This window comes from Coptis chinensis, chromosome 7 (genome assembly GCF_015680905.1).
Source record: "Coptis chinensis isolate HL-2020 chromosome 7, ASM1568090v1, whole genome shotgun sequence".
NCBI lineage: Eukaryota > Viridiplantae > Streptophyta > Magnoliopsida > Ranunculales > Ranunculaceae > Coptis > Coptis chinensis.
In genome coordinates, this window is record NC_141462.1 from 43159642 (window position 1) to 43231730 (window position 72089).

The 72089-nt window shown below is 36.0% G+C and overlaps 1 protein-coding gene and 3 long non-coding RNA genes across 11 annotated transcripts; 2 read left to right on the forward strand and 2 right to left on the reverse strand.

Annotated features, from left to right (window-relative positions):
• Nucleotides 1-9061: 9061 nt before the first annotated feature.
• On the forward strand, nucleotides 9062-14903 carry LOC147487622 (uncharacterized). Of its 6 annotated transcripts, XR_015201371.1 has the most exons (13): nucleotides 9062-9080; nucleotides 9152-9228; nucleotides 9750-9824; nucleotides 10487-10565; nucleotides 10656-10785; nucleotides 10878-11025; nucleotides 11945-12032; nucleotides 12259-12316; nucleotides 13186-13235; nucleotides 13887-14012; nucleotides 14101-14185; nucleotides 14358-14450; nucleotides 14573-14903. It is a non-coding gene; the product is annotated as an uncharacterized LOC147487622 (long non-coding RNA). The 6 variants fall into 6 exon arrangements; XR_015201368.1 differs by having other exon boundaries at nucleotides 13186-14012; XR_015201370.1 differs by having other exon boundaries at nucleotides 12264-12316; nucleotides 13186-14012.
• Nucleotides 14904-28019: 13116 nt separating this feature from the next.
• Nucleotides 28020-33820, forward strand: LOC147487623 (glycosyltransferase family protein 2). 3 transcript variants are annotated; one of them, XM_086573249.1, is made up of 4 exons: nucleotides 28020-28488; nucleotides 29534-30672; nucleotides 31739-32409; nucleotides 32670-33820. In XM_086573249.1, the coding sequence occupies exons 2-4, from the start codon at nucleotides 29567-29569 to the stop codon at nucleotides 33689-33691; spliced, it is 2799 nt and encodes a 932-aa protein (XP_086429375.1). In that variant the 5' UTR covers nucleotides 28020-28488; nucleotides 29534-29566; the 3' UTR covers nucleotides 33692-33820. The 3 variants fall into 3 exon arrangements, with proteins under 3 accessions (XP_086429375.1, XP_086429376.1, XP_086429374.1); XM_086573250.1 differs by having other exon boundaries at nucleotides 28020-28476; XM_086573248.1 differs by lacking the exon at nucleotides 28020-28488 and adding an exon at nucleotides 29021-29358.
• A 12874-nt stretch (nucleotides 33821-46694) lies between these two features.
• LOC147487624 (uncharacterized) lies at nucleotides 46695-49081 on the reverse strand. Its single transcript, XR_015202942.1, has 3 exons — nucleotides 48068-49081; nucleotides 47908-47947; nucleotides 46695-47057 (listed from the first exon to the last, which is right to left on the reverse strand). It is a non-coding gene; the product is annotated as an uncharacterized LOC147487624 (long non-coding RNA).
• A 335-nt stretch (nucleotides 49082-49416) lies between these two features.
• LOC147487625 (uncharacterized) lies at nucleotides 49417-53129 on the reverse strand. Its single transcript, XR_015202130.1, has 3 exons — nucleotides 52892-53129; nucleotides 52578-52658; nucleotides 49417-52311 (listed from the first exon to the last, which is right to left on the reverse strand). It is a non-coding gene; the product is annotated as an uncharacterized LOC147487625 (long non-coding RNA).
• Between the last annotated feature and the right edge of the window lie 18960 nt (nucleotides 53130-72089).

The window sequence follows — 72089 nt, forward strand, 5'->3', positions numbered from 1 at the left end:
AGTTCAGACATTATATTTTTTAAATTTAGTAGTTAAATTTAAATTTGGTAGTTAATTATATTTGAATTTTAATTTTAATATAATTTGGTTTTTCAGATTGTGCTTTGATTTTATTGTTAATCCCACCTTCCCCAATTGTTTGGGGGTGGTATTATTTAGTCTAGCATGATTTTTATATGATCCACAAATTTATTATATAATTTTGCGATGATTGTTGGGAATATTGTTGATATGGGCATGGCTATGAATAGATATTGTGGTAGGATGAAATCTCGATGAGTTAGGCAGTTTCTATCCTAAATTCAACCTAAAAGATATTAGGTTTGTTTTGGAATAGAGAATATGGGTTGTTTCCATTTTCAGTTTCGAAAATATTTTGTTTCCGACAATTGCCTTAAAACTTTTTGGCAACTTGCCGATTCGTTTTGGAAGATCAAAACCTATATACACTTCCTTCATTCTACACTCACAACCCACACTACATCTCACTTTCATCTCTCACCTTTCTCTTCCACGTTTCCCATTTTTCTTCTCCATTTTAGCAACTTCAATTTCGTGGCCAAGGCTGTGATGGAGCTTCACCCTAGGCAATCGTCGTCAAAATTCTTCAGAGCTAACCAGCCTACCAAAGCCCAAAACTGTAGTTTTAACCCCTTAACAATAATACTTTTAGACCAATTATGCGAGTAATAAATAAAAGTTAATACTGGTTACGTGCTTTTATGTATTTCAGGCATTAAAGTCAATTATGTGCAGAAATGTGCCACTTTAGCGAGATAAAGGAGCAAAGGTTGGTTGCTAAGAAGTTATGTGATTAAAGGCCAAGAGTCAAGGAGAAAAAGCCTTTGTAAAGCCTGGTCAAAAGATGAAAAATCTAAGTCAATGCGGGCAGAAACAGCACATAAAAGTCAACAGAACTTCCGAAGACCATATCTTTGGACTCAGGCCTCGGAATTGGGCGTACCTTATGTCAAAACGACCGGCTCGGAAAGAGATTTCTAATGGTCCCAAACTGGACCTAATCAGAAAAGAAAAATGGACAAAAAGTCTATTGAATTCAAAACCAGCTGAAAAGGCCCTTGTAGACTAAAGAAAGTGGGCTTTGGGCTCGATTTTCCGGCCCAAAACATGGATCCTCAGCCCATGCACGAAAATGTGGATCTGGTCTCCTCCATTTCCACACACAAGACTTAGCTCTTAAGGATCACTTAGCTGAGAATAGAAAGTAGCCATTAGAGAATAATGTAGATCTAGTTTTGAGTTTTTGAATTAGTTAATTAATTAGTTTTCATTCCATTAATTAGTTTCATTCCTTGTTTTAGATTAGTTTTGAGTTTTAGAATTAGTTAATTAATTAGTTTTCATTCCATTAATTAGTTTCATTCCTTGTTTTAGATTAGTTATTGGAATCATTGTTTATCATTCATTAAATAAATAAAATAGTTAGTTCTTGATAATTTCAATTTTGTTATTTAAAATTGCTTAGACCTAATTTCAATTCTAGTTTGTTAATGATTTCTTAGTTGTTAATTTAGATTTCAATTATTGTTTAGTTGAATTTAATAAAGTTAGAATCTTTATATTATGTCTTATTTAATTTCGATTGGAAATGAGAGCATAATGATTCTAGGCTAAACCTCCATTAGAGGGGGTTGAAGAAGCCTTGATGAAGCTTGATCGTTGTTAACTTAGAAATCGTCGTGATAATCTATTCAATTCTAGAATGTGATTAGTTCACCATGAGAATGGGTTTGGTTGCTTTACATGCTAGTTATTAATTGGTAGAGATTGTCATATATAATTAGGGATTATAAATACCATTTTGATATACGAAAGCATGGAAATTTAGATCACGACGAATCTTTGTTAGTTGATTAAGTCGAGTTAAAGTGGAATCAATCCCCCCTAATTCCTTATCATATTGTATCAATTTAGCATTTCCGTAGTTGAATTAGTGTATCTTGTTATTCGAGTTTGCATCGTAGTATAATCCCACTATTACTCTCATTAGACTTTGGATAGATTCACAATATTAGAAAACATTGAATGCTAAAGAACTAGGAGTGGAACGAATTTTCTATTCCAACTCCATTTCAATAGTATCGAGAGTAGAAATCTTTGATAAGAACTATCTTCGTATAAGTTTTAGTTTTACTTCTGTTTGAATTTCCTCATTTATTCCGAGTAGAATTATTAATTTTTACGTTTATCAGTACCTTCATTGGAAAACTCTCACGAGGCTATAACACATCCACTAGGGAATTCCTAGTGGTTTAAGGCCTTGTTGCATATGGTTAATGCAATCGCACTCGGCGAAACGAGAGTAATTAGAACTCCATTTTTGGTCACTTATTCTAATTTCTCATATTTGCTTGAGAACATGCAAAATGTTGTTTGGGGGTGATTTGATAAGAGCCCAAAACTGTAGTTTTAACCCCTTAACAATAATACTTTTAGACCAATTATGCGAGTAATAAATAAGAGTTAATGTTGATTATGTGTTTTTATGTATTTCAGGCTTTGGAGTCAATTATGTGCAGAAATGTGTCACTTTGGCGAGATAAAGGAGCAAGGGTTGGTTGCTAAGGAGTTATGTGATTAAAGGCTAAGATTCAAGGAGAAAAAACCTTTAAAAAGCACGGTCAAAGCTGAAAAATCAAAGTCAACGCAGGCAAAAACAGCGCACAATAGTCAGCAGAACTTCCGAAGACCATATCTTTGGACTCAGACCTCATAATTGGGCCTACTTTATGTCAAAACAACCGCCTCGGAAAGATCCTTCTAATGGTCAAAGCCTTGTCCAAATCAAAGGAGCAAAAGTGGATGAAAAGTCTGCTGAATTCAAATCTAGCTGGAAAGGGCTCTTTGGAATTAAGAAATTGGGCTTTGGGCTCGATTTTCCGGCCCGAAACATGGTTCCTTAGCTCATGCACAAAAATATGGATCTTTTCTCCTCCTTTTCAAGACACATAACTTAGCTCTTAAGACATACGGAGGATAGATAGAAGGTAGCCATTAGATCATAGTTGGAGATCTAGTTTTCACTCCATTAATTAGTTTTCAATTATTGTTTTTAGATCTAATTTTACTTTGCAATAGATTAGTTAGAACAAGTAAATGATAATTTAGAATCACATTTAATTTTATAATAAAGTATTAGTTTTTAATTCTGATTTAGTTTATTGATTAAATTCTTGTTTAGTTTTAGTATTGTTAAATTCATAAATTAGTTATCTTCAATTGTTAATTAGTTAATCATAATCTAGTTTTAATTATTAAATTATTTAGATCTAGTTTCGATTATTTAATTATTAATCATTTCTTAGTGTTAAATTTGATTGAAATCATTACTATTGTAGTTTATATTAGTAAAGTTAGAATCTTTATATGATGTCTAGTTTAAATTCATATGGAAATGATAGTTTGATGAATCAAGGCTAAACCTTCATTAGAGGGGTTTGAGGAAGTCTTGATGAAAGCTTGATTGTTGTTAGCGTAGAGTAGTCGTAATTTCTATTCCATTCTAGAAAATGATTAGTTCACCATGAGAATGGCTTTGATTGGTTCACATGCTAGATGTTAGTTGGTAAAGATTACCATGAACAACTAGGGATTAGGAAGAACCAATTGCTATGCAAAAGTATTTCAATTCGGATTACGATGATTCTTCGTTAGTAAATTAAATCGAGTTAAGGTGGAATCAATCCCCTCTAATTCTTTATCTAGATTCAAACCTTAGCATTTCGTAGTTGAAGTATCATTTATTCGTTAGTATCTTGTTATTTGAATTCACATTGTAGTATAATTCCCACATTACTCTCACTAACTTTGGATATGACTGATAATATATTAGAAAACTTTGAATGCTAAAGAACTAGGAGTGGAACGAATCTTTTACTCCACTCTATTTCGATAGATTCGAGAGTATAATAAATCTTTGATAAATAGTATTCGTAAAGTGTTAGTTCTACTTCCGTTTGAATTTCAATCATTTATTCGTGAGTAGAATTGTCATTATTACGTTTATCAACATACTGATTGTTAGTTGGTAGAGATTACCATGAACAATTAGGGATTAGAAAGACCCAATTGATATGTGAAAATATTGCAATTTGGATTACAACAATTCTATGTTAGTTTATTAAGTCGACTCATGGTGGAATCAACTTCCCCTAATTCCTTCTCATATTGTCATTCTAATTGAATTGTCGTCGTTTGATTTATAACCTCTTGATTAGTTAATTCACCATCGTAGTTAAATTTAAATACATTACTCTCATCGTTTTGTTAGAATACATGAACTAGGAAACTTCACATCAAAACGAACTAGGAGTGGAATGAATTCTCTACTCTAAATATTGCATTGATAACGAGAGTAGAAAATTTTGATACATTAGAGTAAAAAGTAATTTAGTTTTACTTACATTTAAGTTTAATTACTTATTCGTAGGTAAAACTATCATTTTTCCTATTATCAAATGGCGTCGTTGCCATCTTAGTTGTGTTTAGTTTCATTTCCTTTAGTAGTGTTAATCCTACCAAAATCCCATTAAACCCACCCACCCTTGTTTGGTTCTAACTGTGGTTGTTTACTTCAAAACTGATTTTTTTTCGCAGAAATACACTGAGCACGCCCCGCACCTCATTGGCCTATTTTTTAAGCGCGCCAAAATGCCTGGACATCGTCCAAGGCAAGAGCGCACCCCACGCCCTTGTTAGGCAAATTTGAAGCGTGCCCCGCGCTAAAGTTCCTGTACTTCGTCCAAGGCAAGAACACGCCCTGCGCCCTTGTTAGGCAAATTTGAAGCACGCCCCGCGCTAAAGTGCCTAGACTTCGAGTCAGGCAAGAGCGCAACCCGCGCCCTATTCTAGATAAGCCCGATTTCACATGTTAGTTCAAACTTTCATTTTTTCAAAGTTATTCAGTGTTGCTATCTGCTTGAATACACTGAAATCGCGTATAAAAGACGCTATTCAAATGCGTAGCAAGGAGGCATTCAGGTACTCCTTCTTCCACTCCTCGCCTCTCCTGTTAGAGGATTTATTATAGCATATCAGGGTTAAGTTGTTTTGACTGTTGTCATGTTTCTTTAATATTGGACTTAGCCTTGCATGAGATTAAGGTCAGGTAGAGAAAAAACGACAAACGTAATCTATCGTGAACGTCAACACACACACCTATCTAGTATACCACACACTACACCTGAAATAATGGTTGAAGAAAGAGAGACTCCTCTCTCTGACTTTTACAAAGCCCTGAACGATAGCCCGAAATCTTGCATCGTTCTTGCAGACCCAGTGGGCGATTTCCAAATCCCCCCAAATATATTTAATTTGTTACCAGTTTTTCATAGGTTAGACCATGAAAAACCTTATCAACATAAGCGTAGGATTAAACAAGTTCTTACCACATTCCATCATCCTACGGTAGCTGCGGAACAAATTAAACTGAGGGTGTTTCCTTTCACCCTAACCGATAAGGTAGCGTCTTGGTTAACTGCCCAAGCGCCTAATTCTGTGGACTCATGGGCCAAACTTGTTTAATTGTTTAAGGAACATTTTTACCTACCACTGAAGACAGATGAAATGCTTTCCAAGATTAATTTTTTCTGCCAGAATCCTTATGAATCCTTTTCAGAGGCCTGGAATCATTTCACTGATTTTCTTATAGAGTGTCCACACCATAACCTTGCGAAAGACACATTAGTTCTTGCCTTTTTCAAGGAGCTTTTACACCATCACAAAGAGGTCCTTGATATAATGAATGGGTGTAGTTTCCCCAGTAAAGGAGCCTCAGAGGTTTATAGGATTTTAGAATATCAAACAAAGCGTAATAATAACTAGGGGGGGTAGTGACGATATCCCCCGCTCCACTAGTTCTTCTTCAATAGTTAAGGCTACCAGTATGTTTAAGGTTAAATCCGATCCTAAGCTTAAAACTCTAATTGAATCCCTCACTAAAAAGGTAGAAGTTATTTATGTTCAACAAAAGCCTACCCCTGTCATGAATGTCAACTCTATTCCCTGTAATTTATGTTTGAGTCCTGCGCATCCCGACTCCTATTGTCCTCTAGTCTATGAAAATTCATCCGCACAGCCAAACAATGTTTGCTCCATTAGTAGCGAACCTAACACACCTTGGAGACAAAATTCCAACTTCAGCTGGAGAAATACTCAACAAGTTACACCTCCAGCATATAATAATCAAAATGTTAAGCCAGCAAACAATTACAATCAAGCTCTACCGAGATAAGGACAAGGTAATTATAATAATTATAACAATAATTATTATAATGTTAATAGAGGTATCGTTCCGGTTAATAATAACTATCATAACCCACCTGTTAATAATCAACGTGGATAGTTTCTGTCACACCACCTATAACAACTACACATCCATAACTGAATCATTTTGACGCCTTTATGAAAACCCAACAATAGATTTTACAGTCCATCCAACTTTCATTACAGGAGTTAACACAAGAGAAAGTACAACCAAAAGGTGTGTTTCCAGGTCAAGCGATTCCTAATCCTAAAACACCAAACACAGCCTTTGAGGTAAATGGTAATACTAGTAATGAAAATAGAAACGTAGGTGAGCTAAATGCCATCGCCACTCTCTGTTTTGGCAGAGTGGTTGATAACGCCATAACTATGCATGTAGTTACCCCACCAGTAGTCCCTACACCTGATATCTTACTAGATACCGAAGTAGTAATTGAAGAATCCACCCCTGTAGAGGTACCAGTTAAACCACAACCTAAGAAACAAAGGGCCAAGGTTAAACATCCGGTTGATCCATATGCTCAATATAGAGAGAAACCACCATTTCCATCGAGGCTAGCCATGTTAAATAAAGATACAAATTTTGACGAGATTAGGGAAGTTTTTAAAAATCTAACGATAAACTTACCTTTTCTTGAAACAATTAAAAAGTTACCACAACATGCTAAGTTTCTCAAAGAGTTGTGCACTACTAGGCGTAAGACCAATATTCCTAAAGACGCCTTTTTAACTAAACAGTTTCCAACCTTATCTGAACATAATGGAATCGTTAAGTACAAGGGCCCTGGTCGTCCTACTGTACAATGCACCTTCGATGATTCCCACACGACGACCGCGCTATTAGACTTGGGGGCGAGTGTTAACTTACTCCCTTATTATTTATATAAACAAATACGTCTACAGGAGATGCAACCTACTAAAATGACATTGCAATTAGCTGATCGATCTATTAAGTATCCGAAGGGTGTGGTGGAAAACGTGCTTGTTAAGGTTCAGGATTTGTATTACCCAGCTGACTTCGTGATCCTCGACACAAAAGTCGCTAATGACTCTATTCCTATCATTTTAGGGTGTGCCTTCTTGGCTACTGCTAACACGTTCATAAACTGCCGCAATGGTTCAATGTCCTTGTCCTTTGGCCATTTTTCTATTGAGATAAATGTTTTTAAAACGATGCAACAGTTCCCAAATATGACTGTCGATGGAGAGGTTAGTATGATAGAGAGCTTAGCTCAAGATTATTTCGACAACACGTTTCCTGATAATCAAATGAACCAATTTCTTTCTTTTGGAAATTCCAACATTGACGCCATGACAGAAGAAGAATATTTCACCCATTATCCCAGTGATTTTTCTAACCCACCTATTAAAGAATGTCTTGCATATCTAAAAACTTCTGATGACATAAACCTGGGAGCTCTAGCTAAGCACCATTCACCCACCTCACATTACTCTATCACGCATTCACCTTCCATTAAGGTTCCCTGCCCTCCACCTTTTCAAAGGAACCTTGAGTTTGCACTTGACCCTATTATTTCTCCTATGCTTCATAATTTTCTAAGTTCTCCTAGTACAAAATTACTACCTACAGAGCCACCTGATACTTTCATTTTCAGTTGTATGATTATACCAACCCACTCCACCAATAAATTTTATGATAAACCCACTCTCTCAATTCGTCCATTTCTTACTTCTACAATTCATCCATATCCACCATATCTTCCACAACCATCCATTTTCTCACAATCATTCACTTGCCCACCCTTTCGTTGGAAAGACAAGAAAACTTTGCATGCTAGGTTAGATTATATATTCATCAGTATTCTCTCTCATTTCCGTTATGCCACATCATGGGAAATCATGGTGCTTGAGGGTGTTTGGATGTGTTTTATCTGATAATTATTTATGGCAAGATCCACAACTATTTCGGTTGTTGATATATGGCAAACTGCAGAATATGTATATATATATCTAGTTACACTAGTAGGAAAAAGGCTTTTTGTGACTGTTCTGTTCGAAACGGTCACAAATGGCAAAAAAAGGTTTTTGTGACAGTTTTAAAAAGTTTTAGGTGACGTGCATTTTCAAAACGGTCACAAATGGTTTTTTTCTAAAGAAGGTGTATATGTGTGAAGAACTATTTGTGACTATTTCACTAAAATAGTTATGTATTATCCGACCCTTAAGGGACCGTTGGACCCATTATTTGACGCAACTAATTTTTGGTCCAGCGCGCCCACAACTCCACTAAAAAACAACTAATTCGAAACATGACACACTCACGTTCACTTTCAACTCTCGCTGTCTCCCGCTTCATTCAAACTCTCTAAGTACAGAAACAAGAAAAAAAAAACACTTTGCGACTCTCTCTTCACTTATTCTCAACCTAAAACAATTTCTCACAACTCTCTCCACTACACCGTATCAATGAATTTGCAACATCTAGTAAAATTGATTACTAACACTTATTCATCCGTTACAATGTTCGTTACACATATTTTTCGTCAGAAATCTTACCAACCGATACATATTTTGTAGGTAAATACTTGCTTTATTTACTAACATTTACCCAATATTATGTGACGGATTAATAAGTGTGACCTATTGTAAAAAATAAAATAAAAGAAAACTTTAGAACAACTGAAAATGAGTGAAAACTTTAGGGGGAATTGTTTTCATTCTCGCACTCATCTCTTATCCCTTCCAATAACAAAAGACAACAGTGAAGGGTTAAGCCGCAGAGAAAATTTGCTCATTCTTCTTTGCCCGCTTTCTTTGCTAGTGTTGCCATCGAGGTAAGTCGTCATCTTCTCCTTTATCTTCTCCTTCATTTTCTTAATCTTCTCTTCTTCCTCCTTTGTAACAGTTAGGATTTTGGCTAAGGAGTTCGATTTACACCATCAATTGCTCAATCTACTCAAGAAAGCTTCTTTCTTGTCCAAGGTAATGTTTTGTTTAGTGAATCTTCTTTCATTTATAGTTTCAAGTGTTTCTATCTTTCAAAAAAAATGAATTAATTAGCCTTTGGGTTTGTCTAGACATATGATTATTAGGGTGTATGTTCATGAATACTAGTATAATCTGTCAACCATTGCTAAATTTTGCATCTTTATATGAAAGATTTTCATTTATATTAATGTTCTCATGTTGTACTGTGTGAATCAATGACAAGGGTGGGAAATCTGCTCTTGTTGTCTTCGTTCCCTTTGATTTTATAGCAAATCTGTAAATTTGTCACTTTGATTTCAAGTTAATAGTTAATTTAGTTAACAAAATTGTAGGTTTTGAATCTTATCACTTTTGGTTTTGAATTATGTACTAAACTTTTGTTCTTGAAGTAGAGTTTTATATTTTGAAGATAGGCATTTCTTTGATCTTGATCTTTTTGTGGTCTTACTAGCTTCAGCTTTATTTGTTTGATGTAGCGTCAGTATTGAATTAACTACATTTGTGTTTATTATTAGCATGTTCGCCCGATAAAATTATCGAGGTCGGTCAATTAGACGAGACGTAGATGGCTTTCCAGTGATCACATGCAGGTAATTCATTATTCCCTTGGTTATTTGATAGAGACGGAAGTGAGTGAATCTAATAATGTTATCACTTATCAGCATTAGCTGTCTCTCAAGTCTGTCTTACCCAACTAGTACATTTTAGCAACTTAAAGCAAATGTTGGTAGACTATCTAGATGATTAATCTTCTGGAAGGACATGCGTAGTTGTTCGTCTTTTTGTTTTGCTCCTGGTGCCTTCTAAAATTCTCAACTGGAGCATTCCACACTTGTCTTGAAATTGTTCTCCCTAATACCTGCCCAAACCAACTCTTCAAAGCTTTTTTTTTATTATTAGTCATACCACTAATCATCTTATAATGTTTCATCTATTGTGTTTTGTGTGGATGCGCACTCATTCTATTTTCTACCATCCATATGCAGATGCGATGTGGATAGAGTATTGCCTATATGTATTTTACTAACAATTAATGATTGTGTTATTTAAATGGGTTGTAAAAATAAATGGTTGCCTCAATATATTTGCACGTGAAGAATAATGCACAATGTTAACTCCCAAAACAAAAACCTTTGCAGTTTAAGAGTTTACAGAACATAAATAGTTTTTCAAAGTCAAGAAAGTTCTTCCATAAATTTATCAGGTATACATAACAAATTTTTTCTGATGCTTCTAAATAAATATTGTGCAGCGGAGGTACCCATGATAGTATGGTGATATTGAAGCAGGAGTCACGTTATGCAAAAGCCAATGATCACAGTTTCACTTAAGTAATATAATAGTTTCATCACTCTCAAATCAATTTTGTTTTCCCACTTTAAAATTAGATAACTTCTATAATGGGTTTTATGTTTCCTTAGTTATGTTCCAGTTGGGACTTCAAATAGAACAAGGGATTCATGTTCTATCTAAGTGGCTAATTTTCAACATATTCAAATTTGTTGCATCAAAGGGTGTTAGACTCGGGCCTGCAATAATTTTTTTGATGAGGTAATATTTTTGTAGCTTGTTGAGAAGATGATCAGGGAATCCACTTTTTGTCTCCATTTATTTGGCATTTCTCTTACCTTTCCTTTTTACAGCCTGACAGGTGGTTCAATTGTTGGGGACATGGCTCCATACCAAGTTTTTGCAATTGGAGGACTTGGCAGTGTTAGAGGTTAGGGTGAGGGTGCAGTGGGTTCTGGAAGATTGTGCCTTAATGGTAACAGTGAACTAACACTCCCTTTGGTATGTAATGGTCTTCCTTGCATTTCAACAAAACATGAATAATTCTTATCCCAAATGTATGAGATTCCAATAGCATGTGTTGGCGAAAAAAAAACCCATATCTTTTTGCTTTAAGTTAAAAAAAAATGTATATTCTTTCTAAATAACTAAATGTCAATTTGTTATTCAATGAGATCATAAAACAAATGGCTACGGTGTTCCAACATTTGGAAGATGACATCTGAGTCGAGGGTCTAAAGAGAAAGAGAGGAATCACCGTCCTTTGGGATGAACAACTATGTTTAAAATCCATGACTTCAGCTGTGGAACTGTTGTTCGTCAGTTCATATCTGCCAAGTGGCGTAATTTTTATGATGACTCAATTTGATGTTCCTCTTGTTATGAAGTGGGCCAGCTGTTGTGGTCTTCTTAGATACCAAGGAAATAAAGTGAAGACACGGGCCTTTGCATTTAGACTACCCAAGTCTTATGTTTGTAAAATATTTTCTAGATGTTTGCACACATGAGCATGGGAATCCCTCTCCCTCCTCCCACTTGATTGTCATCCCATTACAATTATTTGACACAGCGAGGTATGTTGTAATAGTACCAATTGCAACTAGTGCATGTCTGTCTTCGTAGTAGGGACCTAGATTTCAACAAACCTAATGCCTTTGTCCTGAGGAGCATGATAACCTTGCATCTGCTTTTGGTATGTCCCATTGCATTAAGGACAATTTGGTCGGATCGTCTATTTTATGAATCCAGCTCCGCCTTCCCTTCCCCCTATTCTGTATATCGATAAGTGATGAACTTCTAATAAGTATTTGTACTAGTTTCTATTGGTTTATTACACTTCACACTATTCTGATCCACTTTGCTATTTGTTTGGTATTCAAAAACTCATATTATAGTGTTGTTGCATCTGGTGTCTGCTCAGAACAAGGTGTTGGAAGCTGCCATCTTCTTAGACTGTGTAACTGATTTAGGCTCTTGGTCACCATGTTCTTGGTATGTTCATTTTTCACGTAAGTACATAACACATACATCATTACATCCTACCAATAGGATATAAGCATCTATTATAATGGGGCTTACATAGAACTGGGAGCCATTTTTTTAGTTTTTTAGGCGTCCTCATGAATAGCGGGTGTGATGTATCTTGTCATCTTAGAGGAATATAGTCTTTTCTCCTCATATTCATTGAATAATTTCCTTTTGTCCTAATAATCAAGTTTACCATCTTGATGACAGGGCAGCTAAAGGCGTAAGGCTTGAGGGGCTAGTTCGTCTATATGATCTTTTGATTTAGGTATGCAATTGTTAGGCTTGCCTTTCTATAACATAGACTTCTTTCGCTCTCTGACTTTCTCTCTGAAAGTTGCTAGACCATTGTTCAGTCTTATTCTAAAAGTCTCCATTGAAGAATTTTCTCAACCTCATTAGTAGACTTCACTGCCATTTTCTGTGCTATACCTATTATTCTTTCTTATAATTGTTTCTTCTAGTTGGTCTGCATACCATCGCTTTTCATCATATAAAACATGATGTCATTGTCTTGCATTTCATTATGTCTTTGTCTTGCATTTTGCAACAGAACACTATATGATGCCTCCTGCTGCCTCCTTAAAGTGAGAGCTCCTTAAGGGCTCTTCTTTTATGTGAAAGATTGTTCCTTGTTTCACATAACTTTGATTGAGTCTCCAAATTCAATTTGAGTTAAGTAACTCCCAAGAAGTGTTTAATCTAAATAAAGTAATATAATGTGGTGATAATCATTCAATGCATATTCTTATAACGTACAACACTAGTTATCATTTTGGTACAAATCAGTTACATCTGTGCAGGATGAGCATTAATCCAAAGCTCTCAAGGATGAGCAACAGGCACGTAGCCCACATAAAAAGGAAAACTTGAATACGGCTGACATGGCAGAGGTTCCTTCACTTGTTTAATGTAATTCTTTAAAGCATTCATTTGATTTCACATTTTATAATCCTCCTGTCTTAATTAAATTGGCCTATATAACTGTTGGATTTTAGTATTTAATATTTTCTCAGGTTGGTTCAATCTCTGTTTTTAAGTCTATAATTATTGAATTTTGATTGTAGTTAATTGATCAACTTTTGGTTATTCTCGTATACTGTTGGGCATCTAATTCCTATCTCTGTGTTTCTTTAGGTCAATTTTTCTGCTGGATTTGGCTGCATCGACGTCGACAAATGATTCAAGTATTCAACTTTTCTTTTTCTTTGCATTTAATTTATGTTTTGAATTCTATTACATCCTCAAGTATTTTATATTTTATTTTCTCATCTGTAACGTGTGTAGTGGGATATGCTTGATATATATGTGATAAGGTGTGAAAAGTTTAGTCAATTCCATTACATTTCCTATCTTGTGACTGCTGAGTGGTGGGTGTCTCCCTCTATCATATAATGCTTGTATCATGCCGAAATGCGAGTTTTTCAAATTTGCTCTACAATGTAATCTAAGTTTATGTAATAGATCATTTTTATTTTGCAACACGGGTCCAAAGTTCTAGTAACAATAGTTGCAGTACTAGGAAAGATTATATTCCTTGTGAATTATGTTGCTTAGCATTCGTTCACTCAGATGTGGTATCTCTGTTATATGTTGATTCTAATTTTAGACTTGCATGTTATATTTCTAGTCATTATTTCATTGTGGTCTCTTGTTAGTTTAGTTTGATGTATATTTTTATTTCTTGGTCATTGATTGTAAATTTATGACTTGGGATAGAAAAGTTTGATCTAATTGTAAATTTAGTTTAGGTTTAGACTTGGTCTTGATTATATTAATTTTACTTGTAAAGCCTAATTAAGAACATGGGTTTTTTATATTTTGTATGATCTATGAAGGAGGTTTGCGAATGCGAGGAAAGACCGGGCTAGAAATGGGAATCACAGAGCATCGAGTGAGATTAATTGGAATATAGTGGGAGTTGCACTTTATCCTTGTGTAGTCAACAAAAGAGGATTAATAGAGTAAGTCTTCAAACCTGATCTTAATCTTCGAATATCAAGGCCTTTTTTTTGTAGTGTAATATTTTGTTTTTTGTGTTTTTTTTTATAGGAAATAGATGTGGAACTACAACATGAGTGGTATGTATGATAATGAATTCTTACCAACCATGTTTCGCCCAAGACACTCAACCCATGTACTTTTCTTCTTCCATATCTCTTCGCTATCTTTCCTAATATCTGCTTGTGTTCTTACTGTTTCCTGTGAAACCCTAGCTTCCAATTGTGTTTTTTCCTAATTTGTTGTGAAAAGATAGTTTTGCCCCTAATAAGCAATTTGCCCCTTAATTCAATTTCATATTTTTGCAGGGCCCTAGGCAACCAGATGCTAAACAATGTGGTATTCATGCAATGCGCTTTATGCGAGACATAATGAGCGATCCTTCTCCTTTGCCATTGAAAGTAAATAAAATACCTCTCACATTTTAACTTAATTTATGTTTGATATCTTTAGCAACTGTGTTTTTTACTTCTTTTTTTCTCTATTTTGCAAAATATTAAACTTGTTGTTTCTTATATTCCAGCTAAAAAATCTTAGCCATAAAAAGGTTTTCACCGACAAGGAGATAAATAAAGTTCGAATGGATTTTGTTATGTTCATCAAAGAATGTATTATGAACTATCCTCAAGATGAAGATGAACCATAAAGCTGAAGACATATATGTGGGTGATCGACTTTGACGAGATTAGGTTATTTTTTCATTTGGATTTGGATTAGGCTAATTATATTTATATGAATTAGATTGGAAATGTGTTATTTACTTCATTATGTTTTATGATTAAATACAAATATATATTGGTTATCCAATGGGATTGGAATGTTTCAATGAAATTAGCAATATATATGAGTGTTACTTAAAATTTAATAGATCATATTCAGATATGTAGTTTATTCATGTGTGTAGTTTATTGCAGGTCCCCAATTTTGAGGGTTTTTATATATATTCACGTTTTTTTTTTCTTTTTTGAATAAAAAAAACAATTTTTGAATAAAAAAAAGCAATATATACATATCACGGTTTAACCCAAACTGTCATGACTAATGGTACTTTTTATGACCGTTAAAAAGGATGAATACATAACAGTTTATTTAAAACCATCACAACTGATATGATTTGTTGTGACAGTTTTTGAGCAGTTGTTACCGTTTTTTTATGGTTTTATGACCGTTAAAAATGATGAATGCATAACCATTTATTTAAAACCGTCACAAATGATATGATTTGTTGTGACGGTTTTTCAGCAGTTGTTATTGTTTTTTATAGTAGAGAGAGGCTAGTCTGGAACAAATATTTGTGGCGGTTTTGGGAAAAAAATAAATGACTCTAACTCCGTCACGGTTTTGGGGAAAAAAAACAGTGACAAAAGACTTTTTGTGACTATTTTTAATAGTGATATAAAGCATTTTTTTCTTGTAGTGTTATTTGTTAAAGTCTCGAGTATCTGACTATAAACAACTCATTTTATTCTTCGGTGTACTCCATTCCACTCTTCCATATATTGGTAAGTACACCATTCAGGTAACCGGGCCCTTCCTATAGAGTGTGTAGTTATAAGTACCGGATCCTAAGTCCACGTTTAGCATAATTCACATTTTCCACTCTTGCATGTTTTCTCGGTTTTTGAGTCATGTTTCTCTATAGTGTGAATTATGTCCTTATTGCCTTATTGTTTTTCCTTATATTAATCTGTATTCATAAAAAGTAAAAAAAAAAATATTAAAACCATAAAAATAGTAATTTAGGAAGTCTCGGGAATATGACTTTAAAAGACCCACGTTTTAAAACAAATTTTAAAAATTCGTTGTCAAAAATTTGTTTGGGGGTGTGGTGTTAGTCTTTCCATCTTTGATTGCTCAATTTTCCATATTTGTTGCTTATGCCATTTAATCATATTTTGATTCGGGTTGACATTATCTATGAATTTAGATTTCATTTGTTCGCATAACTTATGTCATGCACGCACTTTGAGGCATTTTCTATATTTTTATATATCAACCTCGGTTAGAATATAGTGTTTTATGGATCATTGGATTGGAAATTCTCTGCTGATCGTTTTCATAGCTCATTCGCAAAAATCGGACCGGTAACGGGTCGAGAATTTCAGTTTTAAGTTTGCGCGATATAGGCGAATGGGCATTTTCCGAAATTATTTGGGCTTGGGCCCAAAATCTCGTAGTCACGTGCCTTGCACGTGAGTCCACAGAATTAGCCAAAAACGCATCGCGTTCTTCTTCTCCATTCCGCCTCCATCAACCTCCATTAACAAACCAAAAATAAAATAAAATAAAAATAAAAATAAAAACCCACCGATTCTCATAACTCTAGTTCAAACAACACCCACCCCAATTTCGCCCCATCCAGTTCACCTTTTTCACTTCCACCTCCAACAGTTTGCACAAAAATTTAAAAAAAAAAAAAAAAAAAAAAATCGCTCAAATCAAACAACCACTCAAACCAAAGTTCGATTTCTTGTTTCAATACCTCTCCTCCGCCTTACCCTAAACCCACTTTCGATTTTTAACATCAATAGCCTAAAAATGCAAAATCCTCCCAGAATAAGTTTTCAAATCGGACCATTTTGGGCCGTTTTTCCATTAACGAGATGAAACATATGAATTGGCAAAAGTTGTGGTATACAGAGGATGATTTTTACCATTCGGATTTGGTTTTGAATTTTTACAAGAAGCGGGAAATCGAGGGTAGTAAGATTTTTGTGAAGGTGAATGGTGCGAAGAGAGAAGTGAGTGCATCAATGTTGACTCATGTTCTTGCAATTGAGCCAAACCGCCACCTTGTAGCCACCGTGCAGGAATCCCAGTATGGGGGGGGGGGGTAGAGGCGTTGATGAGAGAGACTGTGTTGGAAGGACAGTACAATGCGAAATCGCATTGCGTCCAACAATCATCTCTGAGAACCAACCAGCTAGCTATAGCTCAGTGGGATGGTAAGAATGTCATTGGGAAAGAGAAGTTCAGTGACATCAGTCTGAACTATCAGCACGTACTCTGGGTATTACAGCAAAAGAGGTTTGATTTTTGCATCATCGACTTCTTGTTAACTATGATTAGAAGAGTTGGAGTGAGTACCGCACCCTTTCCTGTTTTGATTACTAAGATGATGTTGTCTTTTGGTGAGAAACCAAAAACTGAACGGATTATGTTGATTGCATGTTGCAGTTGATGATGTATCCGTAGGAAGATACAAAGATGTTTGGAAGATGATGATGAGATTCCTGTTTGAAGTCGATTCCTTGGAGAAGGCTACCTCTGATATAGAATGCATGGCATTGATTCATCGTGGCCAGCGTTCTATTAACACCATTTGTGAAGACATCCGGACTAGGCAAGTTAGCCTCCATCAGAATTATGAGGAGCTCATGACTACCATGGAGAACCTAGTTCAGCGTGGTAAGGAGCGCGAGGAATCCATGAACACATATCTAGAGAGTTAGCAAAAGCTCCAAGTGGAAGTGCTACAATGCTTGCCACCCTATCAAAGTTCTACTTCTAACGAGTCTGAAAGGCATGAGCGTCGTCGATGCAAGACTGATGACTCGGAACCATCCTCGTCTCGTGGCTCGTAGTCTAGTTATGATGTATTTAGGAAATTTCCCTGTTTTCAGTATAATTTTATTTCGAGTTGTTTAGTTTATTAGTTAGATTTGGATTATGTAATTGTTTTGAATATTTGATTGTTAGTTGAAATTTTAATTTAATTTGGTTTTTGTCCAAGCATGCGATAATATTTCCATGAATCCCACCTTCCTGAATTGTTTTGGGGTGGTATTACTATTATTTTGCATTGCTTTTATCTTATCCACCGTTTTAGAAGTTAAATTTTGCAAACTGTGAAAATATGAGTTGTTGAGAATGTTGCCAATATTGGTGTGGTTAAGATTATATATTGTTGTGGTAATGGAATTTCAATGAATAGAATTAGGAAGTTGCTATTTTAAATTCAACCAAAAAGCTATTGGTTTATATTTGGAATATGCACCTAACTTGTTTCCGTTTTGTTTTAGAAATTTCTGTTTCCATCATCCTGCCTTAACAATTTTGGTTACTTGTGGATGTTGGTTTTAGAAACTAAACCTCTATAAATACTTGATTCACTCTATACTTACAAACCACACCTCTCACCTGCACTCTCACCTTTCACTTCTAACTTTTCTCTTAGTTTTTCACTTCATAGCACTCAAGGTATACGGAGCGCACCCTGCGCTGTAGCGCCTAGACCTCGAGCAAGATAGGAGCGCACCCTGCGCCCTTCACAGGCCAATTTTAAGCACACCCCGCGCCTTGACCTTCGTGGCCACTTAAATTTCTGATTCTTTGTGAGTTTTTCTTAGGTTGTTTGCAGCATTTCTAGAGTATAATTGTTGTGATGACATCACCTCATATCATACCGGAGCAGTCTTTTGAACATATGTTCCAAAGTAACACCTTGGAGGATGGTTCCGTGATAGAATCGTGCAGTCAAAATGGACACATCTACTGGTATTCACCTCAACTTACTGAATATTTCTATAATAATTCAAAGTTCTTTTGTCACCCAAATGGAGAACAAAGGTTCTTTGTCGTAGTTAATGATACAACAATGGAATTCAGTAAGTTTTTGGTTGCTTTTGTTGTGGGACTGCCTATGCATGTTCCTACAAACTCATGGGGATATCTAACTAATAATGCATACCTTTATAATGATGAGTACTTTCACGAGACCTATGGGGGAGGAGTTTTTCGTGTAATGGACCGAGGGCAGCAGAACATAGCCCTAGGTAGCCTATCCCTGAACGTAAGCCTTACCATGTTCTTCATTATGATGAATATTTTAAGGGATTTGCAGTTTACTTCTGCTCATAGTACCGCTGGTGACGTTTTCCTTGCTTTAGCTGAGAGATATTTCCTATATGACATTCCCAAGGTTTTAGTGGCTAATCTAGCTAGAGGCCATAGTATGAGGCATAAGTACCTTCTATGACTGTTTTGGTTTGTCATATCATGTGCTATTTTTTCCCTGATTTCTGTACCCGCTACATGAATAGGATGGGGTTGAAATTATGAGACCCACCAACCGCATTGTTTGTTCGTTTCGTGTTATGGCTTGGCCGAGATGGAGGGTACAACCTCAATGGGTTGCTCCTTACACCCGATCAGACCGAGTAAGACTTAACAGGCTAGCACGGGTTGATGATACATGGAGAAAGGCTTGGCAAATTATCATGGTGTGGCAGGACACAAAAGAACCTCACTTCTATATATGTAGACAAGGATGATGACGCCTAAATGTTGGATAGGAGGTAAAATTTATTTTTGTTCGTGTTTGCTTATGTCCCAAGCAATTTACTTCTTGTTAACTCCATAACGGGTGGAACTCATATAGAGTTGCGTCTGTTTTTATTTATCTATATTAGTATGTTTTAACTTTGTTTTGTAGATGTTCCAAAATTTCACACATTTCTATGGTATTTTCCTACCCTACTTATGTCTATACTTTGAGGACAAAGCATGCTTTTTTGTTTGGGGGTGGCATAGAAACATGTGTAATTTAAGGCACCTGTTAGGATATAAATATGTACAATATGCACTTGTTTTTTCTAGTAAAAAAATTTTAAAAATAAAAATAAAAAGTTTATGCTATGCACTTAGGAATATGGGTGTTGTTTCTTTCTCTATGTTCTTAATAATTTAGAAGTTTCACATTAGTTTTTGCATTAGAATAGTCTTTAGAAACTTAGGTTAATATGTAGGTAATATCGCATCTTTGTATAAATATATTGCATGAGCATCTATGTTTGTATTGGCAGTAAGTTTCTGAAATCTAGGCTAGTATACTTATTCTATAAATCCTCTGAGAATATAGCCTAAAGCCTTATATGAGTGAAATATTTGAAAAATGACACAAGGGAGAAGTATATTCCGAATAGAGAAATCACACGTCCACTTGCTTGATCATTATACCATATCCTAAGCGATAATTTAGGCCTTCTTTGGATAAATATAGCCAGAAATTCAAACCTATATGAAATTATTTTCTGCTAGTCGCCCCTCTGAGCCTTTCTTTAGCCTTTCATAAACCGCAAATCCTTTACCCTTTTACAAAACAAAATAAAAATAAAAATCAGCCTACCCATCTTTGAATGAGTTTGAGAATAGAGATGAAATGAAGAATACAGAGAAAGACCTTTGAAACCAAGAATTTGTTAGCTGCTTCAAATAAGAAAAGAAAAGAAAGTTTCCATCCAAAATAAAAAAATAAAATAAAAAGTTATAACTCCAAAAACAGAATCAAAAGAGTCAAAAGCCAAAAGAAAAAGAAAAAAAAATGGCTAAGGATGGAAACAAAGTATAGAAGCAAAGTAAGAACAAGGTTTTCTCTAAAATACATAATATGAAGACTCTATTATCTCAGACTAGTTCTTTTTGAATATCCATTTTCTTCATTCTTAAACCATCACCTAATCCCCGCAACACCTAATAAAAACCTATAGCTCAATTAGGAATAGGTTAGTGTGATAGTAAGTGGCAGATGTGTTTGATCGACTTCGGCTTCCTTGTGTGTCTTTGATATTGTAAAGTAAAGTGTGCCCACTGCACACTGGAGTAGTGAAACTTGTGTGGAAAAATCAAAGTGTTTTTGTCTTGACATTTATGTGAGGACCTATTTAAGGACGCTATTCCAAAGTTTCAGAAACGGACTTGTTACTGTATTTCATAGCATAGCTCATTGTATATATGTTTATTCGTAGATGATTGATTAATATGCATATATTAGCTTAGGTTTTGACTTGATTATTCTGTATTCATTGCTAGTGAGATGGATAGATATGTGAGAAGAAGTAAGGAAACAATAGTTTTATTTCTTAGTCGTTGTAGTATAGATAAAGTTTGTGAGTACCTTCACTGAAAAACTCTCACGAGGCTCTAACTTGTCCACTAGGGAATTCCTAGTGGTTTAAGGCCTTGTTGCATATGGTCAATGCAATCGCACTCGGCGAAACGAGATTAGTTAAAACTCCATTTTTGGTCACTTATTCTAATTTCTCATATTTGATTGAGGACAAGCAAAATGTTGTGTGGGGGTGGTTTGATAAGAACCCAAAACTGTAGTTTTAACCCTTTAACAATATTACTTTTAGACCAATTATGTGATTAATAAGTAAGAGTTAGTACTGTTATCATGCTTTTGTGTATTTCAGACATTGGAGTCGAATATGTGAAGAAAGGCGTCCCTTTTGCGAGATAAAGGAGCAAATGTTGGTTGCTAAGAAGTTCTATGATTAAAGACTAAAATTCAAGGAGAAAAAGCATTTTTAAATCCCGATCAAAGCTGAAAATCCAAAGTCATCGCGGGCAGAAAAACATAAAAGTCAGCAGAACTTCCGAAGGCCGTATCTTTGGACTCAGACCTCGGAATTAGACCTACCATACGTCAAAACGATCGGCTCGAAAAGATATTTCTAATGGTCCAAGCATTGACCCAATCAGAGGAGCATAAGTGGATGAAAAGGCTGTTGAAATTATTTCCAACTGAAAACCCCTTTGTGGACTGAAGTAATGAGGTTTTGGGCTCGATTTTCTGGCCCAAAATATTGCTCCTAAGCCCATGCACGAAATTGTGGATCTAGCCTCTTCTATATAAAGATGACTAGGACTTAACTTTTAAGTAATTTAGTTTTATATCCAAATAATTAGTTTTAGAACAAGTTTTTTAGTTTGGAGAATCAGAATTAGTTTTATAATAAAGACTTAGTTAATTATAAAATACTTAGTTTCTAATTCAGTACTTAGTTAGTTTTAGTTTTGTCTTAATTTCATTCATAAATTCAGTTTTAATTCAGTTTAATTCTTAGACTCTTTCCATTAGATTAATAAAGTAATTGTTATTCATTAAATAATGTCTTGTTCTTATTGTTCTTGTTCTAAAAATGATAGTTTAATGAATCAAGGCTAAAACCTCCATTAGAGGGGTTTGAGGAAGCCTTGATGAAAACTTGATTGTATTAGCATAGAAATGGTTGTAATAATCTATTCTATTCTAGAAAGTAATTAGTTCACCATGAGAATGGGTTTGATTGCTTTATATGGTGATTGTTAGTTAGTAGAGATTACCATGAACAATTAGGGATTAGAAAGACCCAATTGATATGTGAAAATATTGCAATTTGGATTACAACAATTCTATGTTAGTTTATTAAGTTGACTCAAGGTGAAATCAAATTCCCCTAATTCCTTCTCATATTGTCATTCTAGTATTGAATTGTCGTCATTTGATTTATAACCTCTTGATTAGTTAATTCACCATCGTAGTTAAATTCAAATCCATTACTCTCATCGTTTTGTTAGAATACATGAACTAGGAAACTTCGTATCTAAACGAACTAGGAGTGGAACGAATTCTCTGCTCCAAATATTGCATTGATAACGAGAGTAGAAAACTTTGATACATTAGAGTAAAAAGTCATTTAGTTTTACTTACATTTGAGTTTAATTACTTATTCGTGGGTAAAACTATCGTTTTTCCTATTATCAACATTATAGAGTGCGAGGCTCTAGATGTAGCAAGCTATGTGTTGGCCAGGGCATGAACTGTCATCATACATTGCGAAGCACAGTTGTATGAAATCGTGTGGGGAGGGTTTACTGAGTATCTCCGGGGTGAATGGGGATGCTCGATAGGTTTTCAGCATCTTTTGGATGATCTGAGTGGCGTCCTTCTTCATAGCACTCTGGTCAATTTGCTGGTTCACTTCGTTAATGTCATCCTCAGCGGTGGCTCCGTTTGGATTCTGGGCTGCCACCTGATTTTTGAGTGCGGTGTTTTCCTATCGTAGGAGGTTGATGCTGTCGTTCATGGCTCCCATCTGAGCGGCCATGTTCTTCATTTGATCTTGGAGGCTTTCCATGTTTCGTGGGCTTGAGAGTTGTTTGAAAGTTTTTCTTGTGGAATGGTTGTGAACTCAAGAAATCGAGCCACAGACGGCGCCAATGTAAATGATGTTTTTGGTGATCCTTACAAATGTAGGCTTGATCAAGGGATTGGGATGATTAGATTGAATTGACCGAGTTCGTATGGACAAACTACCTACGTATTAAGTTCTCTCTCTGGGAGGGGGGGGGGGCAACTTGAATCAGGTGAGATGTAGTTCCTCATCATCTTTATATAGGTAAGATGCCCGCACCTCATGCTCTCCCGCTTCAGGTTAGATCCAAGTCTTCAGGTCACTTAAGAGCCATAATGGTGAATTATGAAGAATCCATGAGCTGCGTGCATGAAGCTTCGGTCTCAATGGTTTCAATAAAAGCTTACGTTACGAGCCATTGTGGAGCGAGAAGGGGGAGCGCTATGGAGGTCACTTCTTGGTGAGATCGTCTACTCGACTCAAGTCACTTTGAAGCAAGCTCGTAGATCGAGTAGGGGAGATCAGTTGGTGGTGATATCACTCTGGGCGTGAGTTGAATAGGTTGCTTGCCTGAGTCGAGTCACTATGAAGCGAGCTCTGAGGACGAGGATACGAGGTCGGTTGTTAGTTCTGCATATGTTGGACACGTGTGTGGTATTCATTGGATGTGAATATTACTCCCCCACACTATCCTCATGTAATTATTTATTGATTTATCTGTTTTTTTTTTCCAACCTAACACAAAAATATTGAACCCAACTTAGTGGTTAGATGGTTGGAGTGCGACCCCAACTTGGAGGTCTTGGTTCGAGGACAGTGAGATACTGGAAGCCTTTTTAGAGTGAATAATAACAAAAGGCAACCTGTTAGTGACTATACGGGTCTGTTCCTTTTCCAGGATGTTCGATCAGAGATCATGGTAATTGATTCATGAATTTTTGAGGGATGGGCAATGCGTCGTTCTAATCTGATTTTTTTTGTCAGATACGTTCAATGCGTTTTAGTAGAAGATTTCATGATATTTCCATATAGCTTTAATGGGAAATGTTTCGAATGGGGATGGCCGGGGTTACTTTTAGACGACCTTCAAGAATAGTTTTTATTAGAATATGTTAGTATTAGTATATGTTCAATATGGAAAGTCCCATATTTCTATAAGTGTGGACATCCATATCTAGTAGTTGCTATTATCATATTTTAGATTAGTATAAATATGTAACTCTGGATAGAGAACAAACTCTCTCTCAGACTCTAAACTCCAACCCTAATCAATCTCTAGTCTTCTTTGTTCTTATTCTTGGTTTCTCTAATATATCAATGTTACAACTCTCCTAGCATCACCATTAACATAGAATTCAACATGGTATCAGAGCGAGGTTCAGTGGTATGCTAGGAGAGGAATCCCTCACCAAGAAACAAAATCAAGTTTATTTAAGTTTTTCAGTATAGTATTCAAGTCAAGTTTCAAGAAGAAGAAGGATTTCTCACAAGAAGAAGTTTTTATATCTCAATTCAAGTTTCAATTTTTTTCTCTGGCGAGTTACTGTTCACGGTATTGTTCACGGGTACTATTCACCGATACTGTTCACGGTACTATTCATCGTCATGTTAAAGTAAGTTTTAAAGATTCTGTTAGTGTTTAAAGTTTGTTTGAAGAATGCTAGGAGAGAGATCCGAAGTTTCTCAGTATTGGTTTCTTAGTATTGTTTCGCTTCTGCAATCTACGTCTTCCGCAATCTCTCTGTCTTAGTATTGATAAGAAGGGCACAATCTCTCTGTATCCCGGAGTCTTTGGCCTTGATGAAGGCGCGCACGCGCTTATGCCTCCACACATAAGTTTTCGAGATTTTTGAAGTATCAAGCCTTTGGAAGGTAGTTTGCATTCTCATCTAGGATTGGAGAGGTATTATTGTTTGTATGCCATTATGGATGTTTGGGTTTCTAGCTTCCGCGCAGTTGGTATTAATGCCATCTTCTGTCTCAGTTTTTAGAACATGATCAAGTTGTTTGTTTGAAGTATTATAGGGGCACATGACCTCTATCTCACGAGGAATTATTCTTTACATCTTCCACTGTTCCCGAAGTTCGTAGTCATAAAAAGGTGCGACCCACCCTTTATCCTCTATAGTGAGTATTGTTTGATGCATGTTCTGTTAGAATTTTTTTTTGTGAATTGGAGTATGAGGTATAGTTTTTTGAAGTGGGCATTGGTTGGTTGTATAAGTTGGTATTTAGTTTTCTCAGTTTCAAGTTCAAGTCGGAATACACAAGCCTTTGTATGTTTCAACAGACTTGTATATTCCAACTTGAGAGGGGGAATAGGGAGATATGAAGACATTCAGTAGTATATGAGGGAAGGAGAATATGGAGACATATGAGGAAGAGTACTCATGTCTCCATATTCCAGCAAGCCTTGACGAACTCTTCATGACAAGACATATCCACTATTCGGTCTTCAATATGATATCTCCACTATTCAGTCTTCAGTATTCAGGTAGCAGTCAAGCCTCAACTGCATGTATGTTTCAGGTAGCAGTCAAGCCTCAACTGCAAGTATGTTTCAGGAGTACCCATAATAGTATTTTGTTAACATTAACAGTGGCATTGATAGTAGCAGCCAAGAAGCGCACATCAAGTCAGTGTTATTGTTTTCATTTTATATTATGACAGCCATAACAGCGAATGGAGTAAGTAGTAGCCAAGCAGCGTGCCACTAAACCGGTGTTATGATTTCAGTTTGTGACTGTGGTACACCTTCAATATTCAGGTTAGACCATTGCCTACACCGATAGTTTCACCTCCAGAACGTTTCAATAGTTGTTCGAGTTCTTCAACTAAAGACAGTTCTATGCAAAAGGAGGAGCAGTATTATTATCTTTTGTTTTTTTGTAATCCAAGTTGTAATTTGCATAGTTTGCGTAATTACAGCTTGAGGGGGAGTATTAGAATATGTTAGTATTAGTATATGTCCAATATGGAAAGTCCCATATTTCTATAAGTGTGGACATCCATATCTAGTAGTTGCTATTATCATATTTTAGGTTAGTATAAATATGTAACTCTGGATAGAGAACAAACTCTCTCTTAGACTCTAAACTCCAACCCTAATCAATCTCTAGTCTTCTCTATTCTTATTTTTGATTTCTCTAATATATCAATGTTACAACTCTCCTAACATCACCATTAACATAGAATTCAACAGTTTTATTGAGAAAAGTTGGATAGGAAACTCTTTGGATGAGTTCTCTGTGAAAATTTCTCAAGGTGGTGAACAATTTCTCTTGTATTTTCAGCTTCTATGATTAAAGGAAAAACTTCCTAGTACTACAACCATTGCAACGGGGAGAGGCACTATATTGATAAATGCAGAGTGAAATAGTGAATTACACTAAAAACGATGTGTGCCATCAAAGAAAGAAAAAATGGTGGAGGTTTCAACTGAGGAAACAAGCTACCAGTCTACCACAACATGACAAGGAACCAAATAAGGGGAGTAAGGGAAAACAGGATGAAGCTCTAATGGAGTTCCCAAAGGAGGACCAAGATCATCAGCAAATTTATGATGTACTAACAAACTGCTAAAAGCTTCAAAATTTATGATGTACTAACAAAAAGTGGCACAGAATCAACAACGGAGCAGATGTTAGAGGTCAACAAATTTAAGGGCTGTCAATGAGCTGGGACAGGCCCAAACCCTTATTATTGAGTTCGATCTCAAAATTTTAGAGACATTTTGAATTTGGAGCCCGTTACTGATTTGGCCCTAAAGATTTGCCTCATGTGTAATAGAGACCTTTCGAATTTGGAGTCCGTCACTGATTTGGCCCTAAAGAATTGCCTTGCGTGTAATATATTCTATTTGAAACGCCCCTTTTTTTTTTTTTGAAACGCCCCTTTCATTGCCCTCCTGGAAGCAGGATCTAAATTCTTATCCCATGTGCACTGCCTCGACACCCTTTTTTAGGTATTACTCCAACAAAAGAATCTAATGGGCAACTATCTAATATGATGCTTCGTGAGCATGGATGTTGGAAGTTGCAAATTAATGCAACTAAAATGCACATGGACTCCTTAGACTTTGTATAGTTTGACTTAAATCTATAGTTAGGCCATTTAAAACTAGAGTACTAGAGCCATCTCTCTTGTCTCTGTAGATGGTGCAATAAGAATGAGAAAAATGAAGAAAATGGCATGCTCATTCCTTATGTACGTGGTTGCCACTCGGACTATTTAATCTTAGTCCATCGAGTCTTTGCTGCCAACTTACCATGGCAACTTGGATAGTTGGATCTCTGGTGGTCCAACAAATTTGACCATGCCAACAAGGGAACTAGGGAATTGAAAAAGTTGATAAATAAGATCAATTGACTATTTTTTTTAGTTTTGATGCTTTCTAACTGATAATATAATAATAAGCCAATTTCCTTTTAGTTTTAATTAAAAACAACATACTAATACAGGCATTATCTAAAAACTCAAAATGAAGGTGATATTGTTAATATATTTGTAGATACATTTAGTTTATGTGTACATCATGCGTGTTAGTCACCTACTTAGCAGTTGACCATTTATGTAGATTTCAAAACTTACTAACTTGTTTAGAGCATCTATTTCTTTTCTTCTTCTTTTTTTTTTTAATAAGATGTGTAGAGCATCTTCAGTCATTCAGTATCCTAGCAGTTTTTTCGTGCTATCAAAGATGCATCCATGTCATTTCCTCTAATTAGTCCAAAATATTTGTTATTGTTTTTTGTAGACGTATATATTGATCCGTTCAAAAAGTGGCCCTAGACTCACAGCTGCCTGATTCTAATGTCTGCGCGCCAAACTTCGCTCACAAGTTACAACGATTCTTATGGTGTGATAGTTTCCGTGATTTACTTCATAAACCGCGCCTTTTTAAAATGGAAGTTAGCTTGTATGATTCTTTCCCTGATCTTACTCAAATTACCATATTATCCACAATCACTAAACTATATTGCAGTTTTGTTGAAAAAAAAAAACTCGATCACCTACTACGTTTTTCTTTAATTAGCAGTTGAGATTCTTTTCTACATTCTAAATATTTTTTTCCATAAGAAGATTATTAACACCCCCTTCCTCAAAAAATGATTAGTCTTTCTTATTTCTGCAACTCTAATGGCAACTCATCTGTAAAAACATTGACTAAAAGGAGAGAGCTCATTTTTCTTCTTTTCATTTCTTCAGTAACCAACCAAAGCCCGTTTTGAATACTCACTTCTTCAACAAGCTATGGGTTTCATTCACACTGTATAAACAACTTGTCTAAGTTTGGCTACAAGGCATTACCAGCAGAAACCTCTGATATACTTCTTCATATACGTACCTACATTCATATTGAAGCTAAGTCAAACTTTCATCCCTTTAAATATCTCCCAAAGACTTTGTTTCTCTTATTCAATTCAATTTCCTTCTCTGCAACTTCACGCTGGTCTTTTCAGAGATCCATTATTGAAGCTTAGTACATTGCTGTTGCAGAGGATTTAGGCTTTGGTCACGCGGAATGGTTTTTTCCTAGGCAATATTTTTTCTATCAATCAGATAGAGCTGACTTAGTTTTCTTGTATTTCTTTTGCTTTGCACTTTGAGTGTTTTTGTTGGGATTCACATTTTAAGTTATTTGCGCTTTCCGGGATTTTGATTTTTAAAATGAAGATTATAATATCATTTTGGAATTTTAATATGAAATTTTGATTCGTGTGTTTAGTAGTTTACTTTGTGTTGAAAATTATGAACTCTAGTTGTCGGTTCTGTTTAAATGTAGTTCAATATTACAGTGCAGTGGACTTTCTTTCTTTTTTGTTGTTTTTTTCTTGATGATTTTGTGCAATGGGTATAGTTTAAATTTCATGAAAAATGTAAGACAAGAAATTAGAGGGGTTTATAAAAAAGAAATGTGGTATAAGCTAGTTTGTCAAAGAAGCAATTAAAGTGGGGTGGTTTTGGAAACGGGTTTAGTGGTTTACCCTTATATTCGGCAAGAAAAGCGGCTTTTAAATGGTGTTGGGACTCGGGAGGGAAAAAATGTATGAGAAGTAGTGAAGGTAACGCAGCAGGGGCAGCTATTGTTAATTTAAGTGTCAAAGTGTTAACCCCATGTGAACTTTGAAGCATTTTACATGAACATACACTTCAACTTTTCATATATAATGCTTTGTCACAGGATCCCTTGCTCTTCAACCCTTGTGGGCAACGTTCTTCTCTCATGTTTCTAAAAAACCCTCATTTTCAACACCTCTTCTTCCTATAGAACTTCTAGTATATAGTGCTCAAAACACTTTCTGTGCTCTCACACACTTCTCTTCACCGTGTATCTCTCATGTTTATAGTAATCTGTGTCATGTGTTGGTGATCTCCTTGTTTCATAAAAGTCTGAATTTTGAAGAAAGTAAGATTCTGTTCTCATTGCACTCTCAACTGTATTTTTATTTTTACTTTCTAGTCTTGCAGGACTTAATTAACTGTTTCATCGATTTGTTCTTGTATGTATGTGATTGGTTTGTAAGTCTAGTTAGTTTCAAAGTTTTTATGTTTCTTATTGAAACTCTTGCTGTCTTTTGCAGATCACCTTCATTTCTTTGTGCTAATTTCATGATATGATGGGGTTAGTTCGGACGCCAAATATGAGAAGTGGTGAGTACTTAGAAGGGATGATCAGTGATTATGTGGGTGGAAAAGCCAAGATGAGAGCTCACAAAAGTGGTTCAGCTCGCGTTGTGACCGCCCTTACCTGTCTACAATTCTCATTTGCTATCTATGCCACTTTCCTTCTCTATTACATGAGCCCCTCTGTAGATTTACGCACCAAACCAGACTTTGCATGGGCTACAAAGATTGCCCAACACTGGAAACAGTTCATCAGTCCACAGCATGTGGTAGGGCGCTACCAAGAATCGTCTTCCCTTCTTGTGGCTGAGCTTCCACCAATCACGCCATCTGAAGTCTGCGAGAATGAACAAATTGATTTCCAGCAAAAGAAATCAAATGATGATCAGATGATCAAGTTTAAAAGAGAGTTGTATGATGAGGTGTTGGGATTCCAGAGAAAATCTGTTGGGACAGAGACACTCTCTGAGCTGATGGCGATGAACTCAAGGTGGAAACTAGGAGGCCCAAATATCCCGAAAGTAACAGTGATTTTAAACCATTTCAAAAGGAAAACTCTCTGTTCTCAGCTCAATTCCCTACTCCATCAAACCCTTCCCTTCCACAATGTCTGGGTGCTCTCGTTTGGGAGCCCAAAGGAGCTCTCCTTAAAGAGGATTGTCGAGAGCTACAACAATTCAAGAATCAGTTTCGTGAGTTCAAGCTATGATTTCAAGTATTATGGGAGGTTCCAAATGGCTCTGCAGACAGAATCCGATCTCGTATACATCCTTGATGATGATATGATCCCTGGAAAGAAGATGCTCCAGATATTATCTCATGTAGCAGGGACTGAGAAGTATAAGAATTCGGTGTTGGGCAGTATAGGGAGGATCTTACCCTTTAGACAGAAGGACTACACATTTCCAAGTTACAGAAAGTTTCGATCAAAGGAAGCAGGACTTTATTTGCCTGACCCTGCCTATGATATTACCATTGACAGGATTGTGCAGGTTGATTTTCTTTCAAGTTCATGGTTTTTATCAGCTGAGCTTGTCAAAACACTCTTCATAGAGACACCCTTCACCTTCATGACTGGCGAAGATCTGCACCTGAGGTACATATTTAACTTGAATCAGAATTCATATCATAATACTTGTATGAGCATTTCAGTTAAAACATTAATTTTCACAAAATTCTGCATCAAATATAATTTTCAAGAGTGTTAATCACGTCAAATTATGTAGAGATCGAAGGCTAATGAAGCCTTAATCATCTTTGCCTAGAGTCTTAAGATTGATTTTTCCTAATTCCATACTGTTACTTTAATCGCCCCATGTATGAGCTCGAACTTGAGACCACTTGGAACAACCTCCAAGGGTCTGGCCAGCCTACCTGCTGGTGACGTCCAAGAGTGCCAAGTGTGCCAAGTGGCAGCGTCGACCAGAGCTTCAGGGCGAGGTGTCTGGAAACTTGGGATTGTAAATGGATTTGGCTTCTTTGAAGTCTGAGAGAAACAGTCCTTTCCTTAGTTCCTAAAGTGCCCCATGCCCCCATATTACGATTGCTCCATCAGTCAGTACGTGGCAGCATGCCACCATGTCTGCTTGTGTAGTTTTGTTTAAAATTTGCACAGTTTTGGGTTAAATGTAATTTGTTGTTCAATTGAAGTCTCACTGTACAGTATATGATCATATAAAAATTAGCACAATAAAGATTTCTTAAACACTTTGTTATAAAGTATCAGGATAAACCATGAGAAATGTTTACAATTGGATAACACTATAGTTGCTGGACCGCATAAATGGTGACTAGAGCACCCTCTTGATAAATTCATCGAGTCCCACCTGAAAAATCTTGTAATTTAACCAATTATATGGCGTTAATTATACATTGAGTCAAGTTTCGCCCTATTATTAATTTTTCATTGATGGGATCTGTTTCACGCAACAAAAGAAACACATTTATATCACACTATCATGGATATTCATGAAGATCATGCTGCTGAGACCAATTCAAAACCAGCTTTACTTCATGCATATCCACTGAAAAATCCAAGGATTTTAAAAGAAAAGAATAAGAACAGTATTCTAGTAGGATAGAAGATAAGTATCCACCTGATACCAGATTCCAGTATACTACATCATTATCTTATGGCCTAAACTTCTTACACAACTGTGCAGCTTTCAGCTTCAGAAGTACAGAAATGCCGGTTCTTTTGTGCTTCCAGTTAACCCGAAAGACAAGGAAACTTGGGGCGACAGTGAGCACAGGCTTGCCTATGTATCTGAGACCACAGTGATCTTCAAAGATATTGTTCAAGTTCGAGATGATCAATGGTGGCGAGCCTTGTCGACAGGTTATGTCACTCAGTGGGCCGCAATGCATTCTCAGAAGATAGATGCACTATTCTATGCCCACTCCGTTGAAGAAGTGAAAGTGCTTGCACCCCTTCTCGAAAAATTCAGATCCACAGTTGGCAAGAAGGCGTACATTGTCGTTTCAGGAGGCAAGTTCTGTCCTTGTGAAGTAGCTGCGACTGCTCTCAGTTGGCCCATGGGGGTTTGCCGTGAGAGAAGATTTAAAATCTTTGATCTTGGAATTGGCTCACCTTCGGAGGTATCAGATTCAGAAGTGCCTGTCCTGCAAGGCGTTTACTCGAGCATGAAAGGTTTAATCAGAATTCATAACCCCAGTGTGGTCATCACTGTGTCCAATATTGATCCAAATGTGAGAAAAGCACTACAAATGGCATCAGAGGCTAACCTAAATCATTCGAAGCTAGTTCTTTTACCGAGATCTTCTGTGTCGAAGGTTCTTTGGATGGCTGATCTACGATCTACGGCGTTGCCAAGTAAGAACCTCAAATTTCTAACTACAACAGTCGTTTCTGTTGTTTTTTTCCAAATGAAATCAAACTCTCATCCTGTAGAAACTGAGAATGCTCAGCTGAATCATCGTGTTCATCAGCTAGCACAGACGGTGCACAATGGATTGAAAGTGGTAAAACTTGATTGTAGCAGGAAAAAAAAATCAGAATAGTTTTAGGATTCAGAGCACCCTTTTCTCTGTTTTTTTAGTAGTTAACAAAGCATTTGTTTCTATTGTGTGCAGACTGGAACAAGATGCGTCTCTCTGTGAACATCATCACCCAAAACCGTGCTTCATCACTCACTAGGCTTCTAAAATCTCTCAGTGATGCCTACTATCTGGGAGATGAAATCCCGATCAGCTTCAACATGGACAGCAAAGTTGACGGAGAGACAATAAAGCTTGTGAACTCATTTGAGTGGCCGCATGGCCCCAAAACTCTGCGAAGAAGAATTATCCAAGGAGGGCTCATTCGTGCAGTCAGTGAGAGCTGGTATCCTTCATCGGACGACGATTTTGGCCTTTTACTTGAAGATGACATTGAAGTCTCTCCATACTACTACCTGTGGATCAAATATGTACTCTTAGCCTACCACTACGACCCACAAGTATCACTCCCTGAGTTGTCCTCAATCTCTCTATATACTCCTCGATTGGTCGAAGTAGTCAAAGAGAGACCCAAGTGGAATGCAACAGAATTCTTCAAGCGCATACATCCAAACACACCTTACTTACACCAGTTACCTTGCAGTTGGGGAGCAGTTTTCTTCCCTAAGCAATGGAGAGAGTTTTATGTTTACATGAACATGAGGTTTACTGAAGATGCTAAGAAAAACCCAGTTCAAATACCAAAGTCTAGAACAAATGGGTGGCAAGCTTCATGGAAGAAGTTTCTAATTGACATGATGTACCTTAGAGGGTATGTTAGCTTATATCCAAACTTCCCAAATCAAATGAGCTTCTCCACAAACCACATGGAGCCTGGAGCACATATTAGTGCAAAGGACAATGTTGTAAAGCATGACAAGTCAGACTTTGAAGTACCACTGTTGAAAGAAGACTTTCGAGGATTGTTACCTAGTATGAAACTTCCTCCTGCCTCAAGGCTTCCATCTTTAAACCTCTTTAACCAAGCACTCTCTCTAAGAGGTATTAAGGCTGCCGGAGCAAAGCTGGGACAAGATGTGCTCGCGTGCAACAATGCAACGGAACTTGTCAAAGTTGATCACATGACTGGCCTACCTAGTCATTGTGCAAAGTTCTGATTCTTGAATTATTATTGTTAATTATTATCATTCTTTGTTTCTCAACATATATATATATCAGTATATGTATGTAAAGCCAAAATGGCTCTACTAATGATTAATAAGTGGCAATTTATTTAGGGCTGGTCATCGAGCTACTTGTGTCGAGTACTAGGGTGCTCAAGGTCAGCTCGTGTATCTCTCGAGTCGAGCTCAAATTTTGTTCGAGCTTTATTTTGTGCTCAAGCTCGACTCATCGAGTATTCAAGTAGCTCAATGAGTCTAGATTACTATTCTTCTAGACTACAAATTTGAATCGATCATAGGCTCTAGAGTTTGATTTAATTTGTATTATGTATAGGTTTGACTTCGCCAACAAACTAGAGATAATTAAGCACAAATAGACTCTAAATTTTACATCAAGATCAAAATAACTTGCTAAACTCATCTAAATAAATAAATACTAAAATGCAACTACAATTCACTAATACCACAATAACCACTATCAAACAACTATTTCAAGGTGTGCACACTATAAATAATTAAATACAATCAATATGTGTCGAGTAATTATAATCCAACATACTAACATAAATAATTATCCCAAATAAGTGTTAGCATAACTATGTAAAGTGCGAATTGCAAGTATTTCGCAAGTGTCTCGAGTTCGAGCTCTGTTGAACTAATGAATGAGAATTGAGGATCAAGAATTTGTTATGTCATTGATTGATTTCACTCGTTACATCACTCGTATTTATAGACCATATTTACAGAGAAGCATAAATCAGTTACAGGGAATCTTCAGTTGTTTTAAATACTAACAAACTTAACAAACTAATAACAAACATTGCTGACTGTACATAGACACGTGTACATATATCAATATACCCCCTCAAGCTATTAATGGCACAATAGATAGCTTGTTTTGAAGAAATTGAAGTCTTGAAGTAGATAATCCTTTGGTAAAAATGTATGCAGTCTGATCCTATGTACAGACATACTTGAGTTCCAGAACTTTGTTGGTTACAAGTTCTCTAATGTAGTGAAAGTCCACCTCAATATGTTTAGTCCTTGCATGGAATACTGGATTTGAAGAAAGGGAAATTGCACTTAAGTTATCACACCACAGAACTGGTAGCTTTGGTAGAAATATATGAAGGTCCTTTAACAATGTACACAACCAAAATATTTCTGTAGCAGTGGTAGCAAGTGTTATGTATTCTGCTTCTGTTGAGAATCTAGACACTGTGTTTTGTTTCCTTGAACCCCATCCAATTGGTGATGTACCAAAGAATAAACAGAAGCCTCCAGTAGATCTTTTATCAAAGACACAACCAGCCCAATCTGCATCAACAAAAGCAGTGATTTCAATGATTTGCTTTTTGCAGTTGAATTCATAATGAATTGTACCCTTTAAAAATCTGAGAATTCTTTTGACTGCTGTTTGACGTGTTGTTCTAGGAGCTTGCAGAAATTGACAAACTTGATTAACTGAATAAGATATGTCAGGTCTGGTCCAGCTTAAATATTGTAATGCTCCCACAATTGATCGATATTCAGTAGGATCATTGAGTAATTCTCCACTCTCATTATCCAGCTTTGTGTGTTGTACATGGCTTGACATCTTCCATAGATGCTTTTTGTAGAATATCATGAATATACTTTGATTGAGAAAGAAATAAACCTTGATTGTTCCTTTTAACTTCAAGACCAAGAAAGTAGTGAATATCCCCCAAGTCTTTCATAGCAAACGTATTGCGCTGCTAAGTTCATTGACTAAAGTTTTACAGTAACATGGAGAATTACCTATCATAAGAATGTCGTCAACATAGACTAGGACATATGTAATATTGTCGGAAGTTTTCCTAATAAATAGAGATGTATCAACATTTGATAGAGTAAACCCCAGATCAAGTAGAGCATTCATGAGTTTCTCATACCACTCTCGAGGTGCCTGTTTCAGGCCATAGAGAGATTTCTGAAGCTTGCATACATACTTCTCTTTAGAAGGCACTATGAATCCAGGTGGTTGATTCATATAGACTGTCTCTTTCAAATCACCATGCAAGAAAGCATTTGTGACATCTAGTTGAGTTATACTCCAGTCATTCTGAACAGCAAGAGCTAGAATCAATATGATTGTTGTTGCTTTGGTTAATGGACTAAAGGATTCATTAAAATCAATACCTGGTTTTTGATGAAATCCTTTAACAACTAGTCTGTCTTTGAATTTGTCTATGGTGCCATCTGTTTTTTCCTTGATTCTGAATAGCCATTTGTTAGCAACTACATGCATACCAGGATAATATGGAACAAGAATCCAAGTCTTTGTCTGAATGAGAGCATTGTACTCGATTTGCATTGCATTTCTTCACCTTTCATCTTTAATAGCTTGACTGTAACAGGTTGGAACTTTTGGTTGAGACTCAACTTTGGAGATGAACACAGAAGAAAGAGGATATTTTGTTGTGGAATATACTTTCTTCTTGAAGATACCTGATTTAGATCTTGTCTGTATGGTTTGATGTGGATGTCGTTGAGTTTTTGAAGGAACTTGTAATGTGATAGAAGGAGAGGAATTGGATGCAGGGCTAATGGATGCAGGAAGAATGGATGCAGGACAATTGGATGTTGGAGTTGTATGAGCTGGAGAACTAACATGTTGATTGAGATGTTCAGAAATTGGTAAAGAGGAACTAACTTTAGGGATAGATGGAATGGATGTAGGAGTGCACTTCTGAAAAGGAAAATTGTATTCATGAAAGAGGACATGTCTAGATGTGTAAACTTTTCCAGTATTGGGATTTAAACATAAATATCCTTTATGTATCATGTTGTACCCAATGAAAAAACATTCTATACTTCTAGGTTCTACTTTACTGGAGGTATAAAACTTTAACCAGGGGAAGCAAGAACATCCAAACACTTTGAGTAAAAAGTATGTCGGTTTTTGTTTGAAAAGTTTTTCAAAAGGGGAAATAAATTGTAGGAAAGATGAGGGAATTCTGTTTATGAGAAATACACATGTTTGAAAATTTTCAACCCAAAATTTGGGTGGAACATTACTTTAGGCAATGAGAGTTCTGGCCATCTCAATGAGATATCTGTGTTTTCTTTCAGGAATACCATTTTGCTAAGGTGTATAAGGACAAGAATATTGCAAATTTATTCCACTTTTAAGTAAATTTTTTTTGAATTGAATGCTTTTGTATTCACCTCCTTCATCACATCTAAAACATTTAATAGTATGATCAAATTGCTTTCCAACAGATGATTTAACAAATTGAAAAACTTGAAAGAAGTCGGACTTTTTATTCAATGGAAATATCCAAGGTGAACCTTGAGCAATTGTCAATAAAGGAAACATAGTACAAAAATCCATGAACAGATGGTATAGAGGATGGTCCCCAAAGATCACTATGGATGATTTCCAATGGTTTATTTGTACATGATTCAGAAGAGGAAAAAGGTAATCTAGTGCTTTTGCCTACTTTACAAGCAACACAAAAAGACATAGAAGATGTTTTGCTGTCCAAAACTAGACAATGACTTGACAAAACCTTTTTGGATGCTTGATCAGACAAATGACCAAGTCGTTGATGCCAGATGGTATATGAAGTTCTTTCTCCAACATATGCAAAAGAAGTAATTCCTTTATTCATGTAAAAAGCTGATGAAGAATGAGAAGGATGCTAATGAGATGCAGTTGAAGGATTGAGGTGTTGAAACTTGATAGGATAAAGACCATTTTCATGATTCCCTTGTAAAAGGATCTTCCCCTTCACATTTTCCTTCACAACAAAATGTTCAGGAGTAAAAGTGATGCTGCAATTATTGTCTTTAAGAAATTTATGCGCAGACAATAAATTTTGAGTAATGCTAGGGACATGCAAATTGTTCTTAGGATGAAAAGTAGATTGTGCCGACTGTACAGTGCTAGAGCCAATGTTAGATATATGCAAACCTTTGCCATTCCCAATATGCACTTTGTCAGATCCATTGTAGTCTTGATGCATATTGAGATTTGAGAGATCCGTAGTTATATGACTTGTGGCTCTAGTATCTGCAATCCAATGTGAGTCATTCATTGGATTCCCATAAGCATGATAGGCATTGTAAGCAGTAGGAGTATTCTCATAAGAAGTGTAGGCATTTCCATTTGAAGAACTTCCATAGATGAGAGAATGCACCTAGATTTATTCTAGTGTCATGTAGAAGTAGTGTAGGATTTTATTTTTCAAGTCATTTACATTCAAGTTCTTTACTTTTTGTTCTTCAATTCAATCAAATTATTTCTTTCTTTGTTCTTCATTTCAATCAAGTTATTTCCTTAAAGTTGTCCTTCATTTCTTCAAGTTATTTCTCCCTTTCAATGTTTGTGTTTTCAATCCTTCATTCAACAAGTTTTTCTAATGTTCTTTATACAACTAGAGTTAATTAAACAAGTCCTAAAAAAAACCTACCTTCCTTCCTTCTAAAACTCCCAAATCATTCAAGCTCCAAACAATTTATGTTGGACCTCATTCAAATAAACTTTGAAACTCTCACAACTAAAACTTGAAATGGCGTCGCCGTCATGGATTAGAGGAGCATGGAGCTTTGGTTGAGCATCTAAGGAGGGAAGCATCACTTTCACCATTTCATTTTTGTTTTTTTTTTTTTTAATTTTCGTTGTTATTTTTTGTTATTTTTCACTACTGATTTGTATTATTCCAAATCTAGGTTCAACATTCAACCGCTGGAGAGGAGCTGAAACTGCAGTTGGAGGACGGAGCAAGTTGGCGGAGGAACTGATCGGGTGATCGCCCGCGCGTTCACCCTATTGGTGGGGCGCGACTGCCCAGCCACCTCAACATAATGGGGTCCAGTTTTTTCATAGTTTGAAGATTTTCAAGTCGTGGTTGCAACTAAGAACCCGGATTTTGTAATAGAGTAGTATAAATCAGTGGACTTTGTTGTAATAGATAGAGATAAAGAAAAGAAAAAAAAATAGAAAAAAGAAAAGAAAAAGAAAAAATGAGTTTTAATTTGGTTGATTATGTGGATGAACATGAGTTGAAACTTGGTTGAACTTGTGAAAGTTACTAAGAGTTAGAGTTTTCATTGCCTTGGAAAGTTCAAGTATGCGAGGCGAGTCGTGAATCATACGCTCGCACACTTTGAATCAACTTGGTAATCAACACTCTAATTACGTTTAACTCTAGTTAATCTAGATAATCTATCTAAACTAGTTAATCTATTAGATTAGTCTTAGTGTTAGTTTACTTTTATGTTTTGGGCCCTTGAAAGCAAAGTTGTTTAATTATCAAAAACCCGGATTGTGGGCTTTTTAAGTGGACCTTTTTTGTAACCTAAAATAAGGAACGCTCGAACGGTTGGGCTTGATTCTCAGATCACGTGCCAACCAACGTCGCCTTCTCCTCAAGCAGCGTGTAAGCACGACTTGAGAGGTAAATTCTAAACCTCCTCGAAGCCCATGTAAGAGGATACCTTGTGTGTTCAAGTATGCTTACGTGGTTGTTTGAATTTTAATTTCTGTACTGCAATTTACATTCACGCATAAGGCTGAACCCGAGCCACATAAAAACCATTGGGAAGTCATTCCCTAATGTAGATAAATCAAACGTTGCTTGATTTTTGAAGCCTAGACCAAACAAACAAATTAAAATCAATCAACTAGAGCCTAAAGTAGTCAAGCTCCTCTATAAAAGGACAAAAATATAGCCACGAGAATTTAGAGTAATCAGTTACCGGATTTCGGTGGACCAACTACCTTCCTCACTCCCCTCCCCCAGATTCATCGTGAGTGAGATTTTTGGTAGCACACACTTGATAAAGTGATTACTTACTCTTCTGAGCCATGTAGTAGATCCATTCTAGTCTCGCACCCAATTGTTCTCTTGAACAGGGCATAGAAAATTATAGACCAAACAAATATTTTCAAAAATCTAAAAAAAAAAAAAAAAATGATGAATTTCTATTGTTTGTGCATGAAGTTGTAATTGTGTGGTAAGGGGCTTCAAAAATTGATTTGAAAGAGGTTCACCATAGTTTGGGTTTAAATTATGGGAGTTGACGAAAGGAAGGTAGAATCTCTAGTTTAGGACAAGTTGGTTTTTAAAGCTATAAAGAACATTGCAAGTTAACTTGTAAATGATTGAATGACAAAAACATTGAAAGGAAATATTGAAATAAAAAACAACAAAAAAAAGATTGATTGATTGCAAGATAAAAGAAAATAACAAGATTGAAATGAAGGACAATAAAGTAAATGGATTGAATTGAAAAACAAAAAAATAAATCCTAATGACACTAGATTAAGTCTAGGTGTGTTTCTCTTTCCTTCACTTTTAGTTTATATACCCCTACTTTATGCTAATGACTTATTTGCCTTTCTCCATTACATTTAAGACACATCACACTTCACTTTTGCTTTTGCTTTTTCTTTTGCTTTTTGATTTCTTCTTGACCAAGGTAGGTTTTTGAGAATGCCATATTTTGAGATAAGGGCCTCCATATCTGGTCTTATGAATTGAGGGCTTTGACCTTTGACTTTGACCATTGACTTTGACTTTTTCAGCACTTTTTCAGAGTAGCTTCTGGTCTTCATAATAAGTGTGATTAAGGCTCCTTTTGGTGATAAGACATAGCTTTTATTATAAGTGGTCTGAAATTCTCTGTAACCTGAAAAATGCAATAAAAGTTATAAGTTGTCTTTTCATTAAACGTAAGAAGGGTTGTAATGTAGTAATATACTGATAATAAAATACACATTTGGGAGCTGACCACCACCCCCAAATAGCATCTTGTTTGTCATCAAGCAAGGATGAGAGAAACTAAGATCACAAATCTGTGATTTATTACTAATTATACTAGTCTTGTTTTGCAGAGTGTGATTGCATTGACCATATGCAACAAGGCCTTAAACCACTAGGAATTCCCTAGTGGACAAGCTTTAAGCCTCGTGAGAGTTTTCCAGTGAAGACCTTGTTTCCTTATTTATTCTCAGAAGTCTATACATCTCATTAACAGTGAATAAGGAAAAGCTCCTTTGAACTTAGAATAACATATGTGCAGTAATTTAATCATCTAAAGATAAATATATAAAACGTGAGCAATGGAATGCAAAAGCAGAGTTGTTTCTAAGACTTTTGGAGGGTTCTCACAGGGGGTGTGTTGCAATCACAACTCTCTGATAGATTTACTTAAGTTTTGTTCTCTCAAGTGCAGCGGGCACTTATATTCCACACATACTCAAATGACGTCCAAAAAAATCGGGGTCGATTGATCACGCTTGCCACTTACTATCACACCATCCTATTCCTAATCGAGCTAGAGGTCTTTTATTATGAGTTACGGGGCTTGGATGATAGTTTGGAAAGAAAAAGGAAGGGAAAAACAAAATATGATAAGTAGAAAAACTGGGTCTTCAAGATACTTGTAACCAGAGAAGAACTTCGTTTTGTTCTTTTGCTTCCGAATTGTGATACATTCTTTTAGCCCTTTAGCTTTGTGACTCCATATGATTTTGAATTCTGGGAGTTCTAACTTTGCTTTTGTTTCTTTTTGTTTATGATATCATCTCTTTTTGATTTTGAACTTTTGGGAGATTCGATTTTTTACTCCTTTGATTTTTTTGGAGTTTTGATGGGTTTTTCTTTTCTTTTCTTTCATTTTCTTTTCTTTTCGAAGCAACTAACTGTTCTATTTTTGTACAAGGTCTTCTCTTCCCATTTTCTGATATTCATCTAGTTCTCAACTCATCAGCTGGGTAAGCTTTTTATTGGGTGTTGTAACGGGTTAGGAATTTATGGTGAAGAATAAAAAGGCTTTTTATAAAATGGTGAAGGCTCAAAAGGGGTAACTAGAGGAAACTATCTTTTTGGGGTTTTAACATTTATTTGGCTATATCGATCCAAAAATGGCCTAAATTCTCTCCTAGGATATGGCGTGGTGATCAAGCAAGTGGACGTGTACTGTGGTCTTTCTATCCGGATATACTTTGTGTCATCACTCAATAATCATTTAGATGAGGCTTTTAGCTAGATTATTACATGATATGAAACTTAATTGTTCTAACCTTGGTCTTGAAAACTCACTACTATATACAAACAAATCCTGATGCATGTCATTCATGGAAAGATGCAGAAACTATTGTATGTATATTAGTCTAAGTTCGAAAAACAAATCCTTACTCTATTGCTATAATGAGACTACTAAACTTTTTATTCATCATAGAAAAAGGAAACAAGACTTTTAATACTAAACAGAAAAAATATTTTTGGACTTTGTTAAAAAAAAATTTGAAAGGGAAGAAATATACTACTAAGAAATAAATGCCTAGTTTTTGTAAAATGTTACTATACAACCCCCAAATAGAAATATGCTTTGTCCTCAAAGTATGAAGAGATGAGGAAAGAGATTACCATAGAAACATAGGCAAAAACAGCGATAGACTTGTATTATGTTCTTCATGATGAAAATACGCCACCCAAAATAAGTTTGGGGCGTGGGTTGCTTGATATAGAATGAGAAATACAAGGTTTATTGTACTAAGGATAATTATTCTACTATGAAAATATTTTTGGGTTTTTGTATTTTTGAAAACATATATGAAATTACAAAAGAAAAATGGAAACTTTTGGCATGATGTATCTGTATTACCTTATACTAATATACCAAATTCCACAAAAGAAAACACACAAATAATAATATATAACATATAACTGAACTTATACTACGTCATACATGTGAAAATAAAATTAAAGATAAATTTATTCAACTATATGGACACTAGGGAGATTTCCTAGTCAGAATCCGCGCGTGACTCATCACGACATCTAGAAGATTCTTCTCCTTGATGTCGGGTCCTAGCATGTCTATCACTATGCGGGAGCGCATCTCTAATGCTCTACAGTGTTCTAGTGACATTGTGCTAAAAACGTTGTTGCTCCTGCTGAAAGGACCGCTGCTCCTCTCTGATGGTTTGTTGTTCCGCTATAATGTTTTCCCTGAGTTGGTGGAGATATGCATGTAGAATCCTCTAGCTTTCATGGAGGCAGTGAATTCCGTCCATGGGCTGAGTGAACTGTCGAGTGGCATCTTCAGCGAAGTAATCCACTTTCTCAGTTGGGCGTGCTTGCTCGGCGGCTCTAGCGGCAGGTGGATACCAAAACTTCTGGACACAGTGGGCATAGATAAGACTTGTGGTAGCGTCCCTTACCTCCACTATGGTGATAGGAAATTAAACAGTCTAATTAAATAGACAAATATAATCCTAGTTATACCGCAAGCGCACAACTATCTTTGAAAATAGTTGCGGCAAAATGGTCGATCCCACAGGGATTGCTACTTAGGAACAACTAAGTACTAACTTATTATTTATCCTAATTCGAACAATATTTATTGATGGAGTTTGGAATTAATTATTTAATTTAACTACGGTCTAAGAAAGAAATAAACTAAATAATTAGGTTTTGCTAAGTGGAGAGAATTCTAGGACTGTGGAATCTGCCTTAAACCTCCGTAGACACTATCGACTTAACCTTTGATATTCCAATTATATATTTCTGAGTAACATTATCGATGATAATCAATTGCTTTCTCGATGATATTATCGTTACAATTCTTATTGTACTTTCTTCGCAAAATTATCTTCTTACTCAGCTAAAGATTAAACCCAAAGCATTATTTGTCTTCTTACAACACAAACAATCAAACGATTTAATACTAACAGTTATACCAAGCTTGATTAATAATCACCTATTCAAACTACTGAAAATGCATCACAGAAACGGTGAAAAAGATTATAGATATATTAATCACGAGTTCAAAGAAGAATTTAATCATTGATAACAATTCAGGAATACCAAAGATCAAATCTCAAACATCCACATCGATCTAAGGTTCCATCTACGCCCTAGAAATAGTTTAGTTACACATGGAAAATAGAGCAGCAAAAACAGAAGAAAATAAAACCATTAACAAAATTGATATTGAACTATAGCGAGTCTGTCTTTGTCCACTTCGTCTGTTCCAATCACTCGAGCTCTACGTCCTGGGTTGCTATGTCCTCTCTCTCCCTACTTCCTTTTCGTTTCTCTCGTATATATATAGGTTGTTTTTAGGGCAGTCTTTGATTTGGAATGGAATTAGAAGTTTCTAATTTGGTAGTGAGAGTTTCGGTTTTCGATCAAAGCCGGAATTAAAGGACCTATTTTTTGAGTTCTCCTTCCTATTTGCGAGAATGAATTGGAGAAGGAAACTAATTCTTTGATTCGGTGGTCCGGTAGGTAGGTTACAAATAGAGGTGAATGGGTGTGGGCTTTAAAAGGGTGGTTATGGGCTTTTGGTGTGTCGTTCTCTTTTGTTACTGTTGTTTCATATAGCTCAATTGCTAAAGACTTTGGAGTTTGGATTACTGGTTGTGCTGAGGAAAGACTAAAAGGAACCTCGTGATACAAGGTTAAGATATAAAGTAAAGTTTAAAAGAGTAGTAAACCTTGTGGCACAAGGTTAAGAAGTAGATAGCTAATCTTGCTATCCATGCGCTCTGGTCTTTAGTACCAACTAGCTTTTGGACCCGCCTTACGAACGGGTGCCACTATATTAAATAAATTATTTTGAAAAGTAGTTGCAACTATGAAAAATTATGAGATATGAATATTATATTAATTACTCAGCTAAATTTTTTGCAACGTAAAAACCCCACTGTCGAACTAAAAAAAAAAAAAAAAAACCACCATTGATAAAATCATTCAACTTCTTTTTGTTGCTTAATAAGAGAAGTTTGATTAAAGTTTTGTAAGAAGAGGCAAAGATCATATTGAAGCTACTTGAATAGCACGTCATTTCCAATTATACGAAAATAGATATGATAAACAAAATTTTAACTGTAAAACTATACTTGTCGAGACATTCCCAATACAATTATTCTTTGAGGTTAGTTCAATGCATTTTTATCCAGTTTCCAATTCCATGTTAATTATTCTTTGAGGTTTGTTCAATACATTTTCATCCAGTTTCTGATTTTCCGTTAATTATTCTTTAAGTTTGGTTCAATGCATTTGCAAATCCAGTTTGTGATTTTCCGTTAATTATTTTTTGAGGTTGGTTCAATTCATTTGCAAATCTAATTTTTGATTTCCCGTTAATTATTCTTTCAGGTTAGTTCAATGCAGTTGCAGTCAGTTTTTTATTTTTCTATTAATTATTCTTCTTTGAAATTAGTTCGATGCATTTGCATCCGGCTTCTGATTTCCCGATAGTTATTATTATTTAAGGTTAGTTAAATGCATTTACATCGAGTTACTAATTTTCCGTTAAATTATTCTTCTTTGATGATATGTTAGCTCAAAACATTTGCATCCAGTTACTAATTTTCCGTTAAAGTATTCTTCTTTGATGATACATTAGTTCAATACATTTGCATCCAGTTTATGATTTCTTATTAATTTTTTTTTAGGTTAGTTCAATGCATTTGCATCCAGTTTTCAATTTTCCGTTAATTAATATTTCTTTAAAGTTCGTTCAAAGCATCTAATTTTTGATTTCCCGTTAATTATTCTTTTGTGCTAGTTCAATGCAATTGCATCCAGTTTTCGATTTTATGTTAATTATTCTTAGAGGTTAGTTCAATACATTTGCATCAATTTATTCTTTGAGGTTAGATCAATGGATTTGCATTCGGTTTCTGATTTTCCGTTAACCTATTATTCTTTGAGGTTAATTCAATGCATTTGCATCCAGTTTCCGATTTTCCATTAATTATTCTTTTTTGAGGTTTAGCAGTTGCATCTAGTTTTCTATTTCTAACTTTGTGGGAATGTGGGATCCACAAAAAATACCATGCAATGATATAATAATATGTGATAAGTAATAGCATCATACTATAATTTGTGATTCCTTTTCCGTATTGTGTATGTTTTGTGAGTTTAATTCGTGACATTCTAGCATTTCTCAAGTTATAAACGTCTTGGTAGGAATCAACAGTTTTTTAGTTGATTTTACATGTAGCTGTTTCAAAATTAATTAAAACAAATACTGGTAAGAAAAACTAATGACAATAATTAATAACACCTCTTATGTATTCCCTGTCGTATATAACATTTTTTATAGACCAAACAAATCGACAATTTTCTGTTGGGTTTAATTTACATGTAGCAGTTTCAAAATTAATTAAAACAATTTGAGTAAGAAAACGTAATTATAGTAATTATCCCTAATTAATAATACCTCTTATGCTTTTAGCTATATAATTTCGTCGTGTCATATTGCCATATTGTTGTATGTAACATTTTATAAACTCAAAAATGAAAAAAAGAGGTCCAGGAAATTGTCTTGGACAAAAAAATATTTTATATTTGAGCACACATTGAAGAAACATTTTAATGAACAAAAAAAATCTTATAACATATTTTAAATTATAGTCCAAAGAAAACCAAAATTTGCTTTATTAGGTATCAATATGTAGGTACGCACATTACATGCAATGGAATCAAAATCAAAATTTATCACCATATTTCCAAACATTACAGTAATCAAAATTACTTGGCTTTTCATCAATAATATTACTCTCATCTTATCAAGTCAACCAATTTTTACAAAAAGTATCTTAATTATTAATGAAAGAAGCATCAAAGAACAAAGTTAAACCCATAGAAACAAAGTATTGACTCATTAATAGATGGGAACTTGGTGGATTTGAACCACCATATCTTGAAATGTATATATACTCAAGTGCTATTCCATTGAGCTAAAGATCCAAATAAAAATATATAAATCAAAACATAATGTCCAAGATAAACAAAAGTGAAAATAGTAACAGTCGACTAACCATAACCCAACCGCATACACATGCTTAATTAATCACGAAAGTCACATACAAAATCAAAACATAAATAAATAATTAGAGCACCACAACAAAACAACACTGATAAGATCACTAATTTCCTTAGAGTGAAAGAAATAGTGAAAGAACAGCTTGTGACACAGAATATGAATGTAAGCAAGAAAATGTTTTTTTTTTTAATTAATTAATTAATTTTGAATAAATTTGAGGTTATGGCATGACCCCTACCTGCATTAGAATCTTAAATAAATAGTTTCATTTTTGTCCTCAACAATAGACATAAGCTCTGAGATCAGAGGTGGTACAAAAAATTGAACACTGATCACATGCAAGAGAAGCAAGATGATCGGCAGCTCGATTTGCTTCCCTAAATACATGAAAAACATTACACCTTACAAACTGACTTTGGATAGGTTTGATTGCCGCTGTGATATCCTCACATTGCCATGGTGGTCTTTCAATATTCTTCAAAATGTTTACTTCCTTTAGAGAATCAGTAGCCACCTGTACCTATGAAATATTGATCTTTAGACACCCCTGCAATCCACAAAGCAAGAAAAGTTTGATACACTATAAAATCATAAAACCCAAAAAACTAAGAACCAATTCTTTCACTCTAGCCATTCTTCTAACTCTTTTATTTTGTCTTATAAACATAGTTAACGACAATATTGAATGCTTACCAAGTTACCATTAATTTTAGTTTATTGTTCTTCTAAATATATATCTATAGCAAATCATAGTATCGAGGTAAAATCAACACAATAACATGATTAGAATCTATACCAATTGATTGATGGTTAAAATAAAAATCGAGCTTTAAGTATATAAATAAATTTAACCTAGGGGCAAGCTATCCTTAAAAAGCTTCAACAGTAACACTTTTTGTGCAGAAAATGTTAATCTTGTGGCCGTGAGTGCTGGTTTAGATGTTTTTAGAATAATACATGTCTTCCATATCTAGATAAGACATTCTCTATTACAGGCAATACCTGACTAAAATGTGTTGATGTAAGAATCATATGAAATAACAAAGTGAAATAATATTTCAATTTAGTATACGTCATTTTATAACCACCACTATGGTAGACGCACTTGTAAATTTTACTTTGCAATTGTTCTTAAATAGTTCAAACATCAAGAACCTCTACAACACTGCATGAAATATGAAAGAAATCAACAGTCTCACCTCTAACCTCTAACGACCTTCCAAACTAACTACTACATCAACATGTAAACAAATATTACTTTACTCCCTCAAATCCAAGGTAATTCACACATAAACCTTAATCATATATCCTTTTTCTTGACATTTAAAATCTTTCCTAGTGCAAACAACCAACAAATAGTTTTCTGTCATTAAAAAACCTTGCGTATTTAAACTTACCAAGTATTATCCCATTTTCACTAACCTAGCATGGTCCAACCTGCACGGACGCACAAAAATAGTAAGAATTAGACTTGGATTTTGCTAGAAAAATATTGGAAAACATCTATTTTTTTATAGGACTCCATGAAGTGTCCTAATCCAAGTGAACAACTACAACCAACATTATGGACTCGGAGTAGCAGGACAATAGTAACCATCTTGTTCCCATATAAACCATACGGTTTGTAGCTTTAGAATTATATCATTCTCCTGTAGAACTTCCGCACCTTCCACAAAGTAAATAAAGTTACAAAACTTATAAAGATTAGCAAACTGAATGAGAGGCTATCAATACCATAATTGTAGAGCAACAAAGTTTAGTCGGTAGACATAATAAAAAATAACAATATAGAGGAAAAAAAACATGTTACTTGATGAACCAAATAATGATTCACCAACATAAGAATGCATTTCAACCTTCTAAACCACCAAAATACTATTCAATGTTTATGTTAGCTCTGTACGAAAAGTGCCGACATTAACTGGAAGCTAGATCAATAGTAGCCAATCATGCAATCCGGCCTCATTTTTAACATTCCTACCATGTTTTTTAACATACAAAATTAGGCTTCAATGATGTAAGGGTTCGTATTGATAAAAAATTGTCCAAGAGAAAGACCAAATAGGCTTTAGCATCAGACTAAAGAGTTACAGCATGGAGAAGAAACATAGTAGTGATGGTCTAAAGAATTTAGTAGAAAAAAGTCTAAATAAGATGTACTTATCTGCTGCTGCCAAGATCAGTTCTCATTTATAAGCATAAGATAGTTGGGTAGAACACACCATTAGACTTTTGAAAGTACCCTCAGTAAGCTCAAAGTTAAAAACTACACATTGAAAGGAATTGGGTTATATGCTAAACCATAATAAAGCATAGCATACCATATGTTCTGTTAAACAAACGTGTCCATGTACATATCAGTTACAGTGGTCATAATGTCCAAACCTAGTCTTTTTCTTATTACACTAATACCTTAATGATAATCATAACAGAAAGAAATGACTAACAAATCTAAGCTAAGGAGCATCAAGCACGTAAAAATTCAAAAGTGTGGTTCTTTAGAACACAATTAACCAACAAAAGGACATAGATTTGAAAATTTAGTTTACGCAAATACCAAACTCAAGGTCAAGTAAACACGATATGTAAAAAATTATAGAAATAGAAAAACTAATCTCCAAGTGAAGGGGGAGTTAGAACCTCTATCATGAGGTGTAGAGAGCGCGTAAAACATAAAGGAGTGACAATGATGCCAATAAAATAGATTAGTAATCCTGAATAAAGCATCCATCATACTCAATGGTTGGTTTTCAAACCATTTCACCTGACAGAGAAATTCAAAATCTTGCATTTAGTAAGCAGAAGTCAACTATCTGGGGCGACAAAAATATTGTCGAGCTTTATTCAAAGAGTGCATTTTACAATGTATGTAATGACATATTTATTACACACTAAACGAATTACAGGAAGTAACAACTCTGGAAAGGCATAGCTTGACCATAATCTACAATGGATACAAACGGCACCCTGCCCCACAAAATTCAAAATACCCACTTTAATTAGCAACTAAATAACTTATGACTTATTAGCACGAAAAAACAAATTAGGAAACTTGTTTTTTAATTTCCCTGTGGAACTAAAATTTAATTCATACAAAAATGAAATAAGAGAGAAAATTAGACCTGGAAGGAGAAACGTCCAGCTAAGTGATCCAGTTTGAGAGTGATTTAATAATGCTAAACCTCTATGTTTCTTCTCTACTTTGTAGATAATATAAGCATGTACGACACAATATCAGAGAGGAAATTATTGAAGAGTAGGGTTTAGTTTATCACTTGTGGAACAGAGAAAGAACATTTTTTGTGCTATAAATCGTTGAGTTTTTGTTGGGTTTAGCTTTCATTTTTCAGTTAAAATCTTCTAATTTAATCTTCCTTATTTCTCGTAATCTTCCTGTGACGTGGATGGCCTCACTAAGCTCAAAAGAGGACCAAGTCATTGTTTCTTGCTCTATAGCACATACTTAACTACAGAATAAAAGAAATCACACAATAGATTATAAGCACGTACAGGATAACAACGCCGCGTTGATTTAAATCAATTCAGACTTTCAAGTTCAAGTTCAAGACTCAGCTTTATACCAAATTAAATAGACCACTTAATATTCTCTTTTGTTGAAGAAACTGAATTGAGTTCTAAATATATGCACCAAGTACCTTAACAGGCATGGGACATTATTAAGTCTCTATTGAAGGTACTTGAAGTCTCATCACTATCTGTGTATAACTGTAGCATGCTGAAAATATAGAAGCAAATCATAAACTGTGGCGTAATAATAGTACGTTCTAGGTATCCACTCGCCACATATTATATTGCCAGTACCTTTGACTACCTGACATGCCAAAAATAGAAATAAAATTCATGCTTTTACACCAAGTACATAGAACACCCTTTTATCAAGCATCATTATATAAATTTGAATTTGAAAAATACATCATCATATAGAAATGCAAAAAGCAGGGGAGAAAGGAAGAAAGCAAGTACCTTTGGCTTAGTTAGTTTCGTCCGAAGCAAAACTATAATATAGATCATAACTTTGTACACAAATAGAGCAACCCTGCAAATCCAAGTCTTACTATACATGTATATACTTAGTCAGCAAAAGAGTTGAACAATATGAGCAGTCAGTGATGATGTATATACTTAGCTCATGGTAGCATACTAACTGATGTCTAATTCTGTTAATCTAGATGGAGAAGTATGACTCTGTTGGGACTATTGATCTAAATGGCATACAAATTGCTATGTTGATGTATCTTTAGAATTAAAGGACAAATGACAATGCAATGATGTCTTTCTCAAACCCATTTCAAAAGAATCCGACTTAACTTGGGACACTACGTACTATCAGAATATAAAAATTAATGAAATGAGACAAAGTACAAAATATATACCCCCATTTTTTTATCGATAACAAAAGCTAAAAACCAAAGGACTAAAATCACAATAATGGTTATCCAGAGACGTTAACCCGAATCACCAGTTGGTATTATGACACGCAATTGCCACAAAATTGTGAATCAACTTACGAAATTATTGAAAGATACATGATATGTCATGCGAGAAAATTGGTTTGAATTTATCAAGATCCTCCTTGTCTTTTGCTTTTTGCCACAAATTCTTGGTATTGGAGCAGTAAATGGATTTAGTCGTTTTTTTTTTATGGTTAGCTTCTTTTGGGGCTAAAATTTCTTACTTCCTAGATGGTTTATTAAGAACTTATGAAGAACAACCATTTGAATTTGAGGAGAAAGAAGAAAGAGAAAGAAACGTACCTGAAAGAGGTGAGGTTGAAGAGAAGTCCTTAGAAGGTGGTGAAGTGCATCGAACTCACAAACCCAACCATCTTTCGTGTTGGGCTTTACATTCGCATTGTTAGTGAAAAGATATCAGATGAGGTGGTGGGAAAATGGTGGTAGAGACGTTGGCGGAAACATTGGTGATGGTGGACAACTTTGTTGGAGCGGAGCGGTAAATGGCAAGGGAGATGTTTCTCAAACTTATTTCATGGAGTACTAATGCTAACAGCTATAATACAACATCATATCACTTTCTTTATCAACTGTTGATCAAGATGCAGTTAACAAAACCCAAAATAATAATTATTCTAAAAGAGAACAAATAAATAAACTAATAACAATTGTATTATGAAATACAAAGATAAAGACAAAATAAGCATCAATCGGCTATTCAACATGACACCCAAGCTAATAACATTTGTATTAAAGATAAAAAAAAAAAAGGAAAAATTGTATGGAAATGCAGCTAACATGGTTATGCAAAACTAATGGAGCTAAGAATGTTTAATGTAATTATCATGGTTATGCACATTTAGTAAGAATGTTTGTGGACAAACTTAAGTTTCTTATATCCTAATATACTGGACACTGTATGAGTTTCGTACCAACTTCAAATACTAAGTTTAGAGACAGAAGATTGGGTATTTCAACATCCTAAAAGAAGGCTTGGGTGCAGATATTCAATGAAGGGCCTAAATCTACATTATTGGTTTGAATTTACTATCAAACATGAAGGCCTAACGTGCAATATGGTTCACTAAAAGTAGGCATCACTAAAGAGTTTTCATCATTCTTTCTAGGTATCCACAGTTTGCTTTTATATCAATAAACACCCAAGGAATGTGTGAAAATCCCACCATTGATAAAACCATTTAAGATATGAGATACCTTGACAACTGTAGTCAACATAACTTTGTTATTCTTGTTCTTGGCGCTACTCTTCTTCTCAACTGAGGTTAATTGTGACTTCTCCTAAATGTCAGAGATGACTTGCACCAGCCTCTACCAAAAGGGTGTATGTAAATTAGCTCTTGCACAAACATGCTTAATTAATACATGTAAATTTGTAATGGGGAAGTCTCAAAAGGGCAGGAATAGAACCAAACTTATGTATCTGTGCAAAAAAATGAACTTGTGGTAGTGTTGATATTAAATTAATAAACACCCAAACCAAAATTTAAATGAATAACCACTTAATTAAAAAAATAAAAACAAACTTACTAATCAACAAGCTTTGTGGACGTTATTATTAGTGGCAGATTGCATACCTTTCCATCGTCAATTGGAGATATGTTAAAGAGAAGAATAGAAGACGATGGCTAGGGACTGCATCCATTTGCTCGGTAAGACTGGAGAGTTTAAGGTTAGAAAAAACTGAATTAGAGTGTGTGCTAGGAAAGAGTTTCAGTGGAAACTATATCTATGAAAACCCATTAAATTGCATAACTTGAAAATAGAGGCAATCATAAAATCAGTAAATATTAGAACTCGATGTAACAAAGTTAAATATCAATGGCTATTCGTAAACTAATCAAATAGTATCAATAATAACCAATAAAAAAAATCTCAAAATATGATTGACCTGAGTATTTCAAACCTAGAAGCTAGAACACTCCCTGAAGACGATGACGTTGGCGAAAAAAAATCAGAATTTAGCTCAAAACTTGGGTCAAATATTCATTGCCAAGATTGATAAATTAATCCCAGAATAATTCTTCCAACCATGGTGCCATTCCCCAATATTAATGCAAGTTGAGTTGCCGTCAACCATGATCGTGGAGGAGTTTTTTTTTCCCCCAACAACCAAGGCATTAAGAAAACCAAAACCCTCATGGATGACTTCATCCCTTGTGAAAATCATGAAAAAGACCCTCGCTTGAATCAAAACCATAACCTGTGTAAATGATGGAGTTATAGGTATCTGGTCAACAAATTTTATCGTGCGGATGCAAATTACCTGATTATTCTAATTTCTTATTTGTGATATATACAAGAAAAAACCTAATGATGAGCATGAGAGCAAGGAACGGATCAATTTTGAAATTGAACACAAACAAACTAACGCAAACAAATGCATATTTAATATCTTAACTAAGAAGTTCAGCGACATATAATCATCAAATAATAGGTTTTTTTACCTCAAGTTCATAGAGTTTGCTCAATGGAGATTTATCGAGAGAAATTGCAGCAAGAAATTGCAGGGCAGGTAGGAGATGGAGAAAGGGTTTTCGGAGGATGTCATAGTATCATCGGGATGGGGAATTGGAGTTAGGGTTGAGGTGAGAGGTTTGAAGATATCGGTTTCTCTGTTCGTGACGGGCAACACCTCATATTTTTTCTGGAGAGAGAGAGAGAGAGAATTTTAATATGGGTTTGGGTTTTTGTGGACTATAAAAAAAAAACTTGCTTTTACCTCGTGATTCATGGAAGTTGTGTGTTTATGCCCACCATTTTATGAAGTTAATTCCCAGTAGATTAATCTTTCGGGATGAGAGAGGACGAAAGATGATGTGTTTAGGGAAGAGGTACGGTGGGTTATAGAATAGTATTTGTTTGGGTTTTCTACGTTAGAAGAAAGTTGGGTTTTGTGGAGTCGAGTTAAACTTCCTCTTTTTTTTTTTTTTTTTTTTTTTTTTTTGTTTGTACAAAAGTTATACATTGACCCGTATCATTTCATTTCTTTTTTTTTTATCAGGCAGAATTTATGAGCAAAATGTAAAAGGTAAAAGTTAAATAAGATGCTAGACCTGGTGCTTAAGAGAATGAAGAAATCTGCACCAGGAAGCATCTGACAATTGCGATTGAACGTACTGTTGTAGTGTAGATACGAAGTGATTGAGTTGATGCCTGATAACGATAGCAGAGATATAACATTTCATTACAGAAAACAATGTAAATACAATGCAGTTTTGGCCTTCTACTCTAATACAATCACGAATAAAAGGAAGAGATAAAAGGAGGAAAATTTGTGTCAATAAGTTTAACAATAATCATATTGGCAACCATTTCAAATATTAGATAGCATAGTAATTGAAGAAGCACCAGAATCCTAATTTTACAAATAAGGCAATAGGGGGGGGGGGTAGCGAGATTCACTAAAATGTTGAAAATAGTCTTCTCTTGCTCATTAAGTGACAGTGATGACTTTGGCTTATTAAATGAACCAAATCCTGGGGGAAAATATGATTATAAATGTTACTTATAAATATGAGAACTGGAAGTAGGCATAAAAAAAATGAGTTTCAATAGTAGCACACGTAATAATAATGTACAAAAAAAGTGTGAAGCTGCAGATGTAGGGACCCATTATCACATTGCTTCCATGAAAGCTATATAACAGTACAAAAATTCCCAGATGCAATTTTGAGGGACCAAGTTCACATTCCTAATTACAAACCGCACCATAGTGCTTTGGTTCGGCACAAAAACTTCAAAGGTTCAATATTAGAACCAATTCAAGTGGGAGAAAAAAAAGGAAAGAACCATCCATATCAGATAGACATATAGAAGATTTAACACAATAAAGACCAGCATAGAAACTTTGTCTACAAATACTTTCCGACCTATACAGTGCCAATTAAAACAAAGCTTCTATACCTCATGCCCATGAGTCCAGTACACAGGTTTTTTTTATTAAAAAGAAAAAAAAAAATCAAAAGAAAGAAACCCCTAGTGGGAACAACAAATGGTAGAGATCACCTGCTATAGAAATATATCTTTATGAAATGGAAGAAGTGAGGATATATACTAAAATATGGACCAAAAATTATACCACAATTTTTTAGAAGTCAGCCAAAACATGCCTAGTACAAAATACCTTCATTGAACTCCAGACATCCCTTAATAAGAAAACTGAAAATATCTAAATATGTCTTTAGTGCACTTGGGGTCAGAACGATATTGACTGGCCAATCCACTATGTATCCCAGAGCTATAAAGTCGAAGTCATGAACTCCTATTGCAAACCAGCCAAAAAACCAAAGATAAACATCATTAAGGAAAAATAGATGAAGCATTATCATTAATACAGTTCCTCAGATAATGTAAATTATACATATAAAATATATTTACCAGTACCAGGACGAAGGGATTAACATGTTGGATTTCAAAGAGAATATGGAGAAGGAGCAGCCATGCAAAGACCATTTCGGCTTTATGAGTTCATTTTTTTCCCCTCTCAACTGGAAAAAGTAGAATGTGAATGAGGGCTTCAATTACACTAAACTATTAACATGAATGGGGAGAGATCTAAAACGCCAAACCCTTCGATTTTTTTTTTCCTTTGAATAAATAGGGGTGGGTAATTGGAGTTGGCTCCGTGAATTGAAGAGGGTAGGGTTCGCGGAGAGAGATTGAGAGATAGAAGAGAGACTTATTTTTAAGAATTGGTAGAGATATCTCAGACAAAGCAAACATAAGGGTTCGGAGAGACGAACGTAGGGAAGAGACGGAGTAAACTCGAGTTTCAGTGGGGTTTAGTGTTTTGTTTACCTTTATTCTCGCTTTAGTCTCCTAATTTCTCGTAATCCCCCTGTCCACGTGGACACCTCAATGGGCTCTAAAAGTAACTGCTATTATATATACTATATATACACACGAGCAGGTTCCGTTTACCATATTTTTTATACCATAGTTTATACCACATCCCTCCTACAAAATGAGTTAAAGGCTAATAATTTGTGGATATAATCTACTAATCATAGATAGCATCTACACAAAAATTCATTTCATTTGAAAATCTCTATTCTAGTTAAAAATCATTGTCAACTTTGAATTTTTTTTAACGGCTCAGATTATTCGATTTTGCAATCATCTTTTAACATAGTTAAACATTATCAAATGAGTTGAAATTTTATAGAGGTGATCTTCATGGTTAGTGGAAGACATCCACAAAAAACTAAGTTATAATTCGCGTTGTAGGTGAAGTTATGGGGCATGGTATAAACTATAGTATAACAAGTATGGTAAACAGAACTTGTATATACCCACAAACAATTAGAGTTGAATTCATTTTCTAGGTAATGTTTTGCTTACGTACTTATTTTAATTTTAAAATAACCAACAACTTCTACAATCCGTTAATAATTTAACCCAACAGTTGGCTCAAGATAAAGCCCAACCCAAAGGTGTGTTTCCAGGTCACGAAATACCTAATCCTAAAACAACAAACACAGCCTTTGAGGTAACCGATAATACTAGTAATGAATATATACTAGTAATGAATATGAAAATGTAGGTGAGCTAAAGGCCATCACCACTCTCCGTTCTGGCAGAGTGGTTGATAACAAAGTAACTATGCCTATAGTTACCCCACCAGTAACCCCTACACCTGCTATTTTACTAGATACTGAAATAGAAACTGAAGAGCCTACAACTGTAGAGGTACCAGTTACAACACAACCTAAGAAACAGAAAGCCACGGTTAAACATCCAGGTGATACCATTGCTAAATATAGACAGAAACCACCATTTCCACAAAAATTAGCCGTGTTAACTAGGGATACTAATTATGAGGAGGTTAGGGACGTTTTCAAGAATCTAACTATAAATCTTCCCTTTCTCGAAGATATTAAAAAGCTACCACACCATGCTAAGTTTCTTAAAGAGTTGTGTACTGATAAATGTAAAATGAATAGTTTACCTACGAAATGAACGATGAATTCAAAACGTAAGTAAACTAAAACTAATCTTACGTGTCTATTTTATCAAAGTTTCCTACTCTCAAGTCTATCGAAATAGAGTGGAGTAACGAATTCGTTCCACTCCTAGTGCTCTAGCATGGATGTTCTCTAATCTAATTAGTCAGTCTTAAGTCAATGAGAGCTTTACGAAAGGGAATTATACTACGATGCAATATGAAATTGATTATTTGAATTTAAACTACGAATGCTATGGAAATATGATTGTTTTTGAATCTAGATAAAGGATTAGAGGGGAATTGAATCCACCTCGAATCCAACTTAATATCCTAGTATAGATTCTTGTATCTCGATTCTCACGTTCTTCCACGGGCAAGAAATTCGAAGTTCTAATCCCTAGTGTTCATGGCATTTCTACCGAGTACTAACTAGCATGTGAGGTCGTCCACCCATTCTCATGGCTAAACACGACCTTCTAGAGTGGAATAGAATCTACAAACAATTCTATACTAACAACTAAGTTTTCATCAAGGCTTCATCAACCCTCTAATGAGAGGTTTTAGCCTTGATTCATCAAACTAACATTTCCCATTGAATCTAAACTAAACATGATATAAAGAATTGAAATTTACTAATCTAATTTAAACAATAATTAAAATCTAATTACTAACTAATAATTGAATGACAAGCAATAAATGAAATCAGATCTAACACAAAATGTAAATGACAAGAATCTAAATTTAACAACTAGCTATTTTATTAATCAAACTAATTAAGAGTAATGATTCTAATAGTTTAATCTAAACAAGAATTGGATTTGAAATTAAACTTAATTAAAACAATCAAATCTAGATCTAGAAGCTATTCTAATGTCTACTTTCTATTCTAAGCTATGTACCCTAATTCTCTACTAAAAATCTACCATTAACAATGAGCTAAGCTTTTGTTTTTATTCATCCAGATCCAAAAATCGTGCATGGGCTTGGAGCCATGTTTTGGGCCAGAGAATCAGGCCCAAAACCCAATTCTTTCAGTCCAAAAAGGCCTCTTCAGCTAGATTCGGCTTCAACAGACTTTTTGTCCACTTCTGCTCCTCTGATTGGGTCAAGGCTTGGACCATTGCAAAGCTCTTTCCGAGCCGGTCGTTTGACATAAGGTAGGTCCAATTCAGGTCTGAGTCCAAAGATATGGCATTCGAAAGTTCTGTTGACTTTTGCTCCTTTATCTCGCTAAAAGTAGCACATTTCTGCACATAATGGACTTTGAAGCCCTGAAATGCATAAAACACGTAATCAAGTATTAACTCTTACTTATTATTCACATAATTGGTCTAACAAAGTATGATTATTAAGGGGTTAAAACTACAGTTTTGGGCTCTTATCAAACCACCCCAAACAAACATTTTGCTTGTCCTCAAGCAAAGATGAGAAATTAGAATAAGTGACCAAAAATGGAGTTCTAACTACTCTCGTTCACTGAGTCGCGATTGCATTGACCATATGCAACAAGGCCTTAAACCACTAGGAATTCCCTAGTGGGCGAGTTATAACCTCGTGAGAGTTTTCCGAAACAGGTACTCACAAACTTCATCTATACTACAACGACTAAGAAAATAAAACTATTGTTTCCTTATTTATGCTCAACTATCTATACATCTCTCTAGCATTGAATAAGAATAACCAAGTCGAAAAACCTAAGTTAATATATGCATAATAATCTATCATCTACAATAAACATATACACAATGAGTAGTACTATAAAAATGTTTAGCGAGGTTTGTTTCGAGAACTTCGGAATAAGCGTCCTTAAGTAGGTTCTCACAATAATAGTCAAGAAACAACACTCGATTTTTCCACTCAAGTTTAAGCTACTCCGATTAATACGATGGGCACACTTTTACCTTACACTCTCAATGACACACAGAAGCCGGTCGATCAAACACATCTGCCACTTACTATCACACTAACCTATTCCTAATTGAGCTAGAGGTCTTTATTAGGTGTTCTGGGGATTAGGAGATGGTTTAAGAAGGAAGGAAATGGATATTCAAAAAGGGACAAGTCTGAGATAATAGAGTCTTCATATTATGTAACTAGAGAAAACCTTGTTATTTACTTTTTGCTTCTATACTTTGTTTCCATCCTTAGCCATATTTTTCTTTTTTTTTTCTTTGGCTTTTGACTCCCTTTTATTCTATTTTTGGAGTTTTATTTTATTTCTATTTTTATTTTTCTTTTCTTTGGATGGAAACTTCTTTTCTTTATTTTTCTGGAAGCAACTAACTAATTTTTGTTTACCGCGGGTTTTTCTCTTCTTCTTTCTTCATCATTCTATTCTCGGACTTATTCTAAATTGGGTAGGTTGATTTTTTTTTTTTTTGTTTTGTTTTTTGTAACAGGGGTAAAAGAATTTGTGGTTTATGAAAGGGCTAATGAAAGGCTCGATTAGGCTGACTAGCGAAAAATATACTTAGGTTTGAATTTCTAGCTATATCGATCCAAAAGGGCCTAAATTCTCGCTTAGGATATGGCATAGTGATCAAGCAAGTGGGCGTGTGATATCTCTATCCGGATTTTACTTCTTCCTTGTGTCATTTCTCAAATGTTTATTTCATATAAGGCTTTAGGCTATATTCTCCGCAGGATTTGTAGAATAAGTACTCTAGCCTAGATTTGAAAAACTTCTTTGCTAACAATCATAGATACTCATGTAATATATTTATAGATAGATGTAAAGATTATTACCTATATATTAACCTAAGTTTCTAACAATTATTACGATGCAAAAACTTCACGTGAGACTTCTAGATTGTTAAGAGCATGGAGAAAAAAATAATACCAATATTCCTAAGTGTATAGCATGGACTTATTTATTTATATTTTTAAATTTTTGAAATTTTAACTAGAAAACAAATGCATATTATATATATTTATATCCTAGCAGATGTCTTAATTACCGTGTTTCTATGCCCCCAAACAAGAAGCATGCTTTGTCCTCAAAGCATTTAAATAAAGGGTAGGAAAAATACCATTGAAGCGTGAAATTCGAAAACATCTGCAAAAACAAGGTTAGAACGTACTAATATAAGAAATAAAACTGACGCGCAAACTCTATAAGAGTTCCACCCATTATGGGGTTAACAGAAATTAAATTGCTTGGGACATAGCGGACACTAACAGAACTAAAACTTACCTCCGCTCCCATTTGTTATTATTCGTCATCTTAAATCATCCTCTACTTCTATAAAGAAGTGAGGCTCCTTCGGCGATCTGCCATGCTATGATAATTTGCCGGGCTTCACGCCATTTATCATCTATGGTTGCTAACCTATTAAGTGCCACTTGGTCTGATGGGGTGTAGGGTGCAACCTGGTGAGGTTGTATCCGCCACCTTTGCCAAGTCATTGCACGGAAAGATCGAATAATACTATTGGTGGAGTGCACCGCGTCTATCCTAATCTAATCCGTGAAGCGTGTACAAAAAGCAGGAAAGAAACATAGCATAATCATTGAAATTAGAAACGGGCATAAGAAGGTACTTATGCCTCATGGTATGGGCTCGTGCTAAACTAGACATCAAAGTTACGGGAAGGTCATAGAACCGTCCGAGTGGCTAAAAAAGGAAAACGGCTGCAAGTGGCGTCATTCACGAAAAAACGCCATTCCCCTAAAATGTTTAGCATAATCCAAAACATAACGGTTCCTATGTTCATGGACCCGGGCTACCAAGGGAACGCGTTATAGTCCCCTTGGTCCTCAATCTGGAAAAATGCACCCCCCATAAGCCTCGTGCAAAACTTCATAAGTGTAGACATGCATATTATCGACCCATAGCACCATGGGTCTTGTATCTCAGCGGGCATAGCAAGTCCAAGAACAAATGCTAGCAAGAACACGGTAATTTCCATTGGTTCATCGTCAATGTTGATGGAGAACACTTGTTCTCCATCCGGTCTCTCAAAGAAAATGCGGTTATTATAAAAATAAGATGCAAGTCTTTGGAGAATAAAAAGTTCACCGGTCTTACCATAAGAGGTTCCCACCAACGTATGTGATCACCTCATGAAACCAAGCACCGTAAGTAGTGCTTTGGAACAAATCTTCAAAGACTGTTCGGTATTATTATAGGAGATGTCATCTCAAAACTACACGGTCCTGGAACGGTTTTTCAAAACAACCGGGCACAACTTCGCGGAAAAACTGGAATTTTTCTGGTCCACGGAAGTCGGGCGCTGAAGCTCAACTAAGGGCGAAATTCGCTCTTTGTAATTTGAATTCCGGTGTTTGGAGCGAAGTCGGCGCTTTTGACTTGAAGCGCGGCCTCGAAAAAAATTTTCTCCGAAGTGTAGGTGGCGGCCTCCCTGGAGCGGCGGCGCCGGGCTCCCGAAGAAGCAATTTGTGAAAATGGAGGCGAAACGTGGGAATCGCGGGTGTGAAGGGTGCGTGATGGAAGTTAGATGTAGTGTGAGTTGTGAGTGTAGAATGTATGAAGTTTATATAGGTTTTAAGTTGCTAAAACGGATCGGGAAGTTGCCAAAAAAGTATTTACGGCGGTTTTTAAAATCCTAAAATTTCCAAACCAGCGGAAACAACTCATTTTCTTGATTCTAATTCAAACCCGGTATCTTTTTAGGTTGATTTTATGATTGAATGTACCTATTTAATCTAGATTTCATCCTACAATGATTCTCAATCATAGATATGCCTAAACGGCCATATTTTCACCTTACTCATAATAAATTCTAACACTAGGGTTATATAAAAATAAAGCTTGAATTGATAAAACCACCCCCAACAAGTTGGGAAGGTGGGATCAATATGAAACAACCACACATCTTGAAAATAACCCTTATATTAAAATTTTCATTGAGAACCTTTCCTTTCACTAAAAATTCAAATTACGAAAATAAAAGTTACATTACAATAAAAACAACAAAAATAAATAAAACAACAACCACTATCAATCCTCACACTCTCTAAACACCTGCGCCACTTTGGTGGCGGAGGGCACACTCTCTAGTGGTGGCTCACGGGCTCCCGAAGGTCCAGCGGCCGTGGTCCTTCGTCGGCGGCGCTCATGCCCTCGTAGGCTGTGTCCTCGGCAGAGTCGTATGAGGTGGGAAGCGTGCAAGCATATCCACTCTAAAACCGGCGGCTTGGGCTTCCATCTCAGACCTCGCTTTTTCCATCTCTCATCCTCTCTCCGGGTGCGGATCTCGAAGTTGTGATGAATAGTTAAGCCTGTCGAGTCCGGAGGTCTGCCGGATAGTGTTTAGTGAACATGCCCCTATGAAGCACGGCCATGCGTTACGCATCGGACAACACCTCACGGAAGGCATCCGTATCAAAGCAAGTCACGTCCTCCTCATCCTCCTCCGAATCATCCTCATCCTCTTCCTCTACCTCATCCCTTGTTCCCTATCCTCGGGCAATTTCCAGACTTGTTGGACACACTCCTATGGAATCACGCCGAAAGTTACGGTGCGGGGTAATGTAAATCCTATCGGGCGGAGGCTGCTTTCATCTTGACATGATCTTGGTAATTAACATAGGAAGAGGTGCCAAAGACTTTCGACCCCCTAATCATGCTTTCGGCAAAAACTCCAAGATCAGAAATCGTGCCGCTCTGGAGTACCCATAAGATGTGGAGGCAGGTCGGACCGATGTCACGACCTTGTCCTTCCCTAGGACATTCCGACCAATCCATCGGTAGCCCGTTGGTTGGTCCCGAGGATGCCTGGCGAACACAATGGGAGTTTGTATTATAGCTCCCATTGATGGCGATCCACGCCCATCAAAGGCTCTACCCGTCAAACCGGGGCTCTGTAAAGTGGCATCGGATGGATTCTAAAGCTGGGATGCCTAGAATCTCGACCAACGATCGATGGTCAACTCCTTCCTCTTCTTCCTTACCAACACAAAAATCCTACTCCCCTTCAACTCCACGGTGTTGTAGAATCGTCGGACCAAGTCTTCGTGGTAGAAGGCTTCGCTCGATTCGAGTACCATAAACTACTCCAGTCTCTACTAGCCATTTCGTCACCGTAAAAAGCGGTAGAAAGTGGTCGGCGATGAAAACTTGCTCGGTAAAATTCGGTTGTTGAGCCATCTAGTGTTTGGAATGGAGTGAGGGTTGAAATGTGATGTGGTGGTGGGATTTTAATAGGCCGGTTGAAAAAAACAGTGGTGGTGGTGGTGTGGTGGTGTGGCAGTTTTGAATTTTGAATTTTTCGGTGGTTTTGGTGGTTTGAATTGGTGGTGTTTTGTGGTGGGTGGTGTTTGGAGAAGATTTGGGGTTAGGATTTGATTTTGAAGTGGGTTTATTGTATTTTCTTTTTAATTTTTATTTTGTTTTAGGTTTTGGTTAAAGCTTGGCGTTAATGGCGGAATGGAGGAAGAAGAAACTGCGACTGTTGGTGGAGGTAAAGAGGCGTCGTCTTGCGTGTGCGGGTGAAGCGGGTTAGACCCAAAAATCGAAATTTTGATTTTTTTTTTTTTTTTATTTTTTTAGCGAACTTCAAATCAAAATTGCCGCCGTTACCGGTCCGATTTTTGCGAATGAGATATGGAAATGATCAGGAGAGAATTTCCTATCAATGATCCATAAAACACTCTATTCCGACTTCAGATGACATACGAGATAGTGGAAAACGCCTCGAAGTGCGTGCATGGCGTAAGTTATCGCGAGCGAATGAACTCTAAATTAATAGATTATGTCAATCCGATAAGTAATACAATAAAACGGCCTAAAAGCAACTCTAATGGGATATAAAACATTTTAATGCGGAAATCTCACGAACACCCCCCCAAACAAATTTTTTTACAACGAAGCTTAGAAAATTTGTTTTTAGATCAGGTCTTTTAAAGTCGATTCGAGACTTCCTAGATTACTATTTTTATTTTTTTTTTTTTTTTTTTTTTTTTTTTTTAGAAGGAAAAACAATAAGCAATAAAGACATAATTCACACCATAGAAAACATGACTCAAAAATCCGAAAAAAATGCAAGAGTGGAAAACGTGAACTATGTGAACCGTGGACTTAGGATCCGGTACTTACAGCCACACACTCCATAGGGAGGGCCGGTTACCTTAATGGTGCACTCACAAATATATTAAAGTGAAAGGAAGTGCACCAAACACAGAAATTGAGTCGTTTATAGTCGGATACTTTCGAGACTTTATCTAAAACATATGTATGAATATGCGGAGTTGATCATATATCAACAACCCGAAATAGTTGTGGATCATTCCATAAATAAATATCCGCAGAAAACATATCCAAACACAATCAAGCACCAAGATTTCCTCTGGCGCGACCTAGTGGAATGAAAACGAAGTCGGATAACCCTATTGTGTAACCTATCATGCACCTTCTTTTTAATTTTTGAATGAGTGGGTGTTCTAGTAAATAAGTGTGGAAAAGTGAATGGTTGTGGAGAATATGGTGGATATGGATAAGTTGTAGAAAGACGCACATTACCTGATGAGGATGTGGTTTTAGCACCGAACTCATTCATTGTGTGTGTAGGGTCTGTCTCAATTCTGAAAATGAAGGTGTCAAATAGTTTGTCCTTCTGAGTATCATTTGCTAGGAGGATTTAAAATTATGAAGCATAGGAGAAACAAAAGGATCGAGTGCAAACTTCGAGATTCCTTTGAAAGGGTGGAAGGAGGAGTCGAGGGTGGATGTTGTGCAAGTTAGTTCTTGATAGGGTGAATTGTCACCTACTCGAAGAAACTCATCAATTCCTCATCTAGATTGGTCATATCAACATTACTATGGTAGTCCTCTACATCTTTGAGAAAGTCATCTATCCCCGTCCTCATCAATAATATGTGTATCGACTAGTGTAGGGATGAAAATGTTGGAGTCGACTTTCCAAAGGAAAGAATTTTGGGCATATGACTATCGGGGAGCGTGTTGTTGAAATAACCTCGGCGAAGCTCTCGATCATGCTAACCTCTCCATCCATAGGCGAATCGGGTAATTGTGTCTTTGTTTTAAAACATTGACTTCAACAACAAGATGGCCAAAAGACATGGACATTGAACCATCACGGCAATTAATGAGCGCATTGGCGGTTGCGGGAAAAAGGGCGCATACCCTAAAATGATGGGACCAGTGGTTAGCGACTTACGTATCGAGGACTACAAAATCAGCCCGGATAGTAGAAATCCCGAACTTTTACCCGCACATTTTTCGACTACACCCTTAGGATACTTAATAGACCGATCGACTAATTGCAACGTCATTTTAGTGGGTTGCATCTTGTCTAGACCTATTTGTCTATACAAATAAAATGGGAGTAAGTTAACACTAGCCCCCGTGTCTAATAACGCTGATTCGTCGTATAGGAATCTCCTAAGGTGCATTGTCTGATGGGGGGACCGAAGTCCTTGTACTTAACAATTCCATTATGTTCAGATAAGGTTGGGAATTGTTCTGTTAAAAAGGCATCTTTTGGTATATTTGTCTTCGCCTAGTAGTACACAATTCCTTAAGAAACTTAGCATGATGTGGTAGCTTTTAATAGCTTCGAGGAAGGGAAGGTTTATAGTTAGATTCTTGAAAACGTCCTAATCTCCTCATAATTTGTATCCCTAGTTAACATGGCTAATTTTTGTGGAAACGGTGGTTTACGTCTATATTTAGCAATGGTATCACTGGATGTTTAACCGTGGCTTTTTGTTTCTTAATTTGTGTTATGGCGGTACCTCTACGGTGGTAGGCTCTTGAGTTTCTATTTGGGTATCTAGTAAATTAGTAGGTGTAGGGGCTCTCTTGGTGGGGTAACTATAGGCATAGTTACCTTGTTATCAACCACTCTCTGCCCGAGCGAGTGGTGATGGCATTTATCTCACCTACATTTTCATATTCATTACTAGTATTATCGGTTACCTCAAAGGCTGTGTTTGTTGTTTTAGGATTAGGTATTGCGTGACGGCAACACACCTTTGGTTTGGGCTTTATCTTGAGCCAACTGTTGGGTTAAATTATTAGCAGTTGTAGAAGCTGTTGGTTAGATTGAGCCATGGTTTGGAAAAAGTTTTTGGCCCACTTGTATGAAGGTGTCAAAGCGATCCGGTTGTGTGGGTGTAGTAGTCACGGGTGGTGTGGACTTGGAATTATTTCCGTGAATTATTTATTGGTGGATTTTGATAATTATTATTTACCTAACGATACCTCTATTAGCATTATAATTATTATAATTACCTTGACCTTGTGCTTGACCTTGTCGAGGTTGCACTTGGTTGTTATAATTATTAAAATTACCCGACCACATCCTTGTCGTGAGTGGAGCTTGGTTAAAAGGCGTGCGTTGGCCTAACATATTGATTATTGTACCCTTGAGGTGTGACTTGTTGGTTATTTCTCCAACCGAGTTGGGATTTTGTCTCCAAAGGGCGTTAGGTTCACTATTAATGGAACAAAGCCTGTTCATAGGCTATAGGACAATGGGAAGTCGGGATGCTCGGGACTCCAACCAGAAACTACATGGGTTTGAATTTACATTCATGGCGGGGATAGGCTTTTGTTGTCTGAAAATGGCCTCTACCTTTTAGTGAGTGATTTGATTAGAGTTTTAAGCTCGGAATCGTGTTTAATTTCAAACATACCGCGGCCTTAACTGTATTAGTAGAGCTAAGCGAGGCCGGAGTAATCGTCACTACCCCCATTATTATTTAAACTTAGTTTGGTCCTCTAAAATTTATAAGCCTCAGGCTCCTTTGCTTAAGAAACTACCCCATTCATTATGTCAAGGACTTCTTTATGGTGGTGTAGAAGTCCTTTGAAAAAGGCACGAACTAACGTGTCTTTCACTAAGTTATGATGTGGACACTCTATAAGGAGATCGGTGAAAACGATTCCAAGCCTCTGAAAATGATTCATGAGGATTTTGTGGAAAAAATGAATCTTGGAAAGCATCTCATCCGTCTTTAGGGGTGGGTAAAATGTTCCATAAACAATGAACAAGTTTAGCCCACGAGTCCAGAGAATTAAGGCAGGGGCGTTAACCAAGGCGCCTTTATCGGCTAAGGTGAAAGGGAATACCCTTAATTTAATTTGTTCCGTTACCAACCGTAGGATGGTGGAATGTTGTTAGGACTTGTTCAATCCTAACGTGTCTTGATAAGGTTTTCATGGTCTAAACCATGAAAAGCGGGTAACAAATTAAAAATATTTGGAGGGATTAAAATCCCCGGCTGGTCTGCTAGAACGATGCAAGATTTGGGGCTATCGCTCAAGGCTTTGTAGAAGTCCGAGAGAGGAGTCTCTCTTTCTTCCCCATTATATCGGGTGGTGTGTGTGAAATAGTAGTTAGAGGTGTAGTGGGTGGTATACTAGATAGATTTGATTGTTGATGTTGTTGTGTATTTACGTTAGGTGTTTTTGTTAGGCCGGACCTTAATCTCATGCAAGACTAAGTCGAACTTAACTAAACATGCAACACTCCAAACAATTACGATATACTAGTAGAAACCTCTAACGGAGATCTGAGGTGGAAAAAGGAATACGATTGCGTCCTTGCTTAAACTTATGAATAGCGTCTTGTTTACGCTTGTTCGGTGTATATAGCGAGTTAGAACACCTGAAAAATATGAAAGATCAAAGTTTGAATCAAAGCTGTCAAAATCCGAAAAATTTAACCGCGGCAAGGCCCTTCAGCGAGTAATTTTCAAATTAGAGTGTTTTTAGCGCCAGTCGCTCCATTTTTAGCGTAGCGGGTCGGCTCGGTGTCCATGCTATAGAGGAATTGGTCGCTCAAGGGAGGAGCCAGCCTTCGGTCGTATTTTTACCGAATTTTTCAACTTTGAAATGGACAACCACAAGATGAATCAAACAAGGGGTGGGTGGGTGAAATGGGACTTAAAATGACTAATTCTATTATGAAAACAATGCTAAAAGTGCAACTAAGATGGCGTAATTTGATAAATGTAAAATGAATAGTTTACCTCTGAAATGAGCGATGAATTCAAAGCGTAAGTAAACTAAAACTAATCTTACGTGTCTATTTTATCAAAGTTTCCTACTCTCAAGTCTATCGAAATAGAGTGGAGTAACGAATTAGTTCCACTCTAGTGCTCTAGCATGGATGTTCTCTAATCTAATTAGTCAGGTCTTAAGTCAATGAGAGCTTTTACTGAAGGGGAATTATACTCACGATGCAATATGAAATTGATTATTTGAATTTAAACTACGAATGCTATGGAAATATGATTGTTTTTGAATCTAGATAAAGGATTAGAGGGGAATTGAATCCACCTCGAATCCAACTTAATATCCTAGTATAGATTCTTGTATCTCGATTCTCGCGTTCTTACGGCAAGAAATTCGAGTTCTAATTCCCTAGTGTTCATGGCATTTCTACCGAGTACTAACTAGCATGTGAGGTCGTCCACCCATTCTCATGGCGAAACACGACCTTCTAGAGTGGAATAAAATCTACAAACAATTCTATACTAACAACTAAGTTTTCATCAAGGCTTCATCAACCCCTCTAACAGAGGTTTTAGCCTTGATTCATCAAACTAACATTTCCCATTGAATCTAAACTAAACATGATATAAAGAATTGAAATTTACTAATCTAATTTAAACAATAATTAAAATCTAATTACTAACTAATAATTGAATGACAAGCAATAAATGAAATCAGATCTAACACAAATGTAAATGACAAGAATCTAAATTTAACAACTAGCTATTTTATTAATCAAACTAATTAAGAGTAATGATTCTAATAGTTTAATCTAAACAAGAATTGGATTTGAAATTAAACTTAATTAAAACAATCAAATCTAGATCTAGAAGCTATTCTAATGGCTACTTTCTATTCTAAGCTATGTACCCTAATTCTCTACTAAAAATCTCCCATTAACAATGAGCTAAGCTTTTGTTTTTTATACATCCAGATCCAAAAATCGTGCATGGGCTTGGAGCCATGTTTTGGGGCCGAGAATCAGGCCCAAAACCCAATTCTTTCAGTCCAAAAAGGCCTCTTCAGCTAGATTTGGCTTCAACAGACTTTTCGTCCACTTCTGCTCCTCTGATTGGGTCAAGGCTTGGACCATTGCAAAGCTCTTTCCGAGCCGGTCGTTTTGACATAAGGTAGGCCCAATTCCGAGGTCTGAGTCCAAAGGTATGGCATTCGGAAGTTCTGTTGACTTTTGCTCCTTTATCTCGCTAAAGTGGCACATTTCTGCACATAATGGACTTTGAAGCCTGAAATGCATAAAAACACGTAATCAGTATTAACTCTTACTTATTATTCACATAATTGGTCTAACAGTATGATTATTAAGGGGTTAAAACTACCGTTTTGGGCTCTTATCATGTACTACTAGGAGTAGGACCAATATACCAAAAGACGCCTTTTTAACAGAACAATTCCCAACTCTATCTGTACATAATGGAATTGTTAAGTACAAGGACCCTGATCGTCCTACTGTACAATGCACCTTAGGAGATTCTTATACGACGACCGCGTTATTAGACCTGGGGGCTAGTGTTAACTTACTCCCATTTTATTTGTATAGACAAATAGGTCTAGACGAGATGCAACCCACTAAAATGACGTTGCAATTAGCTGATCGGTCTATTAAGTATCCTAAGGGTGTGGTCGAAAATGTGCTGGTAAAAGTTCATGATTTTTACTATCCGGCTGATTTTGTCATCCTCGATCTGAGGAAGTCGTTAACGACTCTGTCGATCATCTTAGGGCCCCTTCCCCGACAACCGCCAATGCGCTCATTAATTGCAGCGATGGTTCAATGTCCATGTCTTTTGGCCATCTTGTCATTGAAGTCAATGTTTTAAAACAAAGACACCGCTTACCCGATTAGCCTATGGATAGAGAGGTTAGCATGATCGAGCTTTGCTCGAGATTATTTCAACAACACGCGTTCCCCGATAATCATATGCCCAAATTTCTTTTCTTTGGAAGTTCAGACTCCAACATTTTCATCCCTACACTAGTCGATACACATATTACGGATGAGGATGAGATAGATGACTTTCTCAAAGATGTAGAGGACTATCATAGTAACGATGATATGACCAATCTAGATGAGGAATTCGATGAGTTTCTTAGAGCAGGTGATGATTCACCCTATCAAGAACTACTTTGCACAACATCCACCTCGACTCCCCTCCTTCCACCCTTTCAAAGGAATCTCGAGTTTGCACTCGATCCTATTGTTTTTTCTGTGCTTCATAATTTTTTAAATCCACCTAGTAAACAAATACTTCAGAAGAACAAAGCATTTGACACCTTTATTTTCAGACTTGAAACAGTCCCTACACACACCATGAATGAGTTTTGTGCTAAACCCACATCCTCATTGTTTACATGCTGTCCTTCTACAACTTATCCAAATCCACCATATTCTCCACAACCATTCACTTTTCCACACTTATTTACTAGAACACCCTCTCGTTCAAAAATGAAAAAGAAGGTGCATGCTAGGTTACGTAATAGGGTTATCCGACTTAAGCTTTCATTTCACTAGGTTTAGCGTCATAGGAAATCTTGGTGCTTGATTGTGTTTGGATATGTTTTCTGTGATATTTATTTATGGAATGATCCACAACTATTTCGGTTGTTGATATATGATAAACTGCATGTTCATACATAAGTTTAGATAAAGTCTCGAGTATCTGACTATAAACGACTCAACTTTTGTGTTTGGTGCATTTCCTTTCATTTTCATATATTGGTGAGTGCACCATTAAGGTAACCGGGCCCTCCCTACGGAGTGTGTGGCTGTAAGTACCGGATCCTAAGTCCACGTTTAACATAATTCACGTTTTCCACTCTTGCATGTTTTCTCGGATTTTTGAGTCATGTTTCTCTATAGGGTGAATTATGTCTTTCTTGTTTATTGTTTTTCATTATAAAAGTAAATATATATATATATATATATATATATATATAATATATATATATATATATATATATATATATAAAGAATAAACATAGTAATCTAGGAAGTCTCGAAATCGACTTTAAAAGACCCATCATAAAAACAAATTTTTAAGCTTTGTTGTAAAAAATTTGTTTGCGGGTGGGGTGTTCGTGTTTCTGTCCTAAAATGTTTTATGTCCCATTAGAGTTGCTTGGGCCGTTTAATGGTATTTCGATCCGGGTTGACATAATCATGAATTTAGAGTTCTGTCCTTCGCATAACGTACGTCATGCACGCACTTCGAGGCATTTTCCACTATCTTATATGTCATCCACGGTCGGAATAGAGTGTTTTATGGATCATTGGATTGGAAATTCTCTCCTGATCATTTCCATATCTCATTCGCAAAAATCGGACCGGTAACGAAGCGGCAATTTTGATTTGAAGTTTCGCAAAAAATCGAAAAATTCAAAAATTTCGAATTGGGCTTGGGCCTAACCCGCGCCCTTACCTTTGCCCCAACAGTCGCGTTCATCCTTCCAAACCGCCATTAACGCCCACCAAAGCTCCAAAACCTAAAAAAAAAAAAAAATAAAAAGAAAACCAAATTAACCCACGCCCACAATTCAAATCCACTTCCAATCTAATCTAAAATCTTTCCACCACCACCTCCACCAAATTAAATCATCAAAAACCACCAGGAAATAAAAAAATTTGAACTGCCGATCCACCACCGCGCCACCACCACTGTTTGCTTCAGTCGGTCGATTCAAATTCCAACACCACATTCCATTTAAACCCCCACTACATTCCAAACACTAAAATGGCTCAACAACGCCGAATTTTGCGGAGCAAGCTTTTCTCGGCGACCACTTCGCTGCCGTTTTACGGTGACGGAATGATCGATGAGAAGAGATGGAATAGCTTGTGGTACTCGACCGAAGCCTTTTACCACGACGACTTAGTCCGACGGTTCTACAACACGAGGGAGTTGGAGGGGACTATAATTTTTGTTATGGTGGCGAAGAGGAGGAAGGAAGTAACTACGGGGTTGTTGGCCGAGATTCTAGGCATTCCGCCTAGAATCCATCTGGATGTCATGTTATAGGAGTCCCAATATAATGGGGTAGAGCCGTTGATGCACGTGATAGTTACCGAAGGGAACTACAATGCGAGATCGCATTTTGTTCGCCAGGCATCCCTCGAATCCAACCAACCCGGTAGGCAGCCGCTTT

What these genes read in the sequence shown, in the direction of transcription:
- LOC147487623 (XM_086573249.1), top strand. Translation starts at nt 29,567, where the DNA reads ATGATGGGGTTAGTTCGGACGCCAAATATGAGAAGTGGTGAGTACTTA. An exon ending in GGCGAAGATCTGCACCTGAG is followed by an intron (nt 30,673 to 31,738) that starts GTACATATTTAA and finishes ACAACTGTGCAG; the next exon opens with CTTTCAGCTTCAGAAGTACA. An exon ending in ACGATCTACGGCGTTGCCAA is followed by an intron (nt 32,410 to 32,669) that starts GTAAGAACCTCA and finishes TATTGTGTGCAG; the next exon opens with ACTGGAACAAGATGCGTCTC.